The following is a 72089-nucleotide window of genomic DNA, read 5'->3' on the forward strand; positions in this document are numbered from 1 at the left end:
TTCTGATAAACCCCATCCATAAGGAGCACAACCAAGGCCCTGACGGGTGGGGATGGAAGAAACGGATGTGGGGTTGCGGGCTAGGAAGATGACTATTAGAATGAGGGTGGTGGTGGTGGTGATGACCATGGGAGAGCTGCTCCAAAATGGTAAGTATGATGTATGATTTAAAAAAAAAAAACTATTTTTTTCCCCATTTCTTGCCCTGATCAGTTTTGATGGGGAAAATCTCACTTCTCATCTATTTTTCCCTACTTTTTTCCACTGGTAGGGTTGGGGGGAAGGAAATGGCAACATTTATTTATTTTTCTTTAAGTAAAAGTGGGATTTCAAACTTTTTGAAACAAAATATTTTGACAAGCATTGTGGAAAACCCAGAAATGTCCACACAAATCTGATTTCTCCACAGAAAAATGTCATTGTTGTCAAAACTTTATTTTTCATTTTTATGTTTCAAGTGGCTCTTGAGGATGGCAGTAAAAAGGGGATGAGGAAGATAATGGTGGTTAGCGGTGGGAAGATGAAGTTTCCCCATGACAAATTTCAGTGTTGTCAAAACTGTTTTTTGTTACAAATTTTTTTTGACCAGTTCTAGAGGCTGGCAATAAAAGGGGGATGAGGAAGCTGTTTGGTGGTGAGGAGGAGGAGAAAGATGACTTGCAGATTGTCTCTTCTGTTTCCCAAGCTCATGCTTTGCGCCAAACCCTGTGAACAGAAATTGTGGGGCTCATCCTGCAGCAGTGCCCCTTCTGCCAGTTTGAGAACTAGGGGGGCTGGTTTGGCCTTAGGACTGCTCTAATTTGTACCCCGTGGAGCTTTGACACGCTGGCTATTCTGCACCTAGGCAAAGGGGCTTGGCTCCACCACTTCCCTCCTCTGGCGTGGCTCAGCTGAGTGCAGGGGCAGGACTTAGCTGGTTTTATACCACCATTCTCTCCCCTGTCCCCATTCCTGCCCCCAAAATACCCCCTCCCTATGATGCAGGAGTGGAGGGTGCAACATTCAAGACTGGCCTTTGACGGAACTCTCCAGGTGCTGCTCTAGCAGCATGTCGGGGCCTCACCACGGGCCGTGCATGTGGCCCCTGAGCTATAACTATGCATTGTGTACAATCCAGCATGCCCTCTTTGGCCATACAGAGACTAACGGTGCTTACGCTTTATGGCTTCAATGGGTGCCATCCTGGCTGGGATGTCAGGGGTTAAAATATAAGAGATCAAAGAGCAGCAGAGGCTGAGTCCCTCTCAGGGAAACAAAGGGCATGTGGAAAGGAGAGGGAGTTTCCCAGGAGGCAGGCAGGTGGGATGGGCTGGGCCTAGGGGCTGTGGATAGAAAGGGCTCCACCTCTGCTTCCATAAACCTTTTCCCCTTTCATTGCAGTGCCCAGAGAGCTGACTCATGGGGCAAAGAACATGGTTTATGGCAGCGTTTCCCAAGCTGGGGGTGGCACTAAGCGGGGGCAGGGAGAAGGAGTAAGGGGTGGGGGCAGAGAAGTTGCACGATGCTGAATCTACCACATCTCCCCCTGTAAAAATACTGCTGCAGTTGTGGGTAACTGGTGGCCTGAAAGACACCTTCCCCTCCCTCCATGCTTTTCTATCAGCCCCTGGTGCAGCCAGGCCTGGGTACAGTGCACACATACAGGGCATTGAGCTGAGGCTTCCTTGCTTCCACAATCGTCTGCTGTGAAAGCTGCTGTGGCCCAGCCCCTGCGGTATAGATGCAGCCACCATGGGGTTAGGCTAATAAGGACCTGTCCCTCCTACACCATAATATTCTCTGTGGTTCACATTCCTCTTTGTCACTCCTCAGGTATTTTCATGCCAGAGCCACGTCCACCCCAGATTTATCATGTGGTTGCAACTCTTCTGTGGCACCAACAACATATAACACACACATACATGTAACTTTCTGGCAAGTCGGGGGATAGGGTGGAGGAGCTGCTGGGGCAAAGGGAGAAGGAAAGAGAGACTCCTAGATCTCTGAAGCCCAAAGGTACCATTGTGATCATCTAGTCTGAGCTTCTGTATAGCACAGGGCCTAAGGCTGCCCTGAAGTAATTCTCGTTTGAGAGAAATGGATGGATGGATGGGGAGACAGCAACAGCTAAGCCAGGATCTAGCATGATGGAAAATTGCGGGGGGTGGGGGAGTGCATCTGTTGCATCCCAGGGGTCTCTCTTTGACTAAGAGAATTCTATGGGCTTAACGTATGTTGGGTGAATATTTATGCTCCAAACTACCCAGAAACTAATGTCTTCCCCACAGCATCTTCTAAAATGTGATCTACGCCAGCGGTTGGTGCTGTACTCACAGAGGCTATAGTACAATTTGGGATTCCTCTGTTAACAGGCATCCTTTGAACTCATCTAGTGACCACTACAGACCACTCATAGTCCTGCACGGAGAACAGGAACAGCGGGATCTATGACACTTAAGAGGCCCAAGTAAAGGAGGATTGATGTGATTCTCTGCGGGGCTGACAAGCTGTTCTGGGATAGAAGTTTCCTCTTTTAATAACCTATCTGTCACTTATGAAGGTGACAATCAGCAAGACACATACCCAGATCATGCTATGATCATTGGGCTGGGCTCTTTCTTTTGGCAGTTCTGCTGGGGCAAACTGCTCCAGTCTGGACTGGGCCATAGCTTTGGTGCAGCTATGGCTGAAAAGGGGGCAACCCCCAGTGTCCACAGGCCCATAGTCTCAGTGCTGACACAGTCTGAGTCAGCCACTAGGGGTGAGTACTTCACGTGAAATTGAAGACACCAGTAAGGCCCAGATCCCCATCTGGTATAAATCAGCCATAGTGTCACTGGGGCCAGATCCCTAGCTAGTGTAAATCAGCCATATCTCCATTGGTTTCAATAGACCAGTTACCAGCTGGTGTAAATCGGTGTCACTCTATGGCAGTCAATGGGACCATATCCCCACCTAATTCAAATCACTGTAGCTCCGAGGTTTACACCCAGGAGCAGCCCCAGCCATTTTGCAGGCCAGTGCAAAAGATGTTTTCAGCTCCCCCAACGAGCAGCCAAGCAAGAAGAAATCAACCCCCCCCAAAATCTGACCAGCACAGCCCAGGAGCTTCAGGCACCCAGGGTGATGCCCTGCTCAACCATCACTAGAACAGGCCTTGTTTATGACAGCCAAGGAGCTACCCTACGGGTAGTCAAGTCACAGGAGCACCAACGTTTCCCATGCTCAAGTGATTGAAAATCATATTTTCTACCCTGCTGTGAACCAGATGAAGACTCTCCCAATGGAAAGGCGTAGCTATTGAAAAAACAGACTTTGGAACAGGAAGGGAAGAAGAAGAAGATGAAGCAAGCTGTGAGAGTATAACTTGGACAAGGAGAGGACAGGATGCTCGAAAAAATATCTTTTATAAATCCGAGTGAATTTCCTGGAGAGGCTGCAGACGCCTGGAACCGGAGGGAGGTGAGCACAGGGAGAGCTGAGTAAGTGCATTGGCAATCGCTGCATTGGGGGGACTGTTAAAAGGGGAATGCCCTGGAAACTGCCTCTAGGCTTCAGGGAAAATTAAGTCTATATTTCAGGTCTGATCCAAAACCCATTGAAGTCAGCAGAAAGACTTCCATTGACTCCAGTGGGCTCTGAGTCAGGCTTTTAAAGAGTAGCAGGTCTGATTGTCTGATGGGCAGAGAGAAATGAAATCTAATAAATCAGAGGAAAGAAAGGGAGGAACTGGGGGTCAGCACCGGCGGCTGCTGTGGGAAGAAACTGGTCCCCTGGCAGCTCTGAGAGTCCAATAAAGCAATGTCAGGAGCTTGGGTTTCCAAAGAGCTATAGCTAGTATCTGGTTCTGGGATCTTGGGTAGTATCTACTGAAGTCACAACCAAATGAATTTCAGAATCCAAGGGACTGAAGAGGGAGACAGTCATAGAATCACAGAAGATTAGGGTTGGAAGAGACCTCAGGTGGTCATCTAGTCCAACCCCCTGCTCAAAGCAGGACCAATCCCCAACTAAACCATCCCAGCCAAGGCTTTGTCAAGCCAGGCCTTAAAAACCTCTAAGGATGGAGATTCCACCACCTCCCTAGGTAACCCATTCCAGTGCTTCACCACCCTCCTAGTGAAATAGTGTTTCCTAATATCCAACCTAGACCTCCTGCCTCTGCAACTTGAGACCATTGCTCCTTGTTCTGTCATCTGCCACCACTGAGAACAGCCGAGCTCCATCCTCTTTGGAACCCCCCTTCAGGTAGTTGAAGGCTGCTATCAAATCCCCCCTCACTCTTCTCTTCTGCAGACTAAACAAGCCCAGTTCCCCCAGCCTCTCCTTTTAAGTCATGTGCCCCAGGCCCCTGATCACTTTTGTTGCCCTTCGCTGGGCTCTCTCCAATTTGTCCACATCCTTTCTGCTAGCAATGGTCCTACTAATGCACCTACTAGTGCTTAGGTCCCGTCTGCCTGCGTGAGAGCAGAGCAGTATTCCTGATTATCTAGCGCACGGGTCCCCAACACAGAGGCCTGGACAGGTGTTGGAGGTCATGCCATCCACATGGCTGCAGAACAGTCCCACCTTTCAATTTCCCCTCATTCTTGTTTAGGAGGCAGGGAGAACAGAGGCTCCCTTCTCTAAATCATTCGTTATTTGTAGGTTTGGAGGAATTTGATCTTTGTCAGAAAATGTTGGTAAACTCTGATTTCACATTACACACAGAAACTAACAACAAAAATATTTCCATTGATCACCATTGAAATGGACAGAGGCATAGTAAGGAAAATGCTGCCTGAGAACATTAGTTTGGTTTAAAGATATTTATTTTGTATATTTTGATGTGTGATGTTGACAATTTATATTTTATCTATTATAAAGTTTTAACTTTATGAATCTCAACTTCTACTGTCATTAAATAATTACTGCCTACCCCTCGCCCCTCCATAGTTTCCCACAACTGTGAAACTTTAAATGGATTAACATAAAAAAGTGCTTATAACCCATAATTTTGTGTAAATGTAAATAGATAAAAGTCGGAAACAATGCTTAAAAATAAACAATATTATCTGTCAAAATTAAAAAATATCTCATGCTGCCAAACCTAATTATTTTATAGTCTTACCATGTGCCCTCTTATTCATTTCCTTTCTAAGGTAACAATCCTAGTCTTTTCAATCTCTCTGCCTATCAAAGCTTTTGCAGGCCCCTGTTCATTCGCCTCCCTTCCCCCAAGCCCTTCTTGTTCTGCAATATCCTTTTGGAAATAGAGTTGTCAAATACTTCTTTAAAAAAAAAAAAAAGCTGAAGTTGGTACCTGCCACTTTCCAACTCCACTGCGACATGGGCATATTTCTCAGAGTGGAAGGTTTTTTTCCAGTAACCAAGTGTCTGAATGAGTGTATGGTGGAACACCAAACAAACATTGTTAACTTGCACTCTAGGGAAAAGAGCAGCTTAGGCTCATTCAACTTTCCCAGCACTTCAAACACTTTTTCCCACTGAATGCTTGCTCCACAAGTCCACAGGATTGTTTGCTCCTGGCAAACACAGATCAGGTTCCATCTGGCCTAGCAACAGGTCTCCATGCTGTAGTTATAAAAATATCCACATTAGGATTGATCAAATGAAAAGCTGGAACATTTCAGGTGTCCTGAAAGAGAATCTTGGGATATCCTATGAAAAGCCAACACTATCCCCATAAAACTGGGACATGTGATTGCATTAGGTGAGGGGGGGAAAGTTGAAGGGCTGTTTACAGGAAATATAGATTTTGATTTTTTTCAGTGGAAATTCAAATACCAAAAAATTTAACCAAATAATTTTATCTGAAAACTGAAATATTCAATTTGGAAATGCTGCCATGGTGCCTCATGCTCCCATTCTCCTGTATAGGCCAGTCTCTGACCAGACTACATCTCCCATAATGCACCATTGTCTCATCTCTTGGAGGGAGAGTATTGTGGGAGTCATTGTTCACAGTGCATCATGGGAAATGTAGTCTGACCAGGCAGCCCTGCCCATAGAGGGAAATAGGGATGAGGAAAAACTCCCAAGAGGTACCATTCTAAATCAAACTATTTGGTTTTAAGGCATTAGGCTTTTTGGATGAAAAATCCAATTTGTTTTCATGGAAATCCAACACTTTTTGCAAAACAAACAACAAACCAATTTTCCATCAAAAAAGGTTTAAGGAAGTTTTTGACCACCCCACTGAGGGGCACAGCTTTGGCATGGATTAAGTACTAGTGAAGTGATAGGAAGTAAGAGCTCTTCTGAATGTAAGGAGGCCGTCAGTGGGGAGGCCCACAGGCTGCTTTGGGACATTAGGACACTTGCTAGCTAGGGCTGACTCATCACTCAGTTCAATGAATTCCCATCTCTTTTGCAGTGTCAATGGAGTGTTCATGGTTGTGCGCACAAATGCTCCCTACATCATCAGGCTGGCCCAGCCATTGGGGATGAGGTAGTCCAGGAATCAGCAGGTTGGGGCCATGAATCCTGCAAACTAACCTTTAGGGGCTATGCACCACAGGAATCAACCTCAAAAGAGCATAACACATTTGAATCAGAGGGTGGTGTAGGCATTCCTTGGAGAAGAGCCTAGAGCACTGAGGGAGAGTGTGATTTCTACCCACACTTTGGTTCATGGGGACTAATAAATTCAATGCATACAGGACTGGGAGGGATCTCCAAGAGTCTGAATGTAGAGCGACCAAGGATGAGCAAACTCCAGGCTTCACCCTTGTTTGTTTGGATTTTTTTAATTGAACGGATTTTTTTGAAAATAGAAAAAATCCAAAGGAACAGAAACTGTTGCCTGTAGAGCAACCACATCATTTGAGCCAGTGTGACTTTTATTTTAGCCTTAGGGTGTGTCTACGCTGCAGATGGATGTGTAATTTCCATCTTGGGTAGACTTGCATCAAGGTAGTGTGCTAAAAATAGCAGAATAGCAACTGGAGCTAGCTTCCTGAATACAATCCCGTCTGAGCTCCTAGGTATGTATGCCATGGATACACTGCTATTATTGGTGCACTACCTCAGTCAAAGATAGCTCAGGTATGTCAGCCCTAGCTGGAAATTACACCTCCAGCTGAAGTGTAGCTGTACCCTAGGAGAAATAGGGAAGAACAAAGGAAGGGGGAGGAGGGGGAGAGGGAGAGAGCACACAGTGTGTGGCTCCTCCTTTGTAACATGCTGCATTAACTCTATCTCAGATTGACATAAGGCAGATGACATATATTTAATGGTACAGTACACAGAAAACAAAGTATCGGGGGGTAGCCGTGTTAGTCTGAATCTGTAAAAAGCAACAGAGGGTCCTGTGGCACCTTTAAGATTAACAGAAGTATTGGGAGCATAAGCTTTTGTGGGTAAGAATTGCATCTGAAGAAGTGAGGTTCTTACCCACGAAAGCTTATGCTCCCAATACTTCTGTTAGTCTTAAAGGTGGCACAGGACCCTCTGTTGCTTTTTACAGAAAACAAAGTCATACCACAGGATGCAGGCAGGTTAACCCATCTCTGCTGTTTCCAGAATAAGGAGCTATTAATCTAGTGAGATCCTCATGTGGTTTCCAAAGTTGTCTTTTGAGACAGAAAGGCTTCAAGTTCACATCACAGTTTGTACACTAGGTTTAATACTTTGCCACGGGATAACCACTGCACCTCACCATGTAAGAGTAAGTGATGGTGTTCGGACCCCATTTCTTCACTCATTGTAGCAAAGATGTGAGAATTGAGTCCATTTGCTTTCACAAAATTCACAATTTTAACAACTATATCAAGGACAATATTAAGCACTGGAAACAATTTCTTGGCTGCCAAGACCTCTCAATGAACACAGCAGTGCATTGCTTGAGCAACTTCCATCATTTTTGCTACTACACCTGAATGTCTACCTGTCACTGCAGCCTGTCACATACTCATTTAGGACCCGGAAGACTTCAGCACCTGTTGTGTTTTGTGGCAGTTCTTCTCAGTGGAGTAGACTTTTTATGAAATGTGCCTTCATAGGCATAGGGCACATAAACAGTAAGAACTGCTGTGTTAGAAATGTCCATTGACTCATCCAACTGAATTGCACACCAGCTGGATACTCTCACCCTTTCTATCAACTGAGCTTCGATATATTCTGCAATATCAGTGATGCGACTGGTCTTGGCAGCCAAGATATTGTCTCCAGTGCTTAATATTGTCCTCATTAGAGTTGTTAAAATTGTGAATTTTGTATCACTGACAGTGGAATGCAACTCACTTTTTTGGCAGCTGCATCACACAAGGCTTTGTGACAGGCATCTATTACTGAAGACACCATTAGTTCTTCACCAGATGTAAATTGTGATTTGCATTTAGCTATGCATAGGGACAGCAGATGTGATGCTTTTAACATAGTTTCATTTGATGTTATGGCAGTGTGCAGTAGTTTCTTTTGCCCATTCACTTCATCTTGCTTCTATTGGAAGAATTTCACTGGCTTTTTTAAAAAATTTGGATGTTTGGTTTCAAGGTTTCAAATCATTTTTGAAGATTTCCTAGAACTTAAAATTCACTCCTTGCTTTCTGTTAACTATTTCCTTCCAACAAATGCGGGCAAACTTGCTTTGCATATCAGCACCATGGCAACTGATGTCAACCCAGTCAGTTGGTTTATTCATTTATTATTTTTTAATGTTCAGAAATAATTGAATGAATACAGTGATGTAAAATACAAGTACAAAAAACATTACATTTTAAATATTAATATTCTATCCCAGGGAAATCTCAGGGACCAGCAAGGAGGGCCGCTACAGACCGGCGCCGGTCCATGGACCAGTCATTAAGAAACACTGGGATAAATGAAAAGCTATCAACAGACAGAATGGGTCTAATCCTCAGCTGGTTTAAACAGGCACAGCCCCACTGAAGCCAACGGCGTAATACTCATTTACATCAACTGAGGATTTGGCCCCTACTGAGCCCTACTCCTTTCAGTGCAAGAGAGCTCACTTGGATGGAAGTTCAAGAATTTTACAGAAGAGCAGAGAGTATCTCAGAGGCATTACAGCATGGGGTGGTCTCTGCGCTGCAAAGTCCTCACTGCACTTTACTGCATCTTAGTTACTGTGCAGTGAATGAGGTTTGGCTGCTGCTTACAGTGAATGCTCATTCTCTGAAGGAGGCAAGTCATCCATAGCGGGCCAATGTTGCAGAAGGGTGGAGGTCAAGAAATGCCAGTCTGTTAACAGGGAAACAACCTTATGTAACAGACACCATATTAGGAGGGACTGGTTTTGGAGCAGGGATTATGAATACTGTAGACCTGAAGGTACTTAACTTGTTCTTAAGTTCCTTGTCACAACTGCAAGATAGTCTCATTCACAAGCAAGCAGATCCTACTGTGAACTTGGTATAAATAGGTCTGGGAAACTTAAAAGCAATATTGACTGTGTGGTGGTGACTAAACATTCTCTATGGGAAGCCGTGGGAGCTTAAATCACCATTTTCACAAACAGGGGCCTAAAGTTAGGCTCGGACATCTTTATGGAGGCTCCTAAATGAGTAAGCTGATTTCTGAAAATACTGAGCACCCAGCAGCTCTGATTTTAAGTAGCTTCCCAGCTGCTACAGAGAGGGCTCCAGAAACAGTGAACTGTTTTTAAAAGAGAGAGTCATTTTTTCTTAAAGCGCTTCTCACATTAATTTCATATGGAATTTCCTGGCTTGGTTGGTGTTTGAAAAAAAATGGATTCATAAAATACTTTCAATATTAAACAATATTAAACAGTTGCAGAATGTCAAAAATGCTGCTAGTTGGGATACCACTGGGTTAAAAAGAGCTCAGCTCCCAGGTTGTCGCCAAAATAAGTGGACAGATTTTTTAAAAAAAGCTCAGATCTTCGGGTGCCGAACCCCTTATGCATAACTATCAGTGGCACCGGGATCAAGATTTTCAAAAACAAGAACCTAAATTTAAGCTCCTAAATCTGTATTTATGTCGGTAGGTAATTGGTCTGATTTTTCCAAAGTGGTGAGCACCTAGCAGATCCTAGTGACTTAAAATGGGAGCTGCTGGGTGCTCAGTATTTTCTGAAATCAGCTCACTCATTTAGGAGACTCCATAAAGATGTCAGAGCCTAACGTTAGGCACCTATTTGTGAAAATGGTGATCTAAGCTCCCACCACTTCCCATGGAGAATGTTCTGTGAAGGAAGCAAGGCCCGCTATGGATGACTTGCCTCCTTCAGAGAATGAGCTGGTGAGTTATAAAAATCCCTTGCATTTGTAACATGGGGACATTGCAGATTGTCTCTGCTACCTACATTGAGAGTGGATGACAGGGGAAAGCAAAGGCCTTGTTGATGAAGGAATGTGTGAATCTAGAGAGAGGATTTAATATTGACCCCAGAAGAGATGTGTATGTGGTGGGTGGTTTCCACTAAGGGAGAGTTTGCATTCCAACATATAACAGTGGGGTGAGAGCCAGGACTAAATTAACATAGAGTTCCAGATGCTCATATGGTGTAAATCAACATGCAGCATTTACTTCAGTGCACTCTGATTTACATCAGCTGATTTACATCTGGTCTTAAAGTCTTATCTCTCTCCAGAATAGGAGGGTCCCTCCAGCACATGACTGGAGGGACAGAAATGTGTCATATTTGGACTCCCGTTTAAATGAACATGGAGACTGAATGCTCAATGTTTTTTTTTTTTTTCTTTTTTTCAACAGAAACTGTGGTTTCCACAAAATTTACACTTTCAGCGAGGGGGAAATTTTTACTTTTGTGGAAAGTTTGATTTTCTGTAGGGAAAATTGAATCATTTCAGGTCATTTCAATATTAATCTACATCTTCCTGAGCCACTATGGAGCCTTATGGCAGTTGTAGTTAAGGTATGCTATGCCTCATTTTCCCCTCTGGGCCAGGCTCCTTGGCAGGGCGGATTAAATATAGAACCAACCCAAAACAAATGTTTAGATATTTCCAAATCAAAAATTTGTGGGACACATACAAATGTTAAAATATTGGACTTTCCCACAGGGCAGAAATTTCGTTATTTCCTTAACTCTAGTTATAATCTTCATAACCTTAGTTCTCTGAGCCCCAAATCACCACCTTGCAAACATGCCATATTCTCTATTCTGGAAAAAAAACTCCTCTGAGAGTGAGAAATTATCTGTCTCCATGGTGCAATCAATCCTTGCTCTTTCTGCTGCAAAGGAGAACAAAGGTGCCAATTATTGACAGCAGGGATGGTGGTTTTATTAATAATACCTAGCTCATTAGAAGATCTCAACGCACTTTACAGATGAGGTGAGCATCACTAGCCCCAATTTGTAGATGGGGAAACTGAGGCACAGAAGTGTTGAGATTTGCCAAATCATGGACCAGGACCTTATTGTGCTAGGCACTATACAAAAACAAAAGACAATCCCTGCCTAATGTAGCTGAAAATTTAAGTGACAGTGATTCAGTACCTTGGTTAGGCCTTTATTGGCATCTTGGAACTTCCTGTCTTGGACAAAGTCAAGAAATTTGGCAGCTGTTGAACAAAGGGAAAACAAGACTCTTTCTAGACTCCCAGAGAAATTCAGGGATCTGAGATTTTGTGTGTGTGGGTGGGTGGGTGGGTTCATGGGTTGGTTTTTGTTTTAGCCAGTTTGTCCTCCTGCCAGCCCTTTTGTGGGTCTCTTGGAGGCAGGGCTGGCTCCAGGCACCAGCCCACCAAGCACGTGCTTGGGGCAGTACCTTGGGGCGGGGCGGCGCTCAGGTTTTTATTTATTTATTGGTTCGTAGGGGCAGCGCTGGAGGAGGTGGGGCTTTGGGCAGCATGGCGCTCGGATGGGGGGGCAGGGGCTCGGCGCAGCGCTCGGATGGGGGGCGGGGGCTTGGTGCGGCACTGGGGAGGGCGGGGCTTTGGGCTGCATGGCGCTGGGGGGGGTTATGGCTGTGCGGCGCTCGCGGGGGGGGGGGGGGGGAAGTACGGCGGGGCGGCGCTCTTCTTTTTTGCCTGGAGCGGCAAAAAGTTAGAGCCAGCCCTGCTTGGAGATGTGAAGCTGCCTGGGAATGAGCCTGGCTTGTGATGTTAGCTCCTTTGCTGGGATCGTTCTGTTGCTAATGGATCTGATCCCGAACAGCGCATGTTACGACAATGCCTCTAGTAGGGAGCTTTTGCTGGTAAGTGACTGGACTCTGCCTGGAGATGTGACTTCTCAAATCACTTTTAGAATCATAGAATATCGGGGTTGGAAGGGACCTCAGGAGGTCATCTAGTCCAACCTCCTGTGTTTAGAAAGCCAAGAGCCTGGAGTTGTCCCAATCCCAGCTCTGGAAGCTAGAAATTTTCTAGGAGTTTGGTTCCAGATTTGCCAGAATTCAGTAAAGACAACGGCCACCATTGGACTGACTTTTTTTTTTAATAATGGTCCTGATACTTGATCACATTGAGGCTAACAGCAAAACGCCTCTTGAATCAGGGGAAGCAGGATCAGACTGAAGGTCAGGCTTTTGTTTAAAAAATAATAATAATAATAATAATAATGTGGCTAATAAATCAAGGCCGGACTCTTCTCCTCTTACTCAGGGCTGGTCTTCACTATCCGCCTGGATCGGTGGGTATAAATCAATCTCTCGGGGATCGATATATCGCGTCTCGTCAGGAGATACCTGACTACCACGGTCGCCGCCCCCCAAATTGCAGCACCCTAGGCGACCGCATAGGTCGCCTAATGGGTTGCACCAGCCCTGTTTGTAGGTGTCAAACAAGGACCTCTTCCATTGTTTTAAAAAATGCATTAATGCCTGAACATTCGCAGATATTACCCAAAATATTTTGTGTTCAAGTGATGCTAAACTAAGAATTTGCATCTCAGTACATCCTATGGCCAAGGCAGTTTTATTCCCTAATTCTATTTCTTGTTCATACAGCAGCTAGGAGGTGGTGTTTAGTCACCACCACACAGTCAATATTGCTTTTAAGTTTCCCAGACCTATTTATACCAAGTTCACAGTAGGATCTGCTTGCTTGTGAATGAGACTATCTTGCAGTTGTGACAAGGAACTTAACTTGTTCTTAAGTACCTTCAGGTCTACAGTATTCATAATCCCTGCTCTAAAACCAGTCCCTCCTAATATGGTGTCTGTTACATAAGGATGTTTCCCTGTTAACAGACTGGCATTTCTTGACCTCCACCCTTCTGCAACATTGGTTTCTGTAAATACAGTTAAAATACTTATTAATCCTTTTCTGCCTAATGCAGTAGGGTTGTGTGTGTGTGTAACACAATACACAACAATGGTAGTAACAAGACAAATAACACAAGACAAAACACAATTTTTGCCGCAACAATAGATTCATGGTATTCTGGGTTGCTCTTCAGCTTTTCCTGAAGTTCTGAAAGACAAAAAGAACATTTTTTTACCCCTTTTGGGGGGCAGATTATTGCTTAAATATCCCTTTCTTTTAATTTAATGGAGATATACCTATCTCCTAGAACTGGAAGGGACCTTGAAAGGTCATCAAGTCCAACCCCCTGCCTTCACTAGCAGGACCAAGTACTGATTTTGCCCTAGATCCCTAAGTGGCCCCCTCAAGGATTGAACTTACAACCCTGGGTTTAGCAGGCTAATACTCAACCCACTGAGCTATCCCTCCCCTTGCTGATTGCAGGCAAAACAGAGGAATTACCCCCATACTTTCCTGGGTTTTTGTTCTATAGGCAGGCCAGGCTTAATGGTTTTTAGCCTTTAAGAGTTTAGGGGAAAGTAGCCCACTGTTCAGTCATTAAATTCATGAGGTGGTGTACCTCAGTTTCCTTTTGTGTATAGCAGACCAGGTTTGTAATGTTTCTTCTGCTGTGATAAGCTTTAAGTTTATTGACAGGTAATAGCTGAGAAGCATCATTACCATATGACCTTAAAGGTTTTTTCCAAAAATCATACACTTTATATTATTACAAGGGTACTTATTAACATTAAAGTTATCCCAATGTTTAATATTAACATCAAATCTATTAAAAGTAGCTTATTATACCATGTCTTTTATTTAGACAATTTGTTTTTGAGGCCAATGTATTCAATGTCCTCTTTAAATCTTTGCATAGGCTTTAATTTAATTATATCCTTGGGGTTTTAGTGAATTAAAAGGTAAGGGTGTCATGCATATAAGCAGACGCCTTTTGTATCCATCTTCAGATTTCAGCACTGCATACATACACACAGTTTTTTTTTCTACTTAGGGTTAACCCATCCCTCTCTTATTCTTAGGGTTGACTTCTTTTTCCATCTCCTTCTGGAGGGTCATAATTTGAGCCTTTTGGTTTCAGGCAGTTTGTTTGCTGACCAGGTATGTTCTTTATCTGCAGCTCCTTTGTGCTGCCATTTATGGGCAGTGCTCTCCTTCCTCTATCAGTTAGGTAATTTGCATCAACACAGATGCTTTCTGGCTTGCTTTTGGATCCAAAGCCATTAGCAGCTCAGAGACTGTCTTAGAAGGGACATAATCAACTTTCAACAGAGTTTTGATTACTTTTCACTTTCAACTCCTGCTTCCAAAACACTCAGCCATCTGAAAAAGAAAACCCAACCTACTGTGGCTCCTTTTGGAGCTCTAATAGGATTTTAATTAAGTAGCATGTTTTGTTTGCATTTCTTTTACCCCTTCTACAATATACACTGCACATGTCCTGGGAAAAGTGCACATTCCTTCCATAGTTGAACTTTTATAACATTATATTAGCCTTATATTATATATATACATTATATTAGTCTCCCACAGTATTCTTGCCAGCAAGTTAAAGAAGCATGGGCTGGATGAATGGACTATAAGGTGGATAGAAAGCTGGCTAGATCGTCGGGCTCAACGGGTAGTGATCAATGGATCCATGTCTAGTTGGCAGCCGGTTTCAAGCGGAGTGCCCCAAGGGTCGGTCCTGGGGCTGGTTTTGTTCAATATCTTCATTAATGATCTGGAGGATGGTGTGGACTGCACTCTCAGCAAGTTTGCAGATGACACTGAACTGGGAGGAGTGGTAGATACGCTGGAGGGTAGGGATAGGATACAGAGGGACCTAGACAAATTAGAGGATTGGGCCAAAAGAAACCTGATGAGGTTCAACAAGGACAAGGGCAGAGTCCTGCACTTAGGACAGAAGAATCCCATTCACTGTTACAGACTAGGGACCAAATGGCTAAGAAGCAGTTCTGCAGAAAAGGACCTAGGGGTTACAGTGGACGAGAAGCTGGATATGAGTCAACAGTGTGCCCTTGTTGCCAAGAAGGTGAACAGCATTTTGGGCTGTATAAGTAGGGGCATTGCCAGCAGATCGAGGGACGTGATCATTCCTCTCTATTGGACATTGGTGAGGCCTCATCTGGAGTACTGTGTCCAGTTTTGGGCCCCACACTACAAGAAGGATGTGGAAAAATTGGAAAGAGTCCAGCGGAGGGCAACAAAAATTATTAGGGGGCTGGAGCACATGACTTATGAGGAGAAGCTGAGGGAACTGAGATTGTTTAGTCTGCAGAAGAGAAGAATGAGGGGGGATTTGATAGCTGCTTTCAACTACCTGAAAGGGGGTTCCAAAGAGGATGGAGCTAGACTGTTCTCAGTGGTACCTGATGACAGAACAAGGAGTAATGGTCTCAAGTTACAGTGGGGGAGGTTTAGGTTGGATATTAGGAAAAACGTTTCCACTAGGAGGCTGGTGAAGCACTGGAATGAGTTACCTAGGCAGGTGGTGGAATCTCCTTCCTTAGAAGTTTTTAAGGTCAGGCTTGACAAAGCCCTGGCTGGGATGATTTAGTTGGGAATTGATCCTGCTTTGAGCAGGGGGTTAGACTAGATGACCTCCTGAGGTCCCTTCCAACCCTGATATTCTATGATTCTATTATCAATTTTTACATAAAGTATAACTGTTTTGTGCTCACAAAGTTTTCATGTACCCTTATCAAAGTGACAGTCTGATTACTCAGAGCCTCCTTAAGACTCAGTGTTTCTAACATTGATTCTTTGTGCGCCTCACCCAGGCCATAGCTCCAGAGGGGGACTGTCTTTTTCTAATTTCTTATTCTTTTACTACAGCTCTTATCTGCTATTTTGTTACCAAGAAACAAATCCAGAATCCTCCTGGGTTTGACTGCCCTGCTGCAGCCATGACTTTGGTCTTTAAAAAGATATTGAACTTTATAAAGCATTGAGGCACCTGAAGGGTTAAATGCTATATACCAAAGCCAAACAACACTAGTTACTTGTATCTGGCAAAAAGTGTCTCTCAGTTTTGCAACTTTGAATGAAAGATTCAAATGGATTTTAGTGGTATTATTTCAAAACAAAACAAAACAAAAACCAATTTATCTTAACCCTACAGAACAGAGTTTTACAAACTAGGATTGTTGATTTAGGTCCTTGAAACCTCACATATTTACACAATATATTTACACACACATTCTTTTACTTAACAGCCCTTGCACTGCTTTAATTTTTACACAGCTATACATAGATTACATTTGTATACATTTGAGCGCAGTTAAGTTCCAATAGAAACCCCTTATGTTCTTTTAGCAAAGTTGACTAAATTGTTCATAGCCAAATGATTTAAATCAGAGTGTCTCTTTGCCTGGCTTATTTACAGACATTCCTTTGGAAAAGAGCCCATTTTCCCTTCAGAATGGCTGCAAAGAAACCAAGAATTTTCTTTTCTTTTTGTAAACATTTTTACAAAGTTTAACTGCTTAATTCCCTCCAGCCTCTGCAGAGTTAACTTCTTAGGGTATGTCTACACTACGAGAGTACTTCGATGTCACTTAAATCGAATATGTGGAATCGATATTACAAAGTTGAACGTGTGTTTCCACACTAAGGACAGTAATTCGACTGTGTGAATCCACACTAACGGGGCAAGCGTCGACATTGGAAGTGGTGCACTGTGGGCAACTATCCCGCAGTCCCCGCTGCCCATTGGAATTCTGGGTCGAGCCCCTAATGCCTGCTGGGGGAAAAAATGTGTTGAGGGTGGTTTTGGGTAACTGTCGTCATCCAACCGTCACTCCCGCCCTCCCTCCTTGAAAGCGCCGGCGGGCAATCAGTTCGCGCACTTTTCTGCTGAGTGACAGCACGGGCGCCACAGCACTGTGAGCATGGAGCCCGCTGCGACCATCGCTGCAGTTATGGCCGTTGTCAGCACCTCACACCTTATCAGCCACCTTTTCCAGAGGCAGATGGTGAGAAATCGGGCGAGGAGGCTACGGCAGCGCGATGAGGACATGAAGTCTGAGAGTGGTACAGACCTGTCACAAAGCACGGGACTCCACGCCGTGGACATCATGGTGGTAATGGGTCATGTTGATGCCGTGGAACGGCGATTCTGGGCATGTGAAACAAGCACTGACTGGTGGGACCGCATAGTGCTGCAGGTCTGGGATGAATCCCAGTGGCTGAGAAACTTTCGCATGCGGAAGGGAACTTTCCTTGAACTTTGTGAGTTGCTGTCCCCTGCCCTGAAGCGCAAGGACACCCGGATGCAAGCAGCCCTGACTGTCCAGAAGCGAATGGCCATAGCCCTCTGGAAACTTGCCATGCCAGACAGCTACCGGTCAGTCGCAAACCACTTTGGCGTGGGCAAATCTACCGTGGGGGTTGTTGTGATGCAAGTAGCCAAGGCAATCGTTGATGTACTGCTGTCAAAGGTAGTGACCCTGGGAAACGTGGAGGTGATCATAGATGGCTTCGCAGTGATGGGATTCCCAAACTGCGGTGGGGCCATAGATGGAACTCACATCCCTATCTTGGGACCGGACCACCAGGCCAGCCAGTACATTAATCGAAAGGGCTACTTTTCCATGGTGCTGCAAGCACTGGTGGACCACAAGGGACGTTTTACCAACATCTACGCCGGATGGCCGGTCAAGGTTCATGACGCTCGTGTTTTCAGGAACTCTGGTCTGTTTAGACGGCTGCAGGAAGGTACTTACTTCCCGGACCACAAAATAACTGTTGGGGATGTGGAGATGCCTATAGTGATCCTCGGGGACCCAGCCTACCCGCTAATGCCATGGCTCATGAAGCCCTATACAGGCACCCTGGACAGTGAAAAGGACCTCAACTACCGTCTGAGCAAGTGCAGAATGGTGGTGGAGTGTGCTTTTGGACGTCTCAAGGGGAGATGGAGAAGCTTATTGACTCGCTCTGATCTCAGCGAAACCAATATTCCCATTGTTATTGCAGCTTGCTGTGTGCTCCACAATCTCTGTGAGAGCAAGGGGGAGACCTTTATGGCGGGGTGGGAGGTTGAGGCAAATTGCCTGGCTGCTGATTACGCCCAGCCAGACAGCCGTGCGATTAGAAGAGCCCAGCGGGACGCGCTGTGCATCCAGGAGGCTTTGAAAGCTAGGTTCCTGAGTGAGCAGGGTAACCTGTGACAATTTTGTTGGTTTACAGAGAAGCTGAACCTGCCCCCGTTTCTTTACCCAGTGACTGTTCACAATCCTCTCCAGTTTCATACCCCATTCACCCCCTTCCCCCCCTTCCAACACACGTTTAAAAATAAAATCACTGAAAATTTGTTAATGAACAACGTTTTATTTATTACTGTTTTCGCAGTAAAGTGTTGAAACTGGGACGCAGACTGTGGTGGGGAGCGGGTGTAGTGTACTCATGCAAAGGACGCTTCTAAACTCGAGGAATGCCAGGCTCCTTCTTGTACAGTGGTCCGCACTGGCTGACTGATTGTTTGAATGGAGCCTGCCACCCCTCCTGTTCGGGACTCTGTGTGTGGGGGCTATGTGACTTTGTGGCAGGGGGAGGACGGTTACAGATTCCCTGCTGCGTGGCTCTGTGATCCAGGATAAGGACCGCTGCATAAGATCTGTAACCGCCCTCCCCCGCCACAAAGTCTCATGCCCCCCCCCACACACACACACAGACAATGAAAACCACCTCCCAGACTGACCAGGGTGCCTAGTGACTGCACTGTGTGTGTGACCTGCTGCTGAACCTGCCCCCGTGTCTGTACCAACCACCTTTCCCCCCCTTAAAACAGACTGTCCTCTAAAAAAACATGATGGAAACAGCAATTAACAGAAATGTATTTTTTATTAGCAAATGGACAATGAAACTGGGATGGGGGCTTGGGTGATGGGGGAAGGAAAGGACTTATCAAATTTTGGGGAATGACAGCCTTCTGCCATTTGAGCAGTCTGCAGGGGTAGAGTGACAGTTTTCACGGGCTCTGCAGCCCCTCCTTCTTGGTACTTTCGGTGAGGGGGGTATGGGACTTTGTGGCGGGGGACGGTGGTTACAGATAGACTGCAGCGGGGCTCTGTCCTCCTGCCTCCGGTCCTGCAGAACATCCACAAGGCGCTGGAGAGTGTCCGTTTGCTCCCTCATTAGTCCAAGCAGTGTTTGAGTCGCCTGCTGGTCTTCCTGCCGCCACCTCTCCTCCCGTTCCATGTGTGATCGGTGCATTTGGGACAAGTTCTCCCTCCACTGACTCTGCAGTGTTGACTCGGCTCGGGAACAGTCCATAAGTTCTGAGAACATGTCGTCCCGTGTCCTTTTCCGTCTACGCCTAATCTGTGACAGCCTCTGGGAGTCTGATGACAGGGTAGGTCGGGAGACAGCCACAGCTGTGGGATGGGAAAAAGGGAGTGAATTCCTCAGAAAGATAAATTTTTGGGTGAACAAAGAAAATATCTTTCTCTGTGAAAAAGACCATTCACAGCACCTATCACATGCGCACTCAGGACAAGGTCGAATTTTCGGCCTTCGCGTTCAGTCCCTGGGGTCCTGCAGTGCAGATCACAGAATCGGAACAGCACAGCAGAATTTGGGTAGCGGGCTGACATGGTAAGCCGTAGACTTGTGGCAGCTTAAAACTTTCATAATAGCATTGTCCTACTTTCACATTCAAAGCAATGCTCCTAGCATTGGCCAGTTCCTGCTGCCAGCAATCCGGCAAGCATTAACTCTGCCCCTGTCCCACCCCCTCGCGGCTGTCCCCGGGAAAGATCCCTCTATGCTGCCCCTCTCCCGCCTCCACCGCATGGCTGTAAACCGGCGGTTACAGTTCTGTAAAGGAACAGGGAAGCAGTCCCAATACTAACATTGCCTTAATTCAAAGCAGGTCACCATGAGCAACATCACTCTGATGCGTATTTCTGACAGCGAGAAAGAACGCATGCTTCGGGAAAGCCTCCAAAGACCAGGGCCGTATGCCGCCATGCTGTGCAAGGCAATGATCCCGGAGTACTTGATGGTAACCTGGCGCAGAAACGTTTCCTACTACGGAGGACACAACAAGGCCGCTCTCCCAAGGAACCTCATGCAAAGGCTTTCCAATTACCTCCAGGAGAGCTTCATGAAGATGTCCCATGAGGATTTCTGCTCTATCCCCGGATATATTGACCGAATTTTACTGTAGCTGCACTGGCAAGGGCTAAACAGTACAGCGCCTAGGGCAAACCAATCAAGATTTACCGGACATTGTTAGATTTTTTTGCAGCAGTTGCACTGCCAAAGACTAGAACTTTAAGTGCCTAGGACAATCTAATCATGAAAAAGCCACAGTTAATATTTATATTCTTTTATAAATAAATGTTTACATGTTTAAACCACTTACCAGCTGATCCTTCCCCTGATTCTGGGTCCAGGTTAACGCCTGGGGACGGTTGGTACGGGATCTCTGTGAGGGTGATGAAGAGATCCTGGCTGTCTGGGAAATCAGCGTTGTAAGCGCTGTCAACTGCCTCGTCCTCCTCATCTCCTTCCTCTTCTTCCCCGTCCACTACCATCTCAGAGGAAGCGGGCGTGGACAATATCCCATCCTCAGAGTCCACGGTCAGTGGTGGGGTAGTGGTGGCGGCCGCACCTAGGATGAAATGCAGTGCCTCGTAGAAACGGGATGTCTGGGGATGGGATCCGGAGCGTCCGTTTGCCTCTTTGGTCTTCTGGTAGCCTTGTCTCAGCTCCTTGATTTTCACGCGGCACTGCGTTGCATCCCGGCTGTATCCTCTCTCTGTCATGGCTTTGGAGATCTTCTCGTAGATCTTTGCATTCCGTCTTTTGGATCGCAGCTCGGAAAGCACGGACTCATCGCCCCACACAGCGATCAGATCCAAGACTTCCCGATCAGTCCATGCCGGGGCCCTCTTTCTATTCTGAGATTGCATGGCCATCTCTGCTGGAGAGCTCTGCATCGTTGCCAGTGCTGCTGAGCTCGCCACGATGTCCAAACAGGAAATGAGATTCAAACTGCGCAGACAGGAAAAGGAATTCAAATTTTCCCGGGGCTTTTCCTGTGTGTCTGGTCAGAGCATCCGAGCTCGGACTGCTGTCCAGAGCGTCAACAGAGTGGTGCACTGTGGGATAGCTCCCGGAGCTATTAGCATCGATTTCCATCCACACCTACTCTAATTCGACATGGCCATGTCGAATTTAGCGCTACTCCCCTCGTTGGGGAGGAGTACAGAAGTCGAATTTAGGAGACCTCTATGTCGAACTAAATAGCTTTGTTGTGTGGACGGGTGCAGAGTTAATTTGATTTAGCGCTGCTAAATTCGACATAACCTGCTAGTGTAGACCAGGCCTTACTCTCTTTTCTTAAATCAGGTGCCTATCTGTTGCCTGCCTGCTTGTCTGGGCCCGATCCTGCTTTCCTCACTGAACCATCCCTTTCCATGGGCACAGGCTTTGTTCCACTACCAATTTAGCAAGGAGGGTGGGCTCCTTAACTAGCCCCAACACCTCCTGGTCCCTTTTCTTAAACATTTTTCTTAAAATTGTGAAATTACAACAATATCCCACACTCCTATATCCTTCAGAGTAAGGTCTTACAGAAATCTACTCCTTATTCTCCCACGCTTGCGCTGGAACGTACACAACACAAAGTCTATACTCACTAAAAACTCTGCCTGACAGAGCAGGACGGGAGAACGCTAAGCCCCCTACCTTTTGGGCTCGATCCTGCTATGACCGAGGGTATATTCACCTATGCATTTTTTCCCCAACAGATGGGTAGGAGCAAGGAGTCTAATCCTCCCCCTATTGCCCGGCACTTCTACGACCGGGGATGTGCACACCTGAATGATCCATCACTTTATACGTATGGTATAACCTTTTAGCAATATTTAGCAGAATTTTATACAATCACAGTGCATGTCTTCCACCTTTAGCAATTCTCCACCAAAAATATTATGCTTATAAGAGCACACGGGATCTTTTTCAGGGGAAAAGGCAATACATCGTGTTTATTGAAGATACAACAATTAGCATATGCATTCAAACACACACACACACATACATACTGTCCTGCCAGTCGATGTTATAGTTACCAGTCCAGAGTCCGGAACAATCTAGTGGCCAGCTAGGTTGATCAGGAGTAGGGAAGAGCCGGGTTCTGTCGGTTGCAACACGATGCTCCGGGGAAGTCTTGGCAGGACAAACCCAAAGTTTCATGGCAAGGCAACCTGTTTATATAGTGATTTTCTTTCATTGGGACCAATGAGTTTTGCACCGTCATGCTGTTTTGCACACGTTATTTGACGAGTGATTGTTTTCTTAAATTGTTTTTCTCATCCTTTATCTTGTTCTTTCATCAAGTCTCTCAGGGTGTTATCTCATGCTGGTTTTGATAATAGCTATCTTGTCCCCGTTGATAGGTGCCTGTCTCATCTTCAGAGTCATCAATCTGCCCTCCTCTGACATTTCAATAGGGGCGTGTTGTAGCCTCCTGGCACCCTTGCATCTGTCTCCTAGAACATCTGGTTCAGTGACAGCCTTCACACTTATCTCTTAACACCCATTTGTCATTCATACACAAAACAGAATTAATTTACACAGAACATTTTGAACAGGAACATCAAAATTGCAATGCAGAAGAAAAACAATCATGGCTATATTATCTTCTTATTCTTTATCCTTCGTTCTAAATTATACAAATATAAAATCCTACTAATACAAGGTGTGTGCGTGTATACACATATGGTGTGTGTTTATACATGTGGGGGAACAGGTAGGGGGTGTATGCCTGTGTATATAAGGTGCGTATGTTGGTGTGTGTTTGTAAACACAGGGGTGGGTGGGTATGTTACCCAGGGTTTTAGAACCCAGGGCAGTGGTAACTTAACTGTTTGGGATTTTTAGGCGGTATTAGGAATAAATCAATGGGGGTGTAGTAAGAGGAGGCCCTGAGATATAAACCTTGGTATCAGAGGCCCGGTATGAGGCCTAAGGCCTGAACTAAAGTAATGGTCAAGACTTTGCTAACATAAAGCAAAGTTAAGCTGTGAGCCAGAGGCAGGCCCTGCTCACAGAAGCTGGCAAGGAAAGGGCTGATGCTGCAAAAAGAGACGTACCTAAAAGGTACTGGACACCAGATATCAGAACATTCGCATACTTGTACATTCCACACACAACAAGGAACAGGCTGACCCATCCCAATGACAGGGCCAAAAGGGGAATATGATGGATAGTGTTGTTTTGTTGGAATCAACATGTACAAGGTGAGAGGCGGCACCTTACTACGTAGAGGGGTTGTACCTTGCTGCGTAGAGGGGTTGCACCTCAATATGTCAGGAGTGATGTGTAACTTGTTTGTATCTGTGTATAAGAATGCATCCCTAAGTGGATATCTTTGTCTGGCCGAGGGGGCAGTGGAAAGTCCCGCCACTGAGCCGGGTCCATTGCCAAGAGGCACTTTCTCGTAGTATGCCCTGAATTAGGCTAAGAAACCTACAGGGAACTGCAATTGTGTCCAAGGTCGCAATAAACCTAGTCGACGTGACTTTGCATCTTACTAGACTCTGTGGTTATTGGGGGTTCTCTTCGGGTCTGCTGTGTCAGCTATCTGCGCACAGCTGGGGCAGCACACAGAGGGAACACACGCACGCAGCCGAGTGATATCAACATAGGAGAAAGCAGAGCACCACACCGGTAGCATCTGACAACAGGGGGCATAACTCATCCGTCTGATACATGATTGATACATACCAGAGTGCTTTTACCTAAAACTACTTTTTATTACGTTTTAAGCACATACATACACACATGCTGTTGCAGTAGGTTCAGACCATTTTAAACCTTTATATTTGTAGGAATGCATAGCTCCCAAATTGCCAGCCCATGGTTACGGCACACTGTTTCCATGGCTACAAGGCAGGAGTGGCCTTCACCCCAGCGTCTGTGTTTTGGGAAACTTCTTGGCTAGCCTGTTTGTCTCCCTCGCAGCTGGCTTTCACGTGCACAAGATATGGGTTTGCTATCTCATGTTGTTGTACACTGTATGCTTTCCCTATGCGCAAGAATGTAACCAGTTAGAAGTGTTGTAAGCAGAGAGGTAGAAAGAATAAAAACCCCAGGAAAGTTTTCCTGGGAGGTTTTTCGGCTTGAGGCTTTTAAAGCTTTCTGGCTACCACAGACCTGGCGTTCTGTTTCCTTTCCTCTGTCGTCGCCACATATATTTACCAAAGTTAAGATGGTTTTGAGGAATCAACAACCAGGCTTCTGGGGTTCCCCCACTTCCATTTAGCTGCTAGGGAACTTAGGTGTCAGATTGTTGCCCAGAGGAAAGCTTCCTCAAACTGCTTTAAAGCACGTTTTTTAATTAAACATTTTATATTTTTTTAAATAAAGCATGTAACTTATAATAGCCTTTAGTAGGCTAACTTTTTTTAGCAACTGGCAATAACAATTTACTATTATGTAACCCTTCTGCCAGGTGGAACCAGCAGCAACAAGGGCCAGGTTCAGTATCTAGGAGTTCCTTTTCTCCAATACAATACAAAAGCGGCTCGAGCCCCCACTCAGTGACCTGGGACAATTACACACCGCCCCCAAGGCACCTCTAAGAGGCAATACTTCCCCTCTCGCAAGCACAGAGTCTGAGGGAGATGTGATGGTATTAAGCCCATGTTTCAAAATATTTCCTCTTCTCTACTAACATTAGCTCTATCTTGGCTGGGGTTAGCCTCACCTAATGGCATTTCATCCACTGCTTCATCACTCAAGTACTAGGCAGCTGGGTGATGGGAGTGTGTTTATTTGATATCAAGGAGATCCAGAGATGGGTATTGTCTGTGTATTGCTGGCATTTAAGATCACAGAGCCTCACAATTTCCCTTAGTGGTAAATGCTGAATAAGAAGTTCCTAAATATTTAAGATGATTAGATGCAGCAAAGTAGGATGCTACAGAAAGAGAGAGAGAGAGCACACACCTTGGAGATGAAAAGCACTAGATAAGTACTGAATGCTCTTATTAGAGCATTATCCATGGCAAATGTCAATTAAAATGGCTGTTTCCATCAAAATTTTCAGTGAAAATTTCCTAGTTTTCTTCGAAAAACTGAAAATTATTTAGTTTTCAGACAATTTTTTTCTGGGTGTTCGGCTTTCCAACGAACCATCAACACATTTTGAGGAAAGCTGGTGCTACCTGGCAACATTTTTGTTTATTCCAAAACCTAGTTTTTAACCAATCAAACGTTTTGATCTGAACATGTCCAACCGGTTGTGGCAGTTTCCTCTAGGCAAACAGGAAAAGGAAGGGTCTTGTTTTACTCAGTAGTGACCCTGGTGGCCAAAGGGGAATGTTGGTCAGCTCCTATGTGGAGCCCCATATGCTCTGACCCAGAAGGGATGGTGATTAGGATAGGGAAAAGGCATGAGAGGGACCCTGATTGGTATGGGGGAAGGGAACAGGACTTTGGAGTCCTGCAGTAAAACAGGGCAGAGAAGGAGGGAGGAGCTGAGTGTGACCATCAGGGCAGGATTCAAAGTCTGACGCTAATAAAACCCCTTTTGCAAGAGCCCGTGAGAATTTCCTGGTGAGACTTGGAGTCACCCACAGCTGGACGGAGGAGAGCAGCTGCGGTGACAGAGTAAGTGCATCAGCAAACACTGCCTTGGGTGACCGTTAAAACTGGGGGTTGGTGGCCATACCGGGCGAGACGGCTTTGGGGATGCCGAGATCCTTTCAGGACTCTTGTAGGAAAATGAGGTCAGAATTTAGAGAGCACCAGATCCGATTACCTGACAAGTGGGGAAGAGAGGAGCGGGGAGAAATTTGTGGCTAAAAGCAGCATGCTCCTGTGTGAGCATCACTTCCCAGACCTCTAGGAAATGTTCATACAGAAAGATGGAGCAGCGACATAACTTGCTTGCATTGATTCAAATCTTTTCATGCATCAGCTGCTCTCCACTATTTGTAGGGTTGCCAACTTTCTATTTGCAGAAAACCGAACATCCTTGCCCCGCCCCTGCTCTACCCCTTCTCTGAGGCCATGCCCCCCGCTCACTCCATCCCCTCTCCCTCCGTCACTCGCTCTCCCCCACCCTCGCTCACTCACTCATTTTCACCAGGCTGGGCGGGGAGTTGGGGTCCAAAGGGGGGAGGGCTCCGACTGCAGGTGCAGGCTCTGGGGTGGGGCCAGAAATGAGGGGTTCAGGGTGCGTGAGGGAGATCCAGGCTGGGGCAGGCGGTTGGAGTGTGTGGGGGGGTGAGGGCTTTGGATGGGGCTGTGGGCTCTGGGGTGGGGCCAGGGTTTGGGGAGCTGGAGGGGGCTCAGGGCTGGGGCAGAGGGTTGGGGCATGGAAGGGGACTTGGGGTGCAGGCTCCGGATGGTGCTTACCTCAGGCAGCTCCCAGGAAGCTACCCGCATAGCATTCCAACTCCTAGGCAGAGGCATGACCACATGGCTCTGCCCGCACCTGCAGGCGTCATCCCCAATGGGAGCAGCTGAGCTGGCTCTGGGAGTAGGGGCAGCGCACAGCGCCCTTGTGGCCATCCCTCTGCCTAGGAGCCAGAGGGAGATCCCAGCAGCTTCCTGGATAGTGGAACCAAGTAGGGAGCCTGCCTGAGCCAATAAACTGGACTTTTAACTGCCCAGTCAGCAAAGCTGACCGGAGCTGCCAGAGTCCTTTCTTGACTGGACGTTCAGGTCAAAAAATGGACACCTGGCAACCCTAATGACATGGCTCTAGCCAGTGAATAAAAGAGACGGGGTTCAGAGGTCGGAATGGTGTTGATATTGTCTGTGACGTCTCCTGTCTAATAACAGCTGGATCTGGGGTGAGCATTTGGTGCTGCCAAAGGTAGGTGCCTCCAGCTCTCTTGAAAACATAGACACAAGTGGTGTCACCCTGCCACCTTCCCACTCCCACAACATCCCCAAGCAAAGGAACAAAGTACTCTGGTCTGGCCAGTAAAAGGGAAACAGAAATGGGACAGATTGACGAGAATACAATCTCTGGGAAGGAAGATACAGTCCTGACTATTCCCATGGCCCTTTAGCCTTTCCTTCCTCCTTACTACCCACATAGGTTAGAACAGCATTTAAATTGAGAACTTTCAAGGCCGGAAGGGATCATTATGGTCATCTAGTCAGATCTCCTCTGTAACAAAGGCCATAGAACTTCTCCCCAGGGATTTCTGCATCAAGCCCCTTAATTCCTGCTCACACTAGCCTGAATTTATGCTTCCAACACTGGATCTTGTTTTCCCTTTGTCTGCCAAATGGAAGAGCCCTCTACCCTTAGAAATAATCTTCCCACTTACAGATCGTGATAACAATCTGCTTTCCAGTGCTTGTTAACACTTAAAAAATATCTAGAGCCTCTTAAATGCCAAACCTAGCAGCAGCTGGGAGCATTGTGAAGACTGGCCCCTATAGGGTTAGTACTGTACATTGCCATGTGGAAGAACCCGTAAATGTTTCGCAAAATGGGACATAGGCATATCTGCATCCGCAGCCATCTTTCTTTTAGAGATTGTTATTAACTAGCCTTTGCTTTGTTAACTAAAGCCAGGCGACAAATTCAATTTTTTCCACAGAAAAATTCAATTTTCACTGGAAATCTGAATACTAAAATATTTTGATTTGGAAATGATGAAAGGTGGGAATTCCTGTGCGTCATTGCCTCCCTTTTCCTCTGTAGGCCTGGAATCCTGGTCAGACAACATTTCCTGTGGCGCATCATGGTCATGCCTCTTGGAAATGGAGGCAGTGCATCATGGAAGTCCCTGGCGATGGCACATGATGGGAGATGTAGTCCAGCTAAGGAGCTCAGCCTGCAGAGGAGAACGGGGATATGTAGCAACTGAATTACAAATCTCATGAGGCACCACGGCAGCATAGCTGGATTGAAACATTTCTGGTTGAGAGCTTTCAGTTTTGTGATGAAAAGTTCTGTGAAAAGAAGACCCTTTCCACACACACAAATATCCACTTAATGGAAAACCCAATTTTCCATCAGAAAACAGTTTTGGTGGAAAATTTTTGGCCAGCTCTTTTGTAAATGCTTTTGGGTCTGATCCCGTGCCTTTGAAGTTAATGGGAATGTTTCCTTAACTTAGATGGGAGCAAAAGCAGAGTCTCTGTGCCAAAGAACCCGAGTTAATTTTACCCTCTGTCAGCCCTAAGATAATCAATTACACAGCTCTGAAAAATTCCATTGCAACCAGTGAAAGATCCAGAAAGTTAAAAGCATCTGGAAAAGGAGGGGTGGAATGGAGACACTAGAGCTCCTTGGTTGAGATTTTAAAAGCCAACAAGAAAGTTGAATTTAATGGGAGTTGTGTGGCTGAATCCTTGAGTCAGCTTTTGAAATCTCAACCCTTATCTTTAGGGTGTTGCTAGTGCTCCAATTATAGCTCCATGTGAAGGACAAAATCATGGCAGGAACTCGAAAGGGGTTGAGCAATAGCTAACTAAGATTCCTACTCAGCTAATTTGGGGAGTCAGTGTTATTACATATGGCTTAATCTGGGCCAATCACTCTTTTCTGCAGCATCTTCATCATCATGGCAGCACCAGGAAGCATGGCCAATGGAGTGCTTGTGTTCATGCCCCCAAACAACGCTGGCATCATCCACCAAGGCCAGGGAGTCTCTGGTGCCATTTCCCAGATTCCTGAGATGGTGCAATATGGGCCTCAGCAGTTCAGGGTCATGAACCCTGGGAACCAACCTCTTGGGTCAGTGTACCCCAGTAGTCCCGCTGAGCAGGTCGAGCAGCTGAAGAAAGTAGGGATGATGGAGAGATTCCTCAAAGCACAGCCCAAGACACTGGGGGTAAGTGTGATCTTTGCTCTCAGTCCATGAGAATGAGTCATTTCAATGCAGAAGGGCCTACACAGATGGCTGAATGACTGAGCATGAGCAAATTCCAGACTCCACCCTTTTCTTGTTTACTTTTACCAACAGCTTTATGGGAAGGATGCCAGGAAGCCAGTGCCATCAGGTGACTTGGCACCTCAGGGACCCAGGATAGGTCTGACCTCTTCTTGAGACTTTATTGCTTGAGACCCAGAGTTCCAGGGGTAGTGAATCATCCTACCTGCCCAAACAGGGAGAAATGAGGATTAATCAAGCAAAGAAGAAAAAGTGGGGGAAAGGATTATAAACCAGCTGTTTCTGTAACTAATGGAATGAAACAACCCCATACTGGGGAGGAGGGGATGGCTATTCAACTGTTATAAATCGGTGTAGCTCCATTGTGCTAATTCACACCAACCGAGGATCTGGTCTGAGAAGGAGCACTTCAAACCAAGGGTCCCTCTCCTAGTTACTGCAGTGCAGAGGTGATTCCATTCAGCCTTGAACTACTAGTGAAATCAATCAACTGCAACTTCTATCCATCAGTCTACATGGATAAGCCCATGATTGGTTGTTTACTTACAATTATATATATATAAATAAATGAGTTAATAGATTATTGGGTTTAAGGCCAGTAGGGACCACTGGGATCATTTAGTCTGACCTAGGCCAGAGAACATCTATGAATTAATTCCTGTTTGAATTCAAGCATATCTTTTAGAAAAGCGTCCAGTCTTTATTTAAAAATTGCTAGTGATGCAGAATTGACCACAACCCTTGGTAAGTTGCTCCAATGGTTAGTTACCTTCAGTGTTAAACATTTTCACCTTATTTCCAGTCCAAATTTATCTAGCTTCAACTTCCAGCAATTGGATTTGCTAGACCTTTGTCTGCTAGATTGAAAAGCCTGTTACTAAATTTTATTTCCCCAAAGAGGTGCTTATAAATTGTGACCAAATGAACACTTAACCTTTTTAGTAAAGATCACCAGAGTCCTGAGAAGGGTCCTGTTTGAATTATCTTGTTGCAACATTTGGGCGCATCTGGTTCAAAGATATGGTCCAAAATCTCTGCTGGAGTATATAATCCCAGTCCCATTCCTTTCAGTGGAGTTTTGTCTCCCATCAGGGAATTTGTCCAGAGGAGTAGGTAGTGATCCATGAGTTTATTGTATATAGTTGTCTGTAGGGTTCCAGTGTTGAAGCTGATCACAGTGTCCAGGAAATTGATGCTGGTGTGGGAGAGAGTTTAACAGACAGATGAAGGTTGTTGAAGTTGTGGTGGAAATCTATGAGGGAGTTTAAGTCGTTTGTCCAGAGGATGAAAATATCATCAATGTATCTCAGATATATCATTGGTTTCATGGTGCATTTGTCCAGAAATTCTTCTTCAAGATGGCCCATGAAAAGTTTACCATATTGGGGAGTCATCCTAATCCCCATGGATGTTGCTATGGTTTGGACAAAGTGTTGGTTGTTGAATGTAAAAATAATGTGGGTGAGGATTAAATGGATGAGTTTGGCAATGTGCTTCTAGTAGGTATCTGAGGATTGTCCATTGTCTTGTAAATATTTGAGTCAGGCAGCTTTGCTGTCACTGTGAGGGATGTTGGTGTATTGGGAGGTGTCATCCATAGTGGCAAGGGTGGTGTTCTAAAGAAGGTTGTTGATGTTGCGGAGGAAGTCGGTTGTATTCTGGAGGAAGCTGACCCTTTGTATGGTGAGTGGTTTGAGGGTGGTTTCTATGAGTCCCTATATTTCTTCAGTAAGAGTGCTGTGGCCAGATATGATATGTCTGCTTGGGTTCTATTGTTTGTGTATCTTGGGAAGTAGGTAGAAGTTCCCTGGGTTGGGTACGTGGGAGATGAGTTTGTAGAGATTCTCTTGGAGCTATTTGGTGAAGGATGAGGTGATATCCTTACATTCCTGGGTAAATTGTGGTGTGGGATCTTATTTGAGTTCATAGAAACATAGAATATCAGGGTTGGAAGGGACCTCAGGAGGTCATCTAGTCCAACCCCCTGCTCAAGGCAGGACCAATCCCAAGACAGATTTTTGCCCCAGATCCCTAAATGGCACCCTCAAAGATTGAGCTCCCAAACCTGGGTTTAGCAGACCAATGCTTAAACCACTGAACTATCCCTCCCCCTTCATAGTAGGTGGTGTCAGAAAGTTGTCAGTTGGCCTCATTAACGTAGTCATCATAGTTGAAGATTACAATGGCAACCCCTTTGTTTTTTGGTGGGATCACTCTCTGAATAGATTTCTGGGACTTTATGGTTGTCCTCCTGACAGTAGAGGGATTGTGGTGGATGTGAGGGCTGTTAAGGATTTCATAGTCAATTCTTTTTTGAAGCAATCAATGTAATCAACAAGAGTGTAGTTTTGTCTGTTCTGTGGTGTCCAGTCAGATGATTCTTTTTTTTTTTTTTTGATCGTCAATGGGGATGTAGTAATTATGAGTGGTGTTGTCATTGTGAAATAATTCTTTGAGGTGAAGTCTGCAGAAGAATTCTTCTAGTTCTCTACATGTTAGTATGGTATCAGGTTCTGTGGTGGGGAAGAAGTTCAGTCCCTTACAGAGTATAGATAATTCAGCTGCAGTTAGGGATAGTCTTGATAAAATGATGATATTCATCTATTGTGTATTGTCAGTATTGTGAGTACTGGTGCATTGGTTTCTCCTGGAGGTGGTATTCTGTGGGTTGTGGAGTAGTTGTAGTTGGTTCCACATTTTTTTTTTAATTTGGATGCCTGTCGTCAGATTTCTTTAACAGTTGTTTTGGATTTTTTGCATGATTTCCAGGTAACTTCCCTGGTGGGGTTTTTTTTTTCTTCTTCCAGTATGGGAGCATGTGACGATTTCTTGTTTGAGATGCTCCCTTCTGCAATATATGAGGTGCAATAAATGATTCCTTAGTTTTTCTGAAGTTCATCTGAAGAGCTGTTCAGCATGTTTGGAATTATATGTAGTGGCCAGAAGATTATGATGGTGAGACATCTGTGGATGATATTTTCTGTCTTGAATTTGCTCAGGAAGTAGATGTCACTCTTAAGTTTTGTTTCCTTTTTCTTCATGTTGTGGAGTTTCCACTTCAGACAGCAAATTTGATATCTTCCATTATTATATTCAGTATTGTAGCTGTGTTGGTCTCAGGATATTAGAGAGACAAGGTAGGTAAAATAATATCTTTTATTTATTGGACCAACTTCTGTTGGTGAGAGAGAAAAGCCTTCGAAGCTTACACAGATTTGATTCTCTGCTTCATTCTTTGTTGGTGATTCCTGTCACTGTTGAGGGGGTCATTAGGGGAACCACATTTTTTTCAGTGGGAAATGTAGTTTCCATAAAATCAAAATTTTCCATTGAGAAAATCAAAAACAAAATATTTTGTTTTGGGTTGGGACTTCCCAAATCAAAGTACTTCAGTTTGTCAAACTGAACTGAAATGTTTCCCCTCAGGTCAGTTTGACATTTAAACTGCATCCACCTGAGCTGCTACAAAGCCTCAAGTTGTAGTTCAGATGGTGGCCTCATTCCTCCTTATAGGACTGGTTCCCTGTTCAAAACTACACTGCGGTCTTCTCTTTTACTGAACCACTATGGTATCTCATGGGAGACCAATGATTCCACAAATGTAAATGTAGTCCAGCTAGGAAGTCTAGCCCATAGAAGAGAATGGGGGCCCAAGACACCCCAACTATAATTCCCCTAACGCAATGCACTGACTCAGGTAGACTCAATCCAGTGTTAACTAAGCCTAAATGAAATATTTTAAGTCAGTTTGACAAACTGAAACTAAATGTTTCAACATTTCCAAACTGAAATGTTTCAGATTTTGGATTTAAACAGCTGTCAAAAGACCAGAATTTCCCACAGGATGGAAATTCCAATTTCCGATCAGCTCTGCTCAGGACACTCCTTCACAAGATGGCAAGGAATTGGCTCCTTTTACTGCCCCATTCTCTTCCCACAGGCCATCCAGATCCTGATTGGGCTGATGCACATTGGCTTTGGGGGTGTGTCTGCAGTTTTCGTCGTATACCACTTTTACGTTTCCATCTCCGTTATTGGAGGGTACCCGTTCTGGGGAGGACTTTTTGTGAGTAGAATAAACAGAAGCATCTATGAAATGATGGCACGGTCACATGGATATATAATCATTGTCTATGATTAATGTTGTACCGATATATGAGGACTATAGTGATACACATAAGATAAACAGAGGGCAAGACGGACACTTCCAGGATCTTAATACACTTTCTAAACATGAGTGAACTAAACCTAATAAAACACTAGTGAGTTAGATATTATTTTCCCCATTTTACAGATGGGGAACCTGAGGCACCAAGGGGCTAACAGAGTCACCCAATGTAATACAGTTGAATTGTGGCAGCACTCAGTATAGAATCCAAATCTCAAGATTCTTCCCCATTTACTTCTGTGTATCAAGAGACAATGCAGACTGTAGCTATGGTCGTCGATAAGTAACAAATACCTAGTACCTCTTTACAAAAGAAACCCACAAAGGCAAAGAGGCAGCATGTGGTCAGCTCAGGAACCTGCAGCAGATGTCATTCGACTGGGATATAGTAGAATGTTAGTCCATTGAAACTGGCACTTAGTCTGCTGTCACACTTCCTGCTGTCACTTGGTAGATCATTGGCCCATCTAATGTGCTGACCCATTTCCTGCCATTGCTCAGCCTGTCCTGCAGCAAGCAGTGCCCCGGGCCAGGCTTCAAAAAACCTTCCCCATGTGCCACCTTAGTCCCCCAATAAAACCCTCCCACACACGCTTGAAAGACAGGTGCCTTCTACCAACTACCAGCCCTGAGTGCCACTCTCACAATCCCTGCTACCCCACCTTGCCTGTTCTACATGTCGGGTGTCCTGGCTTCTCATTTTGACAATCTGCTCACCCTGTTCACCAAAACTGTCTTGTTGGGCTGGTGTTAAGGGCCAAGCTGCTGTGAAGTCCCTGCCTTAGCCTCTCTGCTGGGCTGATGTTGGCGCTCAGGCGTCCGTAAAGTCATTGGCTCAGCACCTCTGCCTACTTGGCTGATGTCAAGGCCCAGGCCTTTGTGAGGTCACTGACTGAGCCCCTCTATCTTACTAGGCTGAGGTCAAGGCTTAGGTCCCCATCCCTTACTGAGTCCCCTGGCTGAACAAGGCCTTGTTAGGGTTTGTCTGCCTTGAATGGAGGGAGGGAAAAAACCTTGGTGGATCAGCAAAAAGGACAAATCTCCTGCCAGGTTCCAAACCAGGAAATGTTCAACTGTCAAGTGAAAATGGTGACTGATCCGCCACAGAAAACAGAGTGTGGAGGTTACAGCAGGGTGCACTGCAGGTCTGGATTAAGACATGTTAGCAAAGTTGGGAGTCTGGGGAGGACAGCACTGGAACAGCAGGGGATACTGCAGGTGAGGCTTGAGATGTGGAGATGCTCAGATACCATGGCAATCGAAGTACTATACAATCTGGTGACTTCCTGAGCTCTTCTCAGGATCATCCAGTCATTGCTCTCTTTATGGGGAGAAGAGCAAGTTCAGTTGTCAAAAAGGAGCAAGAACTCGGAAGGAGGAAAGAAGAGGAGGAGAATCTGGGGATTATGATACAGGTGCCACCTTAACTGGATTTAGATGAACCTGGATGGTAGCATTATTAGATGGAAACTACTCTCCAACACTTGGTATAATTATTATGACTGCCCCTGCTGAGGGAAGTGTGTCATTCTTTCCCTTTGCTTCCATCACATAGAGCCTGTCTCGGAGGAGTGATCATTATTGTAAGTGTGAAGTGTGAATGATGGTTTTCTCTTTCCTGGGCAGTTCGTCATTTCTGGATCCCTCTCGGTTGCAGCTGAGAATCATCGCAACACCTGTCTGGTGAGTTTCTAGATATTATGTCCTCCCCTTCCCTAATGTGGGGGACACTCAGAGTTTAGCTCTGCTTTGCCTAGGGCGTTATCCAGGAAGAGAGCTGCTGATGAGAGAGCAGAGAGCTTGTTCATCAAGAACACGGAGAAGGAATGTTGGAGAGGGAGAAGGTGGGGGAGGTAATATCGTATATCGGACCAACTTGTGCTGGAACACGTGTTGGAGAGGAAGACAGAAGAGACAAATAGGGAGCTGAAGGAGAAAAGGAGATATTTTAAACTGCTCCCTGCTGTCTGCCTCAGTATGTTTAGCAGCAGCTTGTGTCCCAACAACTACCTTCCATTTTTCTATTGACTAATAAACCTCAATTAAGAGCCCAATAGAAAGGAGTCCAATAGAAAGTAGAGCTGCAAACTGCTGCTGAAAAGGCAGCCAGGCTACCAGGGAACAACAGAAAGACAAAGGGCCCATGGAGTCTGCAAAAAAGGGGGGAATTTAGAAGAATTAAAGTAGCCAGAAATATATTCAAAATAGTGAAGAAAAGCGGACTTCCAGCGAGGCCCCTATGGAGCAAAGCACTGAGTATCTGTGAGACTTTAGGATGTGCTAAAAATTAAGCACGTGTTTAAGTGCTTTCCTGAATTGAGACCTACAGGCAGATCAAAAAATAGGGGAATAAATGAAAAATGTTGCAGAAATTTTTTCACCATTTCTCCCCACTCCAAAAAAATTCACGTCAATGAAATTTTGAAAATTTCATCCAGCTCTGCCTCTTACCTTTTACCTGCTATTTTCTTTTCTCTGCATAGTAGGCACTGTCTTTTCTAAGTGGAAAGACACATTGTATAATTCACCCCATGAGCCATATTCTGATAACAATGAGACACTCCCGGAAATATATTAGCTACCTATTGGTAGGCTTCGCAGGTGACTAAGGACTGCAATAGCCAACTGCTATGGTTTATTGCTGTGGTCCTGATAAGTGAACTTCCAAAGTGTCAAGGCTTGTGTCAGGGTTCCCTCCCCACTCTGAACTCTGGGGTACAGATGTGGGGACCCGCATGAAAGACCCCCTAAGCTTATTTCTACCAGCTTAGGTTAAAAACTTCCCCAAGGCACAAATCCTTTCCTTGTCCTTGGATGGTATTGCTGCCACCACCAAGTGATTTACACAAAAATTCAGGAAAAGGGTCACTTGGAGTCCCTATTCCCCAAAATATTCCCCCAAGCCCCTTCACCCTCTTTCCTGGGAAGTCTTGAGAATAAAATACTAACCAATTGGTTATAATGTGAGCACAGACCAAACCCCTTGGTTTTTAGGACACTGAAAATCAATCCGGTTCTTAAAAGAAGAATTTTATTAATAAAAAAAGTAAGAGAATCACACATCTGCAAAATCAGGATGGAAGGTAACTTTACAGGGTAAGTAAAAAGATTTAAAACACAGAGGATTCCCCTCTCACTCTGCTTCCCAGTTACAAAACAGGAATGAAATTACCTCTTAGTATAGGGAAAATTCACAAGCTAAAACAAAAGATAATCTAACGCATTTCCTTGCCCTTACTTACAATTTTTGTAATCTTTGATGGATCATTTCAGGTATGTTTTCAAGAGATGTTTTACCTGCCTGGTCTCTCTCTCCGTCCAGAGAGGGAACAAACAAAGAGAGCACAAACAAAGCCTCCCCTTACCCCAGATTTAAAAGTATCTTCTTTTCTTATTGGTCCTTTTGGTCAGGTGCCAACCAGGTTATTTGAGCTTCTTAACTCCTTACACATAAAGATTCAGTACAGTTACCCAGGAGGGATTTTATGCTACCCTTATCTGTATGTATATGACAGCTTGGTTTATATGAAGCCCTAAAATTCAGGCAGTTCTTTTGAACTCCCAAAATTACATAAACAATGAAATTGCATTTTTAAGTGAATTTAGTGTTTATAAGAGGTCCTATGACAGAAAAATCCAGCTCACTATTTACCCTGGAACATACACAGCATGTGTAAGTGACTGTTAAACCAGCCACATGGCTTAGAACTTGGAAACTTTCAACACTAGAAGGAAAAGTCTCTACTACTTGAGCTAGCAGATGGGGAGACTTAAATGACTGCAGCAGCAGCCTTATAAACCTTCCATGTGGCTCAGCTACTAGAGGCAGACAAGAACTCCACTCTGTCCTAGCATGGCTTGCATATGGACAGTGCAACATTAGTCCCAAACCACCTCACCAGTGCGCCTCACCCCAGGCCTGCTGGGACCAACTCCAAAGGTGAGCGTCCAAATCAGCTTTCCAACCCAGTCAGTTCTTGGCCTCTCTTCTACAGCCAAAAAGGGGGTCAGTTACTTCAGAGTGGAGGACGCTGTCCAAATTCTTGTAGATTCTTGTCCAAATAGGAACTGGACTGAGACGTCCAGCTACCTTCACGTAATCTGTGAAATGTCAGATGGGAGCAATTCTTTGTCACTAGTCTGGGTTGGAGCTGGTCACATGGAAGTGAAAGGCCCCAAATCCAGTTACAATTTCCCCAAGAAAAATCAGGGGTTTTGGTCATGAATGTTCTCGTATTTCCAGGGCGGGAGTTGGGCTTTTTTTTGCGGGGGGCGGGGGGGAGCTGAAGAAAAAATCCCCTTGGAGAAAGGCCAAGCTGTTATCATGGCATCTTCCCATTCTCAGTCCTATCTGAAGTACGGAGTTGTGGCAAGCTCAAAGCATAGGCTAGTGGTGCTGAACTGAGAACCAGTAGAGCTGAGTAGATTCCTCACTTTTCCAGTAACCTTCGGAAACTCCCTTCACCTCTCTCTGTTTCGCTATCCCTCTTGTGTGTTTAGATCATAAACTTTTTGGGGCAGGGACTTGATTGGAACCTCTAGCCATTATCATAATATGAGTCAGCCAGGCTTATCTAACTTTCCCAAAGAAGTGCAGGGTTTGCGTTGAGTGTAAAGGTTCAGGGCTAGTTCTTATATCTTTTTTCTATTACATTTTTATTACAATTTTTCAAAATATATATACAGAATAAAAAACTGATACATAAACTGCTCATAATATATTAACCAGTTGCTACCTAATCTTAGCTGTACTTGAAGCATATTATTATTATGTATATGTATATATATAATATGAATGGTTAAAATATAAATCAATTATTTGTATTCTACAATTTACAAACAAACAACATTTGTTTATCAAAATTCAATTAGTTAAAGCAAAATTATTAAATTAACCTAAAGAATAAAAGCAAAGTTCAGGAGGAGGGAGATAGAGATGGGGAGGGAATGAAATGGGTAAAGAGAAGGGGGAAGTAAGGGGAGCCCATAAGTTTAACAGGATCATTCAGACACTTCCAGGAGAGCATCCCATATCTCTGAGAATTTTTCTTGGGTATGTCTTTCCATGGTGGCCACGCTTATAATAGCTATGCTCCAGTCGTCAATTACACTTTTTGGACTTTCATGCTTGTAGTACTGGTCTTTGAGCAATTACTAGTGCTCTGCTTAGCCAAAATTTTTCAGATTTATTCAGCTTCCAGCTAACATCCATTAGGTTGAAAATTACATTTTTAGCTTGTAGCACAATTTTATCTGATAGAAAAAAAAGTAACTCTGCAATTAAGTTCTGCCCAAAATGTGGGAGCATTCCTAGAACACATAGGGGGGCTAGTTCTTATTTTAACCAAACCTGTTCTCTGCCAACACACAACCTGACCCTTTGCATATCTCTTTCAGGTGAGAGGCAGCCTGGGAATGAACATCACTAGTGCCATCTTCTCAGGCATTGGGATCATTCTCTTCCTAACGGAGCTGATTATTAATGCGTCAGATTACAGCCACGACTATGAGGTATATCTTTGGTTGGTAAATGGCCAGACTCTGCCTTAGAATCATAGAAATGTAAGGCTGGAAGGGACCTCAAGAGGTCATCCAGTCCATCCCCCTCCACAGAAGCAGGTTAAGTCTACCTGGAGCATCCCTAACAGGTGTATTTAAAATACCAGGTGCCTGGAATTGTCCCAGGCCTTTGACCTCAGGGTAGAAACTATCCATGCGTTCAGCTCCAGACTTTCTGATTTGGTTCTGCTTGATAAAGCCAGTGTCAAAACTCCTGTCAATGTCAAATATCAGGCAGGGACCAGTTTTTCTTCTGTTTTGTACAACACCTAGCATAATAGGGACCTGGTCCATGACTGGAGTTTCCAGCTGCTATCAACATACAAATTAATAATAACTCCTATTGATTTCAGCAGGCGTAGAGTTGGACTCCAATGTCTGTTTTATTTTATTTAATCCCACTTTGCACAGATGGGGACACTGAGGCACAGGGGAGTGAAGCTATTTGTCCAAAGTCACAGGCAAGCTAGTGGCAGAGTTTGGAACCAAATCCAGCTCTTCTGATTTGTAGTCCAATATTTGATCCGCTAGACCACATGGCCTCCCATGGATCCAGGCTCTATGATCCTCCATCTTGACAAATGGCTGCATCTCAGGGGCGGAGCTCCCTGCAGACCCAGGAGAAAACAGAATCCTATGATCTCCTGACGGTGGTGGGGCTCCATGCATCACAATTACCGGGGCTGCTGAGTAGTTTGAATGAGGAGGAGAATTCTGTGTGCCTGGGAAGAGAGAAGAACCGGGACTGCATTTCTTCATTCCCAGAATTGGATTCCCCAGTGCGTTCCCTCACGGCAGCCCTGTGCAGTGTGTTACCTCTAGCAGTCAAGAGTAATTAGCATCATCTGTGGTTTTGTGCTCCCCAGGGTGCTGCAAAGGGGATCATGGTCATGCTGTTCTTGATGACCATCCTGGAGTTCTCCATCGCTGTCTCAATCTCATACTTTGCGTGCCAAGCCATCTGCTATACCCCCAACACCGTGAGTCTTTCAGCTCTCAAACGGGACGTGAGTCAGAGCATGTGGTGAAAGGAAGGAAAGATGTTTGCCTGAATGAAGGGCCCTTTCTGATCATAGAATATCAGGGTTGGAAGGGACCTCAGGAGGTCATCTAGTCCAACCCCCTGCTCAAAGCAGGACCAATCCCCAACTAAATCAGATAGGATGAGTGTCCCTGGCGAAGGGCCTGAATGTGTATGAGGGAGGCAGTGATGGAGGAAATGACAGGCCCTGATTTAGTCCTGGTTGAAAATTTTGTCAAATCATTTTTTGGATGGGAAATAGGGGTTTTGACTACATGAGAATTTTAGCAGAAAACACCTGCTTTCTCCAGAAAATATTGCTATTTTGCCAAAACACTGATCACTTGAAAACTAGGGCAGTCAAATGATTAAAAAATTAATGGTGATTAAAAAAATTAATGGCAATTAATCGCATTGTTAAACAATAACAGAATACCATTTATTTAATTTTTTTTATGTTTTCCACATTTTCAAATATATTGATTTCAGTTACAACAGAGAATACAAAGTTTACAGTGCTCACTTTATATTTATTTTTATTACAAATATTTGCACTGTAAAAAAGAAATAAGAAATTGTATTTCAATTCACTTAATGCTAGTACTGTAGTGAAATCTTTTTATCATGAAAGTTGAACTTACAAATGTAGAATGATGTACATACAAAATAACTGCACTCAAAAATAAAACAATGTCAAACTTTAGAGCCTACAAGTCCACTCAGTCCTACTTCTTGCTCAGCCAATCGCTTGGACAAACAAGTTTGTGTACATTTGCGAGAGATAATGCTGCCCGCTTCTTGTTTACAATGTCACCTGAAAGTGAGAACAGGTGTTCATATGGCACGATTGTAGCTGGCGTCACAAGATTGGGCAACAAAATGACAGATGAAATTTAATGTGGATAAATGTAAAGTAATGCACATTGGAAAAAATAACTCCAACTGATGCATACAATATGATGGGGGCCAGGGCCAGCGGTAATTCGGCGGACGGTCCCTCACTCCTGCTCGGAGCGAAGGATCTCCCGCCGAATTGCTGCCGCAGATCGCGATCGTGGCTTTTTTGTTTGTTTGTTTGTTTTTTGTTTGCTTGTTTGGCTGCTTGGGGCGGCCAAAACCTTGGAGCCGGCCCTGATGGGGGCTAATTTAACTACAACAAATCAGGAAAAAGATCTTGGAGTCATCGTGGATAGTTCTCTGAAGATGTACACGCAGTGTGCAGAGGCGGTCAAAAAAGCAAACAGGATGTTAGGAATCATTTAAAAAGGGGATAGAGAATAAGACGGAGAATATATTATTGCCCTTATATAAATCGATGGTACGCCCACATCTTATATAAATCGATGGTACGCCCACTGCGTACAGATGTGGTCTTCTCATTTCAAAAAAGATATACTGGCACTAGAAAAGATTCAGAGAAGGGCAACTAAAATGATTAGGGGTTTGGAGAGGGTCCCATATGAGGAGAAATTAAAGAGGCTAGGACTTTTCAGCTTGGAAAAGAGGAGACTAAGGAGGGATATGATAGAGGTATATAAAATTATGAGTGAGGTGGAGAAAATAGATAAGGAAAAGTTATTTACTTATTCCCATAATACAAGAACTAGGGGTCACCAAATGAAATTAATAGGCAGCAGGTTTAAAACAAATAGAAGGAAGTTCTTCACACAGCGCACAGTCAACTTGTGGAACTCCTTACCTGAAGAGGTTGTGAAGGCTAGGACTATAACAGCGTTTAAAAGAGAACTGGATAAATTCATGGAGGTTAAATCCATTGATGGCTATTAGCCACGATGGGTAAGAAATGGTGTCCCTAGACTCTGTTTGTCAGAGGGTGAAGATGGATGGCAGGAGAGAAATCACTTAATCATTACCTGTTAGGTTCACTCCCTCTGGGGCACCTGGCATTGGCCACTGTCAGCAGAGGGGATACTGGGCTAGATGGACCTTTGGTCTGACCCAGTTCGGCCGTTCTTATGTTCTTATGTAGGATATTTACATGCCAGATGCACTAAAGATTCATATGTCCCTTCATGCTTTGACCACCATTGCATAGGACATGCATCCCTGCTGAGAACAGGTTCTACTTGATAATTATCCAAAGCCGTGCACACTGACGCATGTTCATTTTCATCATCTGAGTCAGATGCCACTAGCAGAAGGTTGATTTTCTTTTTTGGTTGTTTGGGTTCTGTAGTTTCTGCATTGGAGTGTTGCTCTTTTAAGACTTCTGAAAGCATGCTCCACACCTCATCCTTCTCAGATTTTGGAAGGCACTTCAGATCCTTCTTTGTGTTTTGTCAAATCTGCAGTAAAAGTGTTTTGAAAATGAACAACGTGCTGGGTCATCATCCAAGACTGCTATAACATGAAATATATGGCAGAATGCAGGTAAAACACAGAGCAGGAGACATACAATTCTCCCCCAAGGAGTTCAGTCACAAATTTAATTAACGCATTCTTTTTTTAACAAGCCTTATCAGCATGGAAGCATGTCCTCTGGAATGGTGGCCGAGTCATGAAGGGGGTTATGAATGTTTAGCACATCTGGTACGTAAATATCTTCCGACACCAGCTACAACAATGCCATGCGAACGCCTGTTCTCACTTTCAGGTGACATTGTAAATAAGAAGCAGGTAGCATTATCTCCCATAAATGTAAACAAACTTGTTTGTCTTAGAATTTGGCTGAACAAGGAGGAGGACTGAGTGGACTTGTAGGCTCTAAAGTTTTACATTGTTTTGTTTTTGAGTGCAGTTACGTAGCAAAAAAAAATCTATACTTGTAATTTTTCACTTTCACAATAGAGATTGCACTACATCCTTATATAAGGTGAACTGAAAAATACAATTTCTTTTATCATTTTTACAGTACAAATATTTGTAATAAAAATAATAATATAAAATGAGCACTGTACACTTTGTATTCTGTGTTATAATTGAAATAGATATATTTGAAAATGTAGAAAAATATCCATAAATATTTAATACATTTCAATTGGTATTCTATTATTGTTTAAAAGTGCGATTAAAACCACAATTAATCAGGATCAGTTTTTTTAATTGTGATTAATTTTTTTGAGTTAATCACATGAGTTAACTACTATTAATTGACATCCCAACTGAAAACCAAACTATTTAGACTCAAAGTGGAACTCTGGTGCCCAGTGGCAGTTGTAGTTCATTTTCCATTATGGGCCGTGTCTTGCAGCATTTATATCTCCCATGATGCACTATGGACAGGGACCTTTGTGACACATCCCCTCCCCTCACCAAGGGGAAAGTGATAAATCATGGGAGATATAGTCCTGCCAGTGACCACAGCTCATACAGGACAATGAAAGTATAAGGCACCCAAACTACAACTCCCATGAGGCACTGTGGTTCCATGTTGAATCAAAATATTTTGGTGGTTGATAGATTTTTGTTGACATTTTTGGCAGAGGAAATAACCCTATTTTCTGGCCCTTTTTATCCTGATTCCTAACCAGGCTGCTGGCACCACGGTCCAAGTTACTGAATCATTTTTTATGGGAGAGGGGAGTAATCCCAGTTTTCACTGCCACCACATTGACCTTCATTGTCAGTGTTTTAATTTCTGTGGGGCTGCATTTCATCTCCCCGTGCCAGGTAGCAGGGGGGGTGAAGGGGGAACAACAGAAAACTGTAACTGGGACAGAACCTGAACTGCAATCCCATCATTTTGTGCCACTGAGAGTCACTGGGTCTCTCCAGCAGAGAATTCCATCGGCATGGAATCCCCACCTGTCACAGCCAGCTCTTACTCCCTTGGTGTAGGGCATGTATTGAGGCATGGACGGAGTCCCTTGTTCTTCAACAGTACCTGACAGGTGGACAACTCCTTTGGAGTCATTACCAGTCTTTGTTTTAGAGCAGCTGTTGGGGTTAGCACAGAGCCAACCATGGAGTCATGATGCCACAAACTGCTCATGATGCTGCAAACTCCCCTCCCAAAAGCTACAGCTGTGGACATTCCCTCCAGGGACAATGTTTCTAGCCAGACAGGAAAATAAATGAATCCAGGCAACAGGAAACACCTTGTTTGGAATACAACTCACTGCTGTGAGGCTGATGTGACTCTGACTTTCCCAAAGGCTGGCTGGCTGACTTCCATGCAGCAGTTCTCCTGGCCCTTCCTCTGAGCATCTTTGAAGAGTGAAGGGGGTAGCTGAGATGAGGTTAACCCATGGTTGACCTGGGAGTAGCAAGGCTCACACACTGATAAACTAACATTTTCTCAAACTGTGATGAAAACTGTGTTAAGTTTTTATGAAAAAAAAAAAACCATCTGTTTTTGTCTAAATTTTCCAGACATTTTATATTTGTTTCGGCAGAAATTCAAATACCAAAATATTTTCACAAAACCCAAAAGATTTCAATGTAGAAATGCTGTTGTGGTGCCTAATGGGGGTTGTAGTTTGAATGCCTCATGTTGCCATTCTCCTTTGTAGGCCAGGCTCCTTAGTCTGACTACAACTCGCAATGTTGTCCCCCTCTTAGTGAGGGGAGTTGTTGCATCCTGAGAGTCCCTGGCCATGTTACATCGTGGGAAATGTAGTCTAGCCAGTGAGCCTGATCCATAGCAAAGTATGGGGACATCAGGCAAACAAACTACATCTCCCATGAGACACTGCAGCCTCTCCAAATTGAAAGCCTTAAGTTTTAGGACAGTCACTTTTGGGATGAAAATTTTAATTTTTCCCAGGAAACTGGATACTTTTCATGAAACAATTCATTGAGTTAAACATAAAAGTTTAGAGTTTGGGAGTTTATTTGGTTTTCTTTTTCTTTGAAAATCAGCTTGTTGACAGGAAATTTTCAAGCAGCCCTAGTAAGGAGCACAGAGGGATGCTCTGTGGCATAGTGAGACCTACCACATTAACCTTTTAAGTGCCCCACACAAACCTGCTGCAGTCAGGACCCAAGAGAACTTCTAGTTTCCATATCCAAAATGTCATCAACTATATCAAGAGACCAGGGTCATGTTCTGTGACACCGTGGACTCATGCCCCTCCACAGGGAAAATCCTACTGATAGCGAGTAGGGTGTTGACAGTGATGATGGCACAGATTCATCCCTGGTGTAATTCCAGTCACAGCAGGAGTGTTACACAAGGGACGCTCCTGCCCCAGTTATAAGAACTAGAGGGATGAGGAAGATGGTGGTGGTAGTGCTGAAAAATGTGTTGATGAAAGGGAGTGGAAGACTGAGGAAGGTGATGGGGATGAGCATGGCGGACTCAGAGAAGTGATGGTGACAAAGAATGTGAGGAAGATACTGGAGCAAGAATGGAGAGGTGAGGAAGGTGATGGTTGTGAGGGTGTGAGGGCTGATCTCTTTTGTTTTGCAGGCAATGTTCATGCAATATGCTGCCAATGCAAATTTTGGGATTCCTTCTGCACCAATGGCCTCTCCACCACCTTACACCAATGTGGCTTATGACCCCAAAGAAGAGATCGCGCAAGGGGCCTCATAAAGAACTCCTATGAGAGATGGCTCCAGCAGCAGCTCCTCTGAGATGTAAAGCTCAACCCCATCCTACATGATAGATCTCAATCCATTTCCTGAGTGCAGTTCTAGAACCCAGCTCCGTCACTCATCACAGAGAGAACTCGTTTCAATCAGCTTCTCCCTGGCTCCGCACCATTCATTGAATTCACATTACGCAATAAAATAAGGTGATAACTCACCAGCACTATCCAGCCCCCAGAGACTTTGGCCCTGAATGTTTCCCCTGGCCACTTCTTCAATAAATCTTCAAAATGGATCCTGAGTGGATTGTTTTAAAGCCTTTGTTCACAGATGCATGTGGCATGTGTGTGCATCTAGCACGTGTGCATATAGCATGTGTGCCTGTGTGTACATGTAGCATATAGATGTGGGGTGTGTGGGTAGGCGGGTGTTTGAGTGTGAATGTGGTGTGTGCATATCCAAGTGTAACTCTCACCATATACATGTGGAGCAAACGGTCTCCCTTCATCCGTATCAGACATCACAAAAGCTACTATTACAATTGGCACTAATTTGCTTGGGTCAGGCCCCAACTCCTTTTACACACTTTCTTCCTTTGGAATCTGGCAGAGGCACTAAGATATAGGGCAGGAGGCAGGGGACACAGGCCTCATGGGCATTCCCCTTCTCTCCCAGCCAGAGCTGGAGAATGGCAGAGCTGTGTCTAGCTAGAAGGGGAATAACCCCAAACACAGGTGCATGTAGGTGCTGTCTGCAAAGGGTTTCTTTGAAAAGAAGAAAAGGTAAAGGGGTGACTTGATCAGTCTATAAGTACCTACAGGGAAAAGAGAAATCTGATAATTCCTGGCTCTTCAGGTCTAACAAGATCCAGTGGCTGGAAGTTGAAGCTAGATAAAGTCAGACTAGAAATAAGGCACAATTTTTAACAGGGAGAGTAATTAAACATTGGAGCAGATTACCAAGGGCTGTGGTGTCTTCTTCCTCACTGGAAATTTTTAAATCAAGACTGGGTATTTCTCTTCAAGATCTGCTCTAGTTCAACCAGGAATTAATTCAGGGTAGTTCTATGGCCCGTGTTATAGTGGAGGTCAGACTAGATGATAACTGTGGTCCCTTCTGGCTTTGGAATCTATGAATATGGAGAGGAACTCTATTAGATAAGCAGATAGGGCCAGATTCTCAGCTGGGATAAATCCCCATTGACCTGAACAGGGTCTGGGCACCCCCACAAGTTTTTCCCATGGTGCGCACTGTCAATTCCCGTGGGGCCATCCCGGCTGCAGCTGCTGGCCCCAGCATGTCGGCTGCCTAGTCCACACCATGTCCAGCCCCCACCTTCTCGCACAGCCTGCACAGATGCAGTGTCACTCCCCATCTCTGGGAGGGGACATAGGCTTTTGGAAGTGGGGCAAGACTGGGCAGGTCCCTGGTGATGAACTGTGGTGCAGGAGCTGGCCCTACACCTGCTACAAAGAGTAGTGGCATGCACTCAGTCAATTCTGGCTCCACCACCCCCTTGTCATGACAGAGGGTCAGATTGGTAAACCTGAACTGGCAGTGAGGTGGTCAGCGCTGGTGCTCCTCACTGCTGCCAATGGTGTATAATATGCGTACAGCTGTAGGCACTACTGAATAGGACTATATCGATTTACACCAGCTGGAGATCTGGCCTGTCCATGATCTAAGCTTTGCCCCCTTTCTGGGTTTTTAGCATTCCGTCTTTAATCCCTCATATGAAATCTGAGAAATAGCATAATATATCAGAGCATTTTTGTAGACAGGTCTGTATACAACCCTGTACAGTACTATGTATTGTATACAGCAATGTACAGTTCAGTATATAATAAAGACTACATATGCAAAATATAATTTTACTGTATTTTTAATAACATAACAGAGAGCTGGAAGAATGAAAGAATAAAAAATGAAAACAGTACAGTACAATACAGTACTGTAAACCTGAACAGTCACTAGTCATTCTGGATATTCTTGCTAGTCTTGTACTGTACACACTCCAATTATTAGTCTTCCTCTTCCCCTGACAACACTATAATTGAGTCGTCAGGGCTTGATGTCGCTCCAGGAGACGATGGGCCAGGCTTGGGTGATGGAGAGCGAGTCGTAGACGAAGTGGTTGGCTCTGGTTCAGCTTGAGAAGTTGATTGTGTAGGCTCTGCTGCTGGTGGTTGTTTTTTCTTTAAAAACATGGTGATTGGCAACTGTCGCTGTTGTCTCTTGAGCTCCTCAAACATTTCTTGGTACGGTCTCAAATCATCCGTAATGCTATATGTGATTTTGAGGCTTTGTTCCATAGAAGGATCATATTCAGAAATTGAATCATTCAAGTGTTTCGCTGCTTGGAACACTTCATTGGAAAATTTATGAAGATTCCAAGTTGCTGGCTCTTCCTGTTCATCATCATCTTAATCTTCTGTAGATGATTTTATCAGTTCCTCTAACTCTTCGTTAGTCAATGTTTCTCTATGGCCCTCAATTAATTCCTCAATTTCTTCCTTGAGGATGTCGATGAAGCCATCACCACCCACTTGCCTGGCCACCTGAACAATGAGTTTCACTTCTTTGTCAGTGGTTGGGAAACCCTTAAAATCATTCACACAGTCTTCCCATAGGTTTTGCCAACATGCATTGACGGTTTCAGGCTTGATTGCATCCATTGCCTGTTTAATATAAGTAATGCAATCAGCAATGTTGAAGGACTTCCAACACTCCATCACATTAACATTGGGATCAGCATCCATAGCGGTAAGGCTCCGTGAGAATGTAAGCCTCATGTACGTGGCCTTGAAACAGCTAATGATGCCTTGGTCGAGAGGTTGGAGGATGGAGGTGGTATTGGGGGGGAGAAAGATGACTTCAACATTGTTATGTGCAAACCAGAGTGCCGCAGGGTGGCCAGAAGCATTGTCTACGATCAGCAACACTTTAAAATCAAGTCCTTTCTCTTCAAGGTACTGCTTGACCTCCAGAATGAAACACTTGTGGACCCAATCCAGAAATAATGCTGCCGTCACCCAAGCCTTTTTATTTGATTGCCAGAACTCTGGCAGGAGATTTTTGTTCTTGCCTTTTAGGGCACGGGGATTTTCAGCCCTGTAGAGCAAGCCTGGCTTTATTAAATGCCCAGCCACATTGCCACAAAGCAATACAGTCACACGGTCTTTAGCTGCTTTGAAGCCAGGAGCTTGTCTTTCTGATTTCGAAATGTAAGTGCGGGTGGGCATTTTTTTCCAGAAGAGCCCAGTCTCATCAGCATTAAAAACTTGTTCTGGAAGATAGCCCCTTTCCTCTATGATTTTCTTTAATTGTTCGGGGTAGGCTTTTGCTGCCTCCTCATTGGCAGATGCAGCTTCACCAGTAGTCTGCACGTTTTTGAGGTTGAAGTGGTTCCTAAAACTGTTAAGCCAACCTTGGCTGGCTTTGAATTCCTTCTTATCAGAAGGCTGTCCCTCTTCGGCGGGAGGTTTGAACAACGCATAGATGCTAAGAGCCTTTTCTTGAAACATGTTGCCATTGATAGGCACACGTTTACGGTTCATGTCTTCCAGCCATAAGTTTAATGCCTTTTCAGTCTTCACTAAAGTCTTATCATGCACTTGGCTTGTCACCTTAGCAGTTACTGGAGCACTTGATGCCACGGCCTGACGAATTTCTCTCCCTCAAATCTTGATGGCACGGATGCCAGATTCGTTGCAGCCGTATTTATGCGCCACGTTGGTACTGGACATACCGTCTCTCAATAAGTCCAACACAGCCAGTTTTTCCTCCAGCATTGGAACAGATCGCTGTTTCTTCGGTTGAGCACCAGATGAAGTAGGTGGCTTGCGTTTAGGGGCCATGTTATATGAAAAATACGTACTGTATCTTTAAACAGTACAGGTACAGTAGAATCTCACTCAGCACAGCGAGATGCACACAGTATGAGAGGCACAGGGGGACTGAGTACTGTAGTGGGAACAGCAGATTTGCTTCTCCCATCTCACACTCACTCCGGGGCATACGCACTATTTAAAGTTTTCAGAGTAGCAGCCGTGTTAGTCTGTATCGCAAAAAGAACAGGAGTACTTGTGGCACCTAGTAAATTTGTTAGTCTCTAAGGTGCCACAAGTACTCCTGTTCTTTTTGCACTATTTAAACTGTTTTGTTGTTTTTTTTGCCAACCCTCCAGGGTTATTATAGGGGAGAACCTTATCACAGGCCTAAAGATATGCTGTTGCTGCCAAGTCCCCCCCAAAAAATATTTTAGTGGGAACAGCAGATTCGCGTCTCACGCTGGTGGAATTGCCTGCACTTTTTTTTTCCCCCCGACCACATAAAGCTGAAATCGCGCATGTTAAATACATGAAAGATGCGACAGATCTGTAGTATTGTAATGATCCAGCTGCTTTTTAGTGGCTTAGACATTTTGTATGGTAAATTCTCTCCTCTCTGATCTGTACTTTAATGTCTTCAGCCTACATGTACTATACATTTTTCTTTCAACCAGCTTTAGGGACAACTGAGGGTGTGAGGCAGTTATCTAACGTAGCTGTGAACCTCAATGGCCTAGATACAGCAGCTAATTCTAGCCATTAGTACATGTTTTGTATGTCTGGATTACTGTGTAGTTTTCACTAGAGGTGAGCAAAATTTTTCAGCCACAGCTTTTTTCACCCAAAAAACATGCAGATTCGGGTTATCAAAACATTTTACAAATTTGTGTTGAATTTGCTAAATTGTTTTGATTGGGAGAAAAAAAAGTTTAAATGTTTTGTTTCAACATTTTCAAAATGAAAAGTTTTGACTTCAATTTAAAAGGACTGTTCTGTATTTTATTTCAATTTTATTTAATTTTTAAAAAGTTTAAAAAAAAACAAACAAAAAGAAACATTTCATTTTGGGTCAGCCAAAATATTTTGTTCAACCAGCAACAAATTTTTTTTTTTACTTTTTCAGTTAGTTTTGGGTTGACATGAAACAATTTTTTTCAATTTTTTTTTGTTTTGTTCAGCCATTCAATCAAAAATTGGTTCTTCACACAACACAGAATTTCATAGAAATGCCTTTCCTGGGTTCTAGTTAACAGTCATGCACAGAGCAACATTCAGCACTACGCAATCTTCTCAGAGGAGAGCAAGGGCATGATGCACCCAAACTACATGACCCATGAGTAACCATTTTCTCATTTCAGATTTTGGCTAAAATATTTTTTTAACTAAAATAAATTGGGTGGTCAAGAACTGGTTTCCAACTAGCTCTAATGATTGGGAATTATTTAGTGAGGCCTAAAGTTGGCTCTGATTAGCATGATATCAGGCTGTGGACAGAGCTGGTGGGGACACCATCTGAATCACTCAGTGTTAGATTCCACAGGAGCATATATTACAGTGAACAATCTTATAGTGGAGTTATGCAGGGGACAGGACAAGATCACTTTTGTCTTTTCCATCTCTAATGTCAGTGACCCAGAGAGCTTTCTGCTTATGTTGTGGGCAGAACAAAGGGGACAATAATTTAATGGGGGTGGGAATGAAATGTGGTGTTAGAAAACTGTGATGAAACCAAATTGTGAAACTTGCTGTTTTTATGGGTGTATACATCCCCACTTTAACAGGGCAATCTATGGGGAGAAAATGGCCTCCAGTGGTCATCTGAGGTAGTGCATAGTGAATGGTTACATAAAAATACCAATGGGTATATAATTTGCAGCGACACTTTCCCAGTAGAAGCCCTGGTTTCCTTGTAGCTTTCTGACAACATTTTACACAATGATGTCCAGAGATAATAGAATGAAGATAGCAGATACATCACCATGAAGCATCACAGGCTGAAATAATCAGAGGGGAGCAAATCTATTAGCAGCACATAACTAATTGATCAAGTTTCTTCTGTTTTCTGCTTGCAGAACATCGGGGAACAGATCACAACTTCCAGAAAGTTAATAGTTATTTACCTTTCTATAGGCTGATTAAGAACAGTTGATGTGAGTATTTTCTCTCTCTCTTAGGAAATACAGCAGCATTGCGACTTGCCAGGTCCTTGCTACAGCTTGAGAGAGTCTCTTGCTCATTGCTCTGTTCCTGGCAAGCTTAGTCCAATGCTCAAAAGGCAGCAAACTTGATTATCCAGATCCCAGGGAGTTTTTTGGAAGGTAAAACTACCAAAAACACCCAGAGAACAAGCACCCTGTAGAAAGGTAGGATGGTCTTGTAGTTAACACACTGGACTAGGATTCAGGAGACCTCGAATTGCTTCCTAGATTTCCCATCGACAGTCTGTGTGATTTGGGCATGTCACATAGTTTATTTGTGTCCTTGTTCCCTTTCTATAAAATGGAGATAGTAAAACAATGCTTCCTTTTACTCATCTTTTATCTCTCATGCCTATTAAGTATGTAAGTGTGATGCCTAGTACTTTGTGTGCCTCTAGCTGCTACTGTGATGATAATAATAGATTTCATAGAATCATCGGACTGGAAGGGACCTTGAGAGGTCATCTAGTCCAGTCCTCGGCATTCATGGCAGGACTAAGTATTATCTAGACCACCCCTGACAGGTGTTTGTCTAACCTGATTAAAAATCTCTAATGAAGGAGATTCCACAACCTCCCTACACAATTTATTCCAGTGCTTAACCACAGACAGGCAGTTTTTTTTCTAATATCCAACCTAAACCACGCTTGCTGTAATTTAAGCCCATTGCTTCTTGTCCTACCCTCAGAAGTTAAGAAGAACAATTTTTCTCCCTTCTCCTTGTAACAACCTTTTATGTACTTGATAACTGTTATCATGTCCCCTCTGTCTTCTCTTCTCCAGACTAAACAAATCGGGTTTTTTCAATCTTTCCTCATAGGTCATGTTTTCTAGACCTTTAATCATTTGTGTTCCTCTTCTCTAAAATAACGCGACAGCCCCAGCCACTCGCCCGATGTGTCCCCCTCCATTTCATCCCCACCCCCGTGAGGCTGTCACTCGTCACTGGAACCCTGAAGAGGGCTCCCCTCAGGAGTTTGTCATCTGTCGCTGGAATCTTGCAGGGGGGCCCCCTGTCACCTGTGGCTGCTGATGCCTGCCACTGGAACCCTGCCAGGGCCACACTGGCCACCAGCTCCAGAGTCCTGCAGCCCCTGGGGCTGAAGCAAAGAATGTCACAGAAGTCTCTTGAAGTCACGGATTACAGATTCTGTGACTTCCATGACATCCGTGACATAAAAATAGCTTTACTTATGATAGAATCGTAGAAGATTAGGGTTGAAAGAGACCTCAGAGGTCATCTAGTCCAACCCCCTGTTCAAAGCAGAACCAACACCAACTAAATCATCCCAGTCAGGGCTTTGTCAAGCCAGGCCTTAAAAACCTCTAAAGAAGGAGATTCCACCACCTCTCTAGGTAACCCATTCCAGTGCTTCACCACCCTCCTAGTGAAATAGTGTTTCCTAATATCCAACCTAAACCTCCCCCACTGCAACTTGAGACCATTACTCCTTGTTCTGTCATCTGCCACCACTGAGAACAGTCTAGATCCATCCTCTTTGGAACCCCCTTTCAGATAGTTGAAGGCTACTATCAAATCCCCCCTCACTCTTCTCTTCTGCAGACTAAATAAGACCAGTTCCCTCAGTCTTTCCTCATAAGTCACGTGCCCCAGCCCCCTAATAATTTTTGTTGCCCTCTGCTGGATTCTCTCCAATTTGTCCACATCCTTTCTGTAGTGGGAGGCCCAAAACTGGACACAGTATTCCAGATGTGGCCTCACCAGTGCCGAATAGAGGGGAATAATCACCTTATATCTTCTAGGTGTTTGCAAATTTATTGCTTAATCATATGCTCCATTATCTTTCTGGTTACTGAAGTAAGCTAACTGGTTTGTAATTCCCCAGGTTTTCTTTAATTCCCTCTTTATAGATGGGCACTAGATTTGCGCTTTTCCAGTCCTCTGGATCTCTTCCATCTTCCATGACCTTTCAAAGATATTTGCTCCTTCAGTATTCTAGGATGTATTTCACCAGGCCCTGCTAACCTGAAGACATCTAACTTGTCTAAATAATTTTTAACTTGTTCTTTCCCTAGTATAGCATCTGATCCTACCACATTTTCACTGACATTGACTATTTTAGACGTCCAATCGCTGCTAACTTTTTTTTGGTGAAAACTGAAACAGAAGTCATTTTTACATTTTCTGTTATTGTTTTCCCCCGCTCCATTGAGTAATGGGCCAACCCTGTCCTTGGGCTTCCTCTTGCTTCTAATGTGTTTGGAATGTTTTCTTGTTACCCTTTATGTCTCTAAAAAGCGACAAAGAGTCCTGTGGCACCTTATAGACTAAAAGACGTATTGGAGCATAAGCTTTCATGGGTGAATACCCACTTCGTCAGATGCATGTAGTGGAAATTTCCAGAGGCGGGTATAAATATGCAGGTAAGAATCAGTCTAGAGATAATGAGGTTAGTTCAATCAGGAAGGATGAGGCCCTCTTCTAGCAGTTGAGGTGTGAACACCAAGGGACGAGAAACTGCTTTTGTAGTTAGCTAGCCATTCACAGTCTTTGTTTAATCCTGAGCTGATGGTGTCAAATTTGCAAATGAAGTGAAGCTCAGTAGTTTCTCTTTGAAGTCTGGTCCTGAAGTTTTTTTGCGGCAGGATGGCTACCTTTAAATCTGCAATTGTGTGTCCAGGGAGATTGAAGAGTTCTCCTACAGATTTTTGTATATTGCCATTCCTAATATCTGACTTGTGTCCATTTATCCTTTTACGTAGGAACTGTCCAGTTTGGCTGATGTACATAGCAGAGGGGCATTGCTGGCACATGATGGCGTATATTACATTGGTGGACGTGCAGGTGAATGAACCAGTGAGGTTGTGGCTGATCTGGTTAGGTCCTGTGATGGTGTCGCTGGTGTAGATATGTAGGCAGAGTTGGCATCGCGGCTTGTTGCATGGATTGGTTCCTGAATTAGAGTTACTATGGTGCGGTGTGTGGTTGCTGGTGAGAATATGCTTAAGGTTGGTGGGTTGTCTGTGGGCGAGGACTGGCCTGCCTCCCAAGGCCTGTGAAAGTGAGGGATCGTTGTCTAGGATGGGTTGTAGATCACTGATGATGCGTTGGAGAGGTTTTAGCTGAGGACTGTAGGTGATGGCCAGTGGAGTTCTGTTGGTTTCTTTCTTGGGCTTGTCTTGCAGCAGGAGATTTCCGGGTACAAGTCTGGCTCTGTTGATTTGTTTCCTTATTTCCTCGTGCGGGTATCGTAGTTTTGAGAACGCTTGGTGAAGATCTTGTAGGTGTTGGTCTCTGTTTGAGGGGTTGTACCTCAGCACTTGGCTGTAGACGATGGATCGTGTGGTGTATCCAGGATGGAAACTGGAGGCATTAAGGTAGGCAGAGTGGTCTGGAAATTTCCACTACATGCATCTGACGAAGTGGGTATTCACCCATGAAAGCTTATGCTCCAATACGTCTGTTAGTCTATAAGATGCTGCAGGAATCTTTGTCGCTTTTTACAGTTCCAGACTAACACAGCTACCCCTCTAATACTTTATGTCTCTAGCTAGTTTAATTTCATTTTGTGTCTTGGCCTTTCTAATTTTGTCCCTACATATGTGTGTTCTTTGTTTATATTCAGCCTTTGTAATCTGACCTAGTTTTCACTTTTTGTAGGACTCTTTTCTGCATTTCAGATCATTGAAGATCTCCTGATTAAATTCATTTAGTCCTAGCCATTTGCTAGCATGTGATAGATCCCTTCAATTCACAGCACAGAAGCAGTGACCGCCCCTTTTTATGCCAAGCATCTAGTCAAAGTTTGGAGCCCTGTGGGTGTTCAAGTTGGCAGTAGAAATTGGTGCTAGCCAGGTGTTTAACACTTTCACTGCCCTTACAAATTTAGATGCTAGCCAGGTGTTTAACACTTTCAGTGCCCTTACAAACATAGATGCTTCTCACCACAGGCTGGCTGGTTGCTCTTCAGCCAGGCTCACCCCTTTGATCAGCGCTTCAGTCACTTGCAGTAGCGTAGCTGGAGGGGTGCAGGGGAAGCAGCTGCTTCCCCTCAGCAACTTTTTCAAAAACCGCGCCTTAGTTAGGCGGGGTTACCATAGCGCCAGCGGCGCCACTCTGAAGCCTGGCTTCCCCAGCTTGCTGCTGCATACCCCGCCCCCTCTCACTGCCACACTAATCAGCTGCATCTCCCAGCAGGAGGGAGACACAGCTCATCACACAGGGACGGGAGGGGAAGATAAGAACCAAGCTCCTGCCTCCTGCAAGCTGGGCTCAGTGGGAGGACTCGGTGAGATGCTTAGCATACCCTAGAGGGATCAGCTGTGTCTCCCAGCAGGAAGGAAACACAGCTGATTGCCTAGGTAGGGGAAGATTAAGAGCTGGGCTCCTGCAGGCAGGCTTTGCCGGCTTCCCCCAGCATGTGTATTGCATACCCTGCCGTGCCGGCTGTCTCCCAGCAGGAGGGAGACAGACTGCTAATCTGGGAGGTGGAAAGCACTGAGCTCTGCCTCCAGCAAACTGGGCTCCTGGGGAGGAGGAGAGGCTGGGGCCTTGGGGAAGAAGGGGGTCAGTCGGGGCATGCCCCTATAGGGGGCAGAGGCAGGGGCACCCTGTGACAATGCGGGTCTGGCGGAACCCAACTGAGAGTGCCAACTCAGGACAAATTGCTCAAATAGGGCAGTTACAGCCCAAGGCTGGGGTTTTTTCCACCTCTAAGGCAAACCAAACCAGCCAGACTAGGAGGACTTTGGTCTCACCCCACTGGCTAACCACAAGTCTCACAAGCAATCTCCTTAGACACTCCAGTTTCCCAGTATCACCACCAGTGCCACTTGTTATGGGGACAAATGGTTATGAAAACCAATACCCCAGTAAAAGAAAAAGGTTCTCCTGATCCCAAAGGACCAAGCCCCAGACCCAGGTCAATATACAAATCAGATCTTACCCACAAATCACACTGTTGCCAATCCTTTAGAATCTAAAATCTAAAGGTTTATTCATAAAAGGAAGAAGATAGAGATGAGAGTTAGAATTGGTTAAATGGAATCAATTACATACAGTAATGGCAAAGTTCTTGGTTCAGGCTTGCAGCAGCGAAGGAATAAACTGCAGGTTCAAATCAAGTCTCTGGAATACATCCCCCGCTGGGATGGGTCCTCAGTCCTTTGTTCAAAGCTTCAGCTTGTAGCAAAGTTCCTCCAGAGGTCTGAAGCAGGATTGAAGACCAGATGGAGATGAGGCATCAGCCTTATATAGTCTTTTCCAGGTGTAAGAACACCTCTTTGTTCTTACTGTGGAAAATTACAGCAAAATGGAGTCTGGAGTCACATGGGCAAGTTCCTGCATACTTTGCTGAGTCTCAAGGCATATTTGCCTTCTCTCAATGGGTCCATTGTATAGCTGATGGTCCTTAATGGGCCATCAAGCAGGCTAGGCAGAGCTAACACCAGTTTGTCTGGGATGTCACCCAGCAGCATAGCATAAGTTTGAAATACAGACAGTATAGAGCCAATATCCATAAACTACAGAATTGATACACATATATAGACAGCATAATTATAACCAGTAAACCATAATCTTGTCTTAGACACCCCATTTGACCCCCTTTATACAAGATTTGCGTGCCACTACAGGACCTTGGTTGCAACAATGATCTATATGGTCTCAGATTATATCAATAACGTCACACCCACACCCCACCAGTCAACTGTTTATGGGGCCCTTGGGGGCCCATAAGCCATCAGCTGTTTGGCCAGGGTGGGGGCAGTAGGGTAGCTAGGGGAGTGGGTGCTGTTTAGCTGGTTTTTGGCCACCAGCCAATCAGCGAGGGGAACTGCTCCTGAAGCAGGGGCTGAGCTGGGAGACCCCACTGGTGAGGTGCAGTCCCACCTCCTCTTCTACCTGCTCCTTGTGGCACTGGCAGGTGTGCTTTCTCTGGCTCTGCAGCAGCAGCACCTAACCTCTCACCCAACTAAAGGCAGCCAGTAGCAGCAGCTGGTAAGTGTATTTCAAAGGGGGTCTTTCTTGTGGGGGGGGGGGACTGGAAACCCCCCAGGTGTCTGTGAGAGCCAGCACCTGGCTGCTGGTGGGATGGCCGTCTGCATGGTGGGGGGCAGGGGGCTCAGCCAGAGGCATCTCCAAAAACATCCTCTGCACCCCTGCAGCAGAGAGAGACTGAGAGTACCCAGCCCCTGCCAGGCAGCTGGACCAGGACAGGCATGGGGGTTGGGGGGAGAGGCAAGTCTCCTGTGGGGTGTGGTGTCCCTGCTTGCCTCCCTGCCCAGGCAGAGATGCCTGCCTCTCAGAGATAGTGGCCATGTAGTGCGCTTGGTTCCCCCTCCCTGGCATCTGGGTGACTGCCTCTTAGGGGGTGAGGGGTGGAAGGGAAGAGGCAGTGGGGAAGGGGTAGGGATGGGGGGGCGTAGGAGAGGAAAGCTATCAGGGGAAATCTTCATAGCAGTACAATCTCTGCCTTGGGGGTGTGGATGGAAGGCTGGAACCATCTGCTGTGCTCTCTGTGAGCTGAGGGGTGAAAACATTATATGGGTTTAGTCCATGTGCTCTGGCAAATACAAGTCCAGGCACCATGTTGGGGGGCAGGGAGAGGTAGCCTGATTTTCCCTCTCCTATCAGGGGAAACCTGAACTGTCTTCTAAGGCCTTGGCTACACTTGGGAATTCACAGCACTGTCGCGGCAGCGCTATGAAGTGTGAGTGTAGTTGCGCCGCCAGCACTGCAAGAGCTCTCTCGCAGCGCTGTATGTACTCCACCTCTCCGAGGGGAGTAGCTTGCAGTGCTGCGAGCGAGCGTGCAGCGCTGATTACACTGGCACTTCACAGTGCTGCACTCACTGCACTGAGGGGGGCGTTTTCACACCCCTGAGCGCAGCAAGTTGCAGCGCTGTACAGCGCCAGTGTAGCCAAGGCCTCAGGGAAGGGCTTGTCTTGTGATCATGTTGGGAGGAGGAGGGGGGGTATTGCTGAGTCCCAGGGTTGAGTAATTCTCTGGTGATGGTGGTCATTAAACTACTAATTGTCATTCACTTGCTGCACACAATGGCTGGTGATGGTTGTTTAACATCCACCCAGCCATTTGGACAAGTGCCTTATTTCTTGGGAGTTGCCTTCTGTAACTTCTCTAATTTCATCCTACTCACAGAAGAGTGGGATGAAATTACAAATTCTGGTTCTAAGGACCTGCTGCCTGGATCCCATATTGCCTTGCACTGGGACTGGGAATTAGTGCCCTGCAACTCCTCCTATTGTGCCAGTGTAGATCCTGCTGTTAGTACAGCTATTTGCAGGTACCCTTGTGTTTAGCTGAACCATTGGACTCAGTTTAGTGGGGATGGACTCAGAGACTGAGAGCTAAACTGACACTACTATCCTGCTTTGTGGATCCCAGTGTGCTTGTACTGTCAATTTTTGGCATGCACATGTGGCTATATTTATCTCATTGTGCTGGTGCTACTTCCTTGGTGTGATGATCGTGAAAATAGTGTCCTGGTGTGATGATGGTCACTCTGTGCTGTTCATGTGAATCTTGCATTTTTGTATGCTGTGTTGGTGTAGCCCTGTTGTTCTCAGGAAATTAGAGCCACAAGGTGGGTGAGGTAATATCTTTTATTGGAGCAACTTTTGTTGGTGAGAGAGAGACAAGCTTTGGAGCTTTCACGGAGTTCTTTCTTCTTCCTGAAGAAGAGTTCTGTGAAAGCTCAAAAGCTTGTGTCTCTCACCAACAGAAGCTGGTCCAATAAAAAATATTTTACCTCCCCCACCTTGATATATATTACCCCCCACCACCACCCCATATTACCTCACCCAGCTTTCCAGGAGTGAGTTTTCAAGATGACATGGGAAGTGCTCTGACTGGTCCTGATTTCTCTGTATCAGCCCCTCTAGCTTGCACTGCAGCGCAGTACCTGGGGGCTGGGTGCCTGCAGCGCTGAGACTCTGAGATCAGGGACTCACAGACCCAGCTGGGAGGGGAAGGGCACCTCCTCCTCGACCTCTCTCTCTTGCTGCCTCCTTTTCCCAAGTGGCCTCATAATGCACAGAGCCAGCGTGGCTAGGTGCTGCATTGGAGTCTCCCAGTGCAGCCCCCCACCCCCTCTCCCCCATGCAAACCCCCAACAGACCCTGCCCACCTCTGTCCGATTGTGTCTCTCATGCAGGGGACTGTGTCCCCCCCCCCCCCCGCTCCTCTGTGCTGCCTGCTTCCAGGGGCCACAGATTGCAGAGCAGCCCCCTCAGGAGAGATGAGGGGCTGTCCCACCGGGGGCGTGCGAGCAATGGTCCCCTCACAGAGAGATGCTGTGCTGCCCCTGCCTCCGTCTGGGTGGTGACCCCGGCCTGAGGAGTGCGAGGCAGCGTGAGATGAGCATGGGGGCTGGGGGCCAGGCCAGCAAGCCTGATCACTGACACTCCAGGTGTGCCCAAGTGCAGAGCTAGTGCTCCGGGCTTCTGCTTTATTCAATGACACATCAGTAGAACTTGCTTTTTTTGTGCAGCATTTGCCTTTCAGAAAGCAAACCAGCCCCCCCTCCCCAGCCCTTTTCATTGGGATCCTGGGGGCTCAGGTCCCTTGGGGAGGCAGCATTGGGACTGCATTAAGGGGGGGTTGTGATGATGCGGTTCTGGCGGGACCCAATTGAGAGTGCAAATTCAGGACAAATTGCTAAAACAGGGCAGTTACAGCCCAAGGCTGGGGTTTTTCCACCTTTAAGGCAAACCAAACCAGCCAGACAGTGAAGACGTTGGTCTCACCCCACTGGCTAACCACAAGTCACACAAGCAATTCCCTTAGACACTCCAGTTTCCCAGTATCACCACCAGTGCCACTCATTATGGGGACAAATTAGGGTGACCAGATGTCCCGATTTTATAGAGACAGTCCCGATTTCTGGGTCTTTTTCTTATATAGGATCCTATTACTCCCCCACCTCCCGTCCCGATTTTTCACACTTGTTGTCTGGTCACCCTAGGACAAATGGTTATGAAAACCAATGCCCCAGTAAAAGAAAAAAGGTTCTCCTGATCCCAAAGGACCAAGACCCAGACCCTAAGTACAAAATAAATATGTATAACAAATTTAAAAGTATGTAACTAGTAATTTGATATGGCGGCGGGTGGCGTCTTTTTTTGTGTTCGCTTCCCCTGATGTTAGAACCTGGCTACGCCACTGGTCACTTGGTGTGGTGTCTGTAGATATAGGTGGAAGAGAGAGAGAGAAAGAGAGCATGGCAAATGTCTCTCCCTTTTATCATGTCCTTTCTTTTCTCTTGGCATTACATCATCGCAGTCCCAAACTGGCCAAAAGGAAGGGGGGGTGACTCACTTGAGAATCCAACAGATCCTTTTGTTGCTGCCTAGGCCAGCGTCCTTTGTTCCTGTGAGGCTAGGCTGGGTTTGTCCCATACATGCCTTGATGAGATGTGAACTGTTAATGTGCTCTTGAGAGAGTTTTTGCCTGGGCTTATTTTAAGCCATGAGGATACATTTTCAGCCTCATAACTTCATACATGAAATTATAACCTATAGCATTACTGTAACAACATTGCTCAGTGCATCATGAGCCTTTCGAAGACACCCAACATGACAAACTTTGCATTGGATACCATACAATCATTTTACAAGGATGAACATGGGGGTTCTGGGAGTTCCCCCGAGATACAGAGTGTCGTACCTCCCTTCTTAGTTTACTACAAGAGGGTTAGTCACTGACTAGCTTGAAGGCAGTTTGTTATAGTTCTTTTGGCATTCAGCCATTAAGGCCATGAGGCGGTGTGCCTCAGTTTCCCCATTCACACACTGCAAACCAGGCTTTTTATGGTTTCTCTGCTGTGATAAGCTTTAAACCTGTTTACAGGTATTAATTGAAAAGTAGCGTTATCATAAGGTTTAATATCCATGTCAAAATTCTTATCCCCAAAACTTAACATTAATACCAACATTTTTATCTCAGATCTGCATTTACATGTATCTTTATCATACCACACCCTCTATTCAGATTTCTAGTTTGAGGTTAGTTTGTTCATTACTCATGGTGTCCTTTGACTCTCTCCCATGTAATCAGTCACTGGCTTTACTTTCCTCCAATGTTCCCTTCTGTGGGCTCTTAATTTAATCATGTTTCTGGCATTTTGATGCCTCAAGGTCTGGCAAGAGAAGTGTTCAGGGGGATCGTGCACATTGGCTAGCCCTTTGGGGAGCAGTCTCCCAATCCCAAGACTGTACATATGTAGAAAATCCAGCTCCCCTTTTGGGGTTACCCAGTGTTTCCCCCTCCCAGCACTGAGTCCTTCCCTGCCCCCTAGAGGGCTGTGCTCTGTGCTCTCTGGGCTAGGTGTGTTTACCCTTTGATCAGATTCACTTTTTCCCAGCAGCTTTCCCAGAACTGCTCTCTGTGTCTCACCAGCCTGGGGGGAAACATTTCCCCCCACACCCCGCGTGAGTTTGTATTCTGGCAAATTACCACCTGGCACTTTCCTAGTCTCAACTCCTTTGCTGTCCCAGGCGTTGGAGCTGCATCTTGATGTAAAGAGACACAGTTACTTTCCACAAACTTATCATAAATAGCATCCTGAAAAACTGGGACCTGGACTGGGCCACTCCTTTCTCTGTCCCTGGGAAGTCAGCGTTGTGATTGCTTCCCTCCAGGAGGTCAGTGACACAGTTGCTTCTCAAAACCTGGGTCACAGGCTGAGTGCCTGGGTGCACTGATGCTGATCCAGCCATTCTCCTAGTGTCTTGGACATCCTGCCCCAAATGACTAGTGAGGAGACATTCCTGTACCCCCACTATTCCTTCCCCAGTTTCCTCCTCTGGGCCCCCTCCCAAGACACATTTCTCTGTGCTCCCTAGGAAGGGTTCTATCTCTTGTTCATCTGCCAAACTCTGCCAGTTAACAACTGGGACAGTTTCCTTAATCACTGACAACACTTCTCCTGCCCCTGCAGCTGAGGGCAAGTTGGGTTCTGCTGGAAAGGAGTTGGTTTCAGCCCCTCGCATACTTGGAAGCACACTGTGGCCACTGAACTACAAATCCCATGAGGCATCTGTGACGGGTTGGATCACAGAAACCCCCTTGGGGCTGCCAACTGATGTGCCAAGACTACTACTGCCCCTGCTTTCCTGACCTAGCAGCTTGGGACTTCAGTGCCCTGCCTGGTTTGAACCAGACCCGCTAGCCTGCTGCAAACCCAGACCCAGGTCTGAACCACGTCCCCTAACAGCTGTAGGCTTAATTGAAAGCAGCTTAAGAAGTGTTCCTGTCTTTAACACTCAGATGCTCAACTCCCAATGGGGTCTAAACCCAAATAAATCTGTTTTACCCTGTATAAAGCTTATACAGGGTAAACTCATAAATTGTTCATCCTCTATAACATTGATAGAGAGATATGCACAGCTGTCCCCCCACCCCCCCTCGGGTATTAATACATACTCTAGGTTAATTAATAAGTAAAAAGTGATTTTATTAAATACAGAAAGTAGGATTTAAGTGGTTCCAAGTAGTAACAGACAGAACAAAGTGAATTACCAAGCAAAATAAAATAAAACATGCAAGCCTATGCCTAATACAGTTATAAAACTGAATACAGATAAAATTTCGCCCTCAGATATGTTTCAATAAGTTTCTTTCACAGACTGGATGCCTTCCTAGTCTGGGCACAATCCTTTCCCCTGGTGCAGCCCTTGTTCCAGCTCAGGTAGTAGCTAGGGGATTTCTCATGACTGCAGCCCCCTTTGTTCTGTTCCACCCATTTATATAGCTTTGGCACAAGGCGGGAATCTTTTGTCTCTCTGGGTCCCCACCCCACCCCCTCTAAATGGAAAAACACCAGGTTTAAGATGGATTTCAGTACCTGGTGACATGGTCACATTTCCTGAGAGACTCCAAGCCTTCATTCCTCCCAGCCTGACTCACAGGAAGGCCTGCCTGCAAACAGAGCCATCCACCGTCAATTGTCCTGGCTGATGGGAGCCATCAAGATTCTAAACCACCATTAATGGCCCACTCTTTGCATAATTACAATAGGCCCTCAGAGTTATATTTCATATTTCTAGTTTCAGATATAAAGAGTGATATATTTATACAAATAGGATGATCACACTGAGTAGATTATAAGCTTTGTAATGATACCTTACAAGAGACCTTTTGCATGAAGCATATTTTAGTTACATTATATTCACACTCACCATCATATTTTCATAAAATCATACAGCGTGCAACCTCACAGCACCATAGCAGCATAGCTGAATTGCAATATTTCTGATTTAGGGCTTTCAGTTTTATGACAAAAACTTGAAAAGTTCAGTGAAAAGGAGATCCTTTCCAAACGCACACAAATATTCACTTAATGGAAACCCCATTTTCCATTGAAAAAAAGTTTTGATGGAAAATTTTTGGCCAGCTCTTTTGAAAATGCTTTCGGGTCTGATCCCATGCCTTTGAAGTTAACAGGAATGTTTCCTTCACTTCAATGGGCGCAACAGCAGAGCCTTTGTGCCAAAGGACCTGAGTTAATTTCACCCTCTATCAACCCTAGAAAAATCAATTATACAGCTCTGGAAAATTCCATCCCAAAAACTGAAAGATCCAGAAAGTTAAAAGCATCTGGAAAAGGAGGGGTGGAATGGAGACACTAGAGCTCCTTGGTTGAGATTTTAAAAGCTAACGAGAAGGCTTTGCCCTTTCGAAATTCATGGGAGTTGTGTGAAATCTCAACCCTTATCGTTGGGTGTTGCTAGTGCTCCAATAATAGCTGCATGAGAAGGACAAACTCATGGTAGGGACTCACAGGGGGTTGAGAAATAGGTAATGAAGATTCCTACTCAGCATGGCCCATGGGCTAATTTTGGGACCAGTGTTATTACTGATGGTTTAATCTGGGCCAATCACTCTTTTCTGCAGCATCTTTGCCATCATGGCAGCACCAGGAAGCATGGCCAACAGGGTGCTTATGTTCGTGCCCCCAAACAGGGCTGGTGTAATCCAGCAAGCCATTTCCCAGACTCCTGAGATGGTGCAATGTGGGCCTCAGCAGTTCAGAGTCATGAACCCTGGGAACCAACCTCTTGGGTCAATGTACCGCAGGAGTCCGGCTGGACAGGTCATGCAGCTGAGGAAAGTAGGGATGATGGAGAGATTCCTCAAAGTACAGCCTAAGACACTGGGGGTAAGTGTGATCTTTGCTCTCCGTGCATGAGAATGAGTCATCATATGATTCTATGATTTCAATGCAGAAGGGCCTACACAGGTGGATGAAGGCCTGAGCATGAGCAGACTCCACCCATTTCTTTTTTACTTTAACCAACAGCTTTATGGGAAGGTTGCCAAGAAGCTGGTACCATTAGGTGACTTGGAACCTCAGGGACCCAGGGTGGATCTGACTTCTTCTTGAGACTTCATTGCTTTGAGGGGGGCGGGGGGGAGAAGAATACACCCAGGGTTCCAAGGGCAGTGAATTCTCCTTGCCCAAACGGGGATAAATGAGGATTAATCAAGCAAAGGAGAAAAAGTAACTAAATGAATGGAACAGCCCCAAGGTGGCAGAGGCCATCTCGGAGAGGAAGGGACTGCAATTCAACTCCTGTAAATCAGTGTAGCTTCATTGTGCTAATTCACAATGGCCGTGGATCTGGTCTAAGAAGAAGCAGTTCAAACCCAGAGTCCCTCTCCTAGTTACTGCAGTGCAGAGCTGATTCCCTTCAGCCCTGAACTACTAATGAAAACAACCAATGTGAAACTTCTAGGCATCAGTCTTGAGAGGTATAAGCCAATGGTTCTTCATTTATTTACAATTATGTAAATAAATAGGCATAAAAGTAAATAGATTAATAGGGTTTAAGGCCTGTAGGGATCACTGGGATCATTTAGTTTGACCACCTCTGTATCACACACCAGAGAACTTCCCTGAATGAATTCCTATTTTAATTCAAGCATATATTTTAGCAATCCAGTCTTGATTTAAAAATTTCCAGTGATGAAGAATCCACCACAACCCTTGGTAAGTTGTTCCAATTGTTAGTTACATTCACTGTTAAACATTTGCACCTTATTTCCAGTCCAAATTTGTCTAACTTCAACTTCCAGTGATGGATTTGCTAGACCTTTGTCGGCTAGATTGATGAGCCTGTTACTAAATTTTATTTCCCCACAGAGGTACTTATAAATTGTGACCAAGTGAACCCTTAACCATTTTTTAGTTAAGATCACAAGAGTCATTAGAAAGTGATAGTATGGACTATAGTTTGGGCTCCTCTATCTCAAAAGATCCAAAATATCTGCTGGTGTATATGTCACAGGCCCCTCCTTTTCAGTGGAGTTTTGTCCCCCAGCAGGGAATTAGCTTAACGGGATCAATGAAGGTAGAGGTGGTGATGCATGGGTTTCTTGTAGATAATTCTCTGTAGGGTTCCATTTTTGAAGCTGATTGTGATGTCTAGGAAGTTGATGCTGGTGTGGGAGTGTTCCAGAGAGAGTTTAATAAACAGGTGAACGTTAATGAAGTTATGGTAGAAATCTATGAAGGAGTTTAAGTCGTCTGTTCAGAGGATGAAAATATCATTGATGTATCTCAGTTATATCATTGGTTTTACGGTGTATTTGTCCAGAAATTCTTCTTCAAGGTGGCCCATGAAGAGGCTGGCATATTGGGGAGCCATCCTAATACCCATGGCTGTTACTGTGGTTTGACAAAATATTTGTAGTGGAATGTAAAAATATTATGGGTGAGGATGCAATAGATGAGTTTCGCGATGTGTTTGTGGTAGGTATCTGAGGGTTGTCCATTGTCTTGTAAATATTTAAGGCAGGCAGCTTTGCTGTCATTGTGAGGGATGTTGGTGTATTGGGAATGTCAAGGATGGCATTCTGAGGTACTTTGTTGATGTGGCAGAGTTTGTGGATGAAGTCAGTTGTGTCCTGGAGGAAAATGGCCCTTTGTGTGGTGAGTGGTTTGAGGATGGTTTCTATGAGACCTTATATTCCTTCAGTAAGAGATCTGTGGCCAGGTACAACAGGTCTGCTTGGCTTCCCTTGTTTGTGTATCTCTGAAAGCATGTAGAAGGTCCCTGGGGTAGGATTGTGGGGGAGGAGTCTACAGAGTTTTTCTCTTGGAGCTATTTGGGGAAAGATTTGAGGATATCCTTAAATTCCTGGGTAAATTGTGGTGTGAAGTCATCTTTGAGTATTGATAATATGTGGTGTCGGAGAGTTGTCTCATAGATTTTAAGGTCAGAAGGGTCCATTATCTCCTAGTCCAGGGGTGGGCAAACTACTGCCCATGCTCTGGACGGGGAGCGGGGCCAGAGATTTTGCCGCGCTTGGCCCGGTGCTCCAGCCAGGGGGGCAGGGCCAGAGATTTCGCCACGCTCAGCCCAGCGCTCTGGACAGGGGAGCGGGGCCGGGGGTTTCCCCACGCTCCACCCGGCGCTCGGGCCGGGAGAGCGGGGCCAGGGATTTCGCTGCACTCCGGCCGCCACTCCAGACAGGGGAGCGGGACAGGGGGCTTTACCCACTCCGGCCGGGGAAGCGGGGCCAGAGAGGGCTGCTGAGTAGTTAGAATGAGGAGGAAAATTCTGTGTGCCTAGGAGGAGGGAAGAACCAGGACTGGATTTCTGCATCCCCAGAATTGGACTCCCCAGTGCGTCACCTCACAGCAGCCCTGTGCAGTGTGTTACCTCTAGCTGTCAAGAGCAATTAGCATCCTCTGTGGTTTTGTGCTCTTCAGCATGGTGCTCTTGTTGACCATCCTGGAGTTCTCCATCGCTGTCTCAACCTCATACTTTACGTTGCAAGCCATCTGCTATACCTCCAGCACTGAGAGTCTTTCAGCTCTTAAACGGGACCTGAGTCAGAGCATGCATTCAGAGGGCTGGGGACTCTGCGACACATCCCCTCCCCTAGGGCAAATAGTAAATCATAGGAAATATAGTCCTGCCAGTGAACACAGCCCATAGAGGGCAATGGAAGTATAAGGCACCCAAACTACAAATCCCATGAGGCACCATGATTCCATGTTGAATCAAAATATTTTGGCAGTTGATTGATTTTTGTTGACATTTATGGCAGAGGAAATTGCCCATTTTTGGGCCCTTTTTAGCTTGATTCCTAACCAGGCTGCTGGCACCACAATCCAAGTTACTGAATTTTTTTTTATGGGAGGGGGCGTAATCCTAGTTTTCACTGCCACCACATTGACCTTCATTGTCAGTGTTTTAATTTCTGTGAGGCTGGATTTTATCTCCCTGTGCCAGGTAGCGGGGGGGAGGGGAGAGAGACAGGAAACTGTAACTGGGCCAGAACCTGAACTGCAAACCCACCCTTTTGTGCCACTGAAAGTCATTGGATCTCTCCAGCAGAGAATTCCCTGGGCATGGAATTCCCCTTCTGGCACAGCCAGCTCTTACTTCCTTGGTGGAGGGGATGTATTGAGGCCATGTCTAGAGTCCTTTGTGCTTCAACAATAGCTGACTGGTGGACAACTCCCCAGCGTTTCTCAAATTGGGGGTCCTGACTCAAAAGGAGGGTTATTTTAGGGGGGTTGTGGTGTTGCTACCTTTACTTCTGCACTGTCTTCAGAGCTAGGCAGCAGCGACTATTGGCCGAGTGCTCAGGTCTGAAGGCAGCGCCCCACCCGCAGCAGCAGCAGTGGAGAAGTAAGGGTGGCAATACCATACCAGGCCATCCTTACTTCTACACTGCTGCTGACAGCAGCTTTGCCTTCAGAGCTGGGCTCCTGGCAAACAGCCACTTCCCTCCAGCTGCCTACCTGTGAAGGCAGTGCCACCACCAGCAGCAGCACAGAAGTAAGGGTAGCAGTACCGCAATGGGATCCTGGGAGGAAGCACAAGCAGGAGAGCGCAACAGGGGAGGACTCCTGTCTCATGCTGAGAAAGAGGGACGATCGTTGAGTTATCTTAAGTGCCTATACACAAATGCAAGAAGCCTGGGAAACAAGCAGGGAGAACTGGAAGTCCTGGCACAGTCAGGGAACTATGATGTGATTGGAATAACAGAGACTTGGTGGGATAACTCACATGACTGGAGTACTGTCATGGATGGATATAAACTGTTCAGGAAGGACAGGCAGGGCAGAAAAGGTGGGGGAGTTGCGTTGTATGTAAGAGAGGAGTATGACTGCTCAGAGCTCCGGTATGATACTGCAGAAAAACCTGAGAGTCTCTGGATAAAGTTGAGAAGTGTGAGCAACAAGGGTGATGTCGTGGTTGGAGTCTGCTATAGACCACCAGACCAGGGGGACGAGGTGGACGAGGCTTTCTTCTGGCAACTAGCAGAAGTTGCTAGATCGCAGGCCCTGGTTCTCATGGGAGACTTTAATCACTCTGATATCTGCTGGGAGAGCAATACAGCGGTGCACAGGCAATCCAGGAAATTTTTGGAAAGTGTAGGGGACAATTTCCTGGTGCAAGTGCTGGAGGAACCAACTAGGGGCAAAGCTTTTCCTGACCTGCTGCTCACAAACAGGGAAGAACTAGTAGGGGAAGCAAAAGTGGATGGGAACCTGGGAGGCAGTGACCATGAGATGGTCGAGTTCAGGATCCTGACACAAGGAAGAAAGGAGAGCAGCAGAATACGGACCCTGGACTTCAGAAAAGCAGACTTTGACTCCCTCAGGGAACAGATGGGCAGGATCCCCTGGGAGAATAACATGAAGGGCAAAGGGGTCCAGGAGAGCTGGCTGTATTTTAAAGAATCCTTATTGAGGTTGCAGGAACAAACCATCCCGATGTGTAGAAAGAATAGTAAATATGGCAGGCGACCAGCTTGGCTAAACAGTGTAATCCTTGCTGATCTTAAACGCAAAAAAGAGGCTTATAAGGAGTGGAAGATTGGACAAATGACCAGGGAGGAGTATAAAAATATTGCTCAGGCGTGCAGGAGTGAAATCAGGAAGGCCAAATCACACTTGGAGTTGCAGTTAGCAAGAGATGTTAAGAGTAACAAGAAGGGTTTCTTCAGGTATGTTAGCAACAAGAAGAAAATCAAGGAAAGTGTGGGCCCCTTACTGAATGAGGGAGGCAACCTAGTGACCGAGGATGTGGAAAAAGCTAATGTACTCAATTATTTTTTTGCCTCTGTCTTCACGCACAAGGTCAGCTCCCAGATTGCTGCACTGGGCAGTACAGCATGGGGAGAAGGTGGCCAACCCTCTGTGGAGAAAGAAGTGGTGCGGGACTATTTAGAAAAACTGGACGTGCACAAGTCCATGGGGCCGGATGCGCTGCATCCGAGGGTGCTAAAGGAGTTGGCGGGTGAGATTGCAGAGCCATTAGCCATTATTTTTGAAAACTCATGGCGATCGGGGGAGGTCCCAGATGACTGGAAAAAGGCTAATGTAGTGCCCATCTTTAAAAAAGGGAAGAAGGAGGATCCGGGGAACTACAGGCCAGTCAGCCTCACCTCAGTCCCTGGAAAAATCATGGAGCAGGTCCTCAAGGAATCAATTATGAAACATTTAGAGGAGAGGAAAGTGATCAGGAACAGTCAGCATGGATTCACGAAGGGGAAGTCGTGCCTGACTAACCTAATTGCCTTCTATGATGAGATAACTGGCTCTGTGGATGAGGGGAAAGCAGTGGATGTGTTATTTCTTGACTTTAGCAAAGCTTTTGATACTGTCTCCCACAGTATTCTTGCCACCAAGTTAAAGAAGTATGGGCTGGATGAATGGACTGTAAGGTGGATAGAAAGCTGGCTAGATCGTCGGGCTCAACGGGTAGTGATCAATGGCTCCATGTCTAGTTGGCAGCCGGTTTCAAGTGGAGTGCCCCAAGGGTCGGTCCTGGGGCCGGTTTTGTTTAATATCTTTATTAATGATCTGGAGGATGGTGTGGACTGCACTCTCAGCAAGTTTGCAGATGACACTAAACTAGGAGGCGTGGTAGATACACTAGAGGGTAGGGATCGGATACAGAGGGACCTAGACAAATTAGAGGATTGGGCAGAAAAAAACCTGATGAGGTTCAACAAGGACAAGTGCAGAGTCCTGCACTTAGGACGGAAGAATCCCATGCACTGCTACAGACTAGGGACCAAATGGCTAGGTAGCAGTTCTGCTGAAAAGGACCTAGGGGTCACAGTGGACGAGAAGCTGGATATGAGTCAACAGTGTGCTCTTGTTGCCAAGAAGGCTAACGGCATTTTGGGCTGTATAAGTAGGGGCATTGCCAGCAGATCGAGGAACGTGATCGTTCCCCTTTATTCGACATTGGTGAGGCCTCATCTGGAATACTGTGTCCAGTTTTGGTCCCCACACTACAAGAAGGATGTGGAAAAATTGGAAAGAGTCCAGCGGAGGGCAACAAAAATGATTAGGGGTCTGGAGCACATGACTTATGAGGAGAGGCTGAGAGAACTGGGATTGTTTAGTCTCCAGAAGAGAAGAATGAGGGGGGATTTGATAGCAGCCTTCAACTACCTGAAGGGGGGTTCCAAAGAGGATGGAGCTCGGCTGTTCTCAGTGGTGGCAGATGACAGAACAAGGAGCAATGGTCTCAAGTTGCAGTGGGGGAGGTCCAGGTTGGATATCAGGAAAAACTATTTCACTAGGAGGGTGGTGAAACACTGGAATGCGTTACCTAGGGAGGTGGTGGAGTCTCCTTCCTTGGAGGTTTTTAAGGCCCGGCTTGACAAAGCCCTGGCTGGGATGATTTAGCTGGGAATTGGTCCTGCTTTGAGCAGGGGGTTGGACTAGATGACCTCTTGAGGTCCCTTCCAACTCTGATATTCTATGATTCTATGATTCTAACCCCCCTACAATAACCTTGTGATCCCCCCACAAATCCTTTTTGGGTCAGGACCCCTATAATTAAAACAGTGAAATTTCAGATCGAAATAATTGAAATCATGAAATTTACGACTTTTAAAATCCTAAATTACCATAAAATTGACCAAAATGGATGGTGAATTTGGTAGGGCTAAAGTTTTCTCAAACTGTGTTGAAACGTGTATTACGTTTTTATAAAAAAACACTGTTTTTGTCTAAATTTTCAACAGACAATTTTAATATTTTAACATTTTCAGCAACAATTTGAATACCAAAATATTTTGACAAAACCCAAAAGATTTCAATTTGGAGATGCTGCCATGGTTCCTCATGGGGCGTTGTAGTTTGAATGCCTTGTGTTGCCATTCTCTCATGTAGGCCAGGCTCTTTGGCCTGACCTCTTGGTGAAGAGAGATTGTTTCATCCTGGGAGTCCCTGGCCATGGTGCTTCATGGGAAACGTAGTCTAGCCTGTGAGCCTGACCCATAGCTAACAATGGGAACACCAGGCAACCAAACTACATATCCCATGAGGCACTGTGGCAGTATCTCCAAACTGAAATCCTTAGGTTTTCGGGCATTCACTTTTTGGATGAAAAATTTAATTTCCCCCGGAAACTGGATACTTTTGATGAAACGATTTATCGAGTTAGACAGAAAAGTTTGGGGGTTGATTTTTTTTTTTTTTTTTTTTTTGAAAAACACCAGCCTTTTCACAGGAAATTTTCAAGCAGCCCTAGCAAGGAACATAGAGGGACCTACCACATTAACCCTTTAAGTGCATCACAACAAATCTGCTGCAGTCAGGACCCAAGAGAACTTCTAGTTTCTGTATCCAAAATGTCATCAATATAACAAGAGACCAGAGTCCTATTCATGACAGCTGGGATCCATGAACCTCCACAGAGAAAATCATACCGATAGTGGTTGGAGGTTGATAGTGGTTGGAGGTTGATAGTGATGATGGCATGGATTCATCCCTGATGTAATGCCAGTCA

At 45.2% G+C, this 72089-nt stretch overlaps 1 protein-coding gene across 1 annotated transcript; it reads left to right on the forward strand.

Annotated features, from left to right (window-relative positions):
* Nucleotides 1-28739: 28739 nt before the first annotated feature.
* Nucleotides 28740-45314, forward strand: LOC128835460 (membrane-spanning 4-domains subfamily A member 15-like). The gene is made up of 6 exons (XM_054024966.1): nt 28740-29009; nt 33010-33135; nt 34864-34920; nt 38635-38748; nt 39663-39776; nt 45189-45314. The coding sequence occupies exons 1-6, from the start codon at nt 28740-28742 to the stop codon at nt 45312-45314; spliced, it is 807 nt and encodes a 268-aa protein (XP_053880941.1).
* Nucleotides 45315-72089: the final 26775 nt, after the last annotated feature.

The sequence above is a fragment of the Malaclemys terrapin genome, chromosome 4 (genome assembly GCF_027887155.1).
Source record: "Malaclemys terrapin pileata isolate rMalTer1 chromosome 4, rMalTer1.hap1, whole genome shotgun sequence".
NCBI lineage: Eukaryota > Metazoa > Chordata > Testudines > Emydidae > Malaclemys > Malaclemys terrapin.

Coding starts and splice junctions, on each gene's coding strand:
- LOC128835460 (XM_054024966.1), top strand. CDS start 28,740: ATGGCAGCACCAGGAAGCATGGCCAATGGAGTGCTTGTGTTCATGCCC. Junction 33,136..34,863: donor CGTTCTGGGGAGGACTTTTT/GTGAGTAGAATA, acceptor TTTCCTGGGCAG/TTCGTCATTTCTGGATCCCT. Junction 34,921..38,634: donor ATCATCGCAACACCTGTCTG/GTGAGTTTCTAG, acceptor TATCTCTTTCAG/GTGAGAGGCAGCCTGGGAAT.